The 60,948-nt window shown below is 52.4% G+C and overlaps 2 protein-coding genes across 2 annotated transcripts in view; both read left to right on the forward strand.

The window, feature by feature from the left end:
- The window catches only part of PLPBP (pyridoxal phosphate binding protein), a 12,064-nt gene extending 35 nt beyond the window's left edge, over nucleotides 1–12,029 (forward strand). The window contains exons 1-8 of the mRNA XM_081082971.1: nucleotides 1–192; nucleotides 3,656–3,763; nucleotides 3,841–3,876; nucleotides 4,429–4,504; nucleotides 6,718–6,852; nucleotides 8,546–8,688; nucleotides 9,598–9,696; nucleotides 10,585–12,029. The exon at nucleotides 1–192 is cut by the window's left edge and continues 35 nt beyond it. Of these exons, the coding sequence (XP_080939097.1) occupies nucleotides 94–192; nucleotides 3,656–3,763; nucleotides 3,841–3,876; nucleotides 4,429–4,504; nucleotides 6,718–6,852; nucleotides 8,546–8,688; nucleotides 9,598–9,696; nucleotides 10,585–10,716 (828 nt within the window). The 5' untranslated portion in view covers nucleotides 1–93 and the 3' untranslated portion in view covers nucleotides 10,717–12,029. The remainder of the gene's footprint in view (nucleotides 193–3,655; nucleotides 3,764–3,840; nucleotides 3,877–4,428; nucleotides 4,505–6,717; nucleotides 6,853–8,545; nucleotides 8,689–9,597; nucleotides 9,697–10,584) is intronic.
- A 15,414-nt stretch (nucleotides 12,030–27,443) lies between these two features.
- On the forward strand, nucleotides 27,444–60,702 carry ADGRA2 (adhesion G protein-coupled receptor A2; the record flags this gene model as incomplete). The annotated part of the gene is made up of 19 exons (XM_081084672.1): nucleotides 27,444–27,706; nucleotides 39,853–39,924; nucleotides 49,550–49,621; nucleotides 49,917–49,988; nucleotides 50,156–50,227; nucleotides 50,502–50,665; nucleotides 51,305–51,518; nucleotides 52,467–52,631; nucleotides 53,232–53,430; nucleotides 53,882–54,031; nucleotides 54,166–54,327; nucleotides 55,036–55,260; nucleotides 55,446–55,662; nucleotides 56,559–56,767; nucleotides 57,460–57,587; nucleotides 57,910–58,033; nucleotides 58,530–58,675; nucleotides 59,122–59,211; nucleotides 59,442–60,702. 19 exons carry the CDS (start codon nucleotides 27,444–27,446, stop codon nucleotides 60,700–60,702), a joined length of 4,005 nt encoding a protein of 1,334 aa, XP_080940798.1.
- Nucleotides 60,703–60,948: the final 246 nt, after the last annotated feature.

Genomic DNA, 60,948 nt, shown 5'->3' on the forward strand with positions numbered 1-60,948 from the left:
ATTGGGCCATCCAGAGACGTAAGTGGGGCTGGACCGGAAGGTGTCCTCAGCCCCGGGGTGCCGGGGTCTCGGTCTCGACGTTCGTCCCGTGGGATGTGGAGAGCTGGCAGCATGTCGGCGGAGCTGGGAGTCGCTTTTGCTCTGCGGACAGTGAACGAGCGCGTGCAGCAGGCGGTGGCGCGGCGGCCGCGGGTGAGGAAGGGGACAGTGGGCGGCCGCTGTGAGGAGGGGGACACCTGCGTGGGAGTAGGTCGTCACGGTGACGCGGAGGGCTCTCCCGGAGGGGCGGGGCCGGTCCGCCGCCTGGGCCTTGGCACGGGCGGTAAAGCCCCCAAAAGCTAGCGAAGGGCTGGCTCCCTCGGTGGCCTCGAGATGAGACTGGCAGGTTTCCTGGAGGTTGGCTTAGTTGGGACGGGAGGTGTCCGCCATCCCGGGAGAATGACCGGTCCCCGGGCATCGCGGCTTTTGCCCATCCCGCTTCGTGTGGGAATCAACAACCTTAGCGGACGGGAGAAGGGTCAGGCCTGTGCCCAGGAGCGGCAAGAAAAGACGTCTCCTACCGGAGCACCCGGAGGGGGCCAGATCCGCCTGCGATCACGTGTGTGGCAGCGCCTGACAGCTAGTCGATGCTCAGCAAACGTCAGTGGGCGACGGAGCCGGTCGATTGGCCTGGCCGAGCTGCACTTGCGCGTTTGCGGCGGGAGCGGGCTGACATCTGATCCCCTTCAGGGGAGACTTTTTTTTTTCCCATATATATTTTTTGTCTTCTCCTGCAATTTCATTAGACCAAGGGTCAGTCAATATCTGCCCCCCTCGGATGGTGTGGAGTGAGACGCACCTCAACAGAGGGGTCACAGGCTTCTCTTCTCCTCAGTACTTATGGTGTCAGAGCTCAGAATGCCGCCCTGGCCGGTTTGGCTCAGTGAGTAGAGCTGTTGACCTGCGGATTGAAGGGTGCCGAGTTCGATTCTGGTCGAGGGCACATGCCTGGGTTGCAGGCTCGATCCCTAGTGAGGGACGTGCAGGAGGCAGCCCATCAATGATTCTCTCATCATTGATGTTTCTATCTCTCTCTCCCTCTTCCTTCCTCTCTAAAATCAATAAAAATATATTTTTTAAAAAGAATAACTCAGAATGCTGGCCTGGAACTCATAGACACAAAGAGTGGATTGGTGGTTGCCAGAGGGAAGGACAGTTGGGGGAATGGGTGAAAGAAGTGAAGGGATTAAGAAGTACAAATTGGGCCCTTGCTGGTTTGGCTTAGTGGATAGGGTGTTGGCCTGCAGACTGAAGGGTCCCAGGTTCAATTCCTGTCAAGGGCGCATGCCTCGGTTGTGGGCTTCGACCAACAGGCAGAAGGCAGCCAATCAATGATTCCCTCTCATCATTGATGTTTCTATCTCTCCCTTCCTCTCCCTTCATCTCTGAAATCAATAGAAATATACTTTTTTTAAAAAAAAGTACAAATTGGTAGTGACAAAATAGTCAGGGGGATGTAAAAAGTACAGCATAGGGAAAAATAGTCAACAATCTATACTAATAAAAGGGTACTATGCTAATTAGACCTGGTCGACTGGATATCTTCTAGTCATCCAGTCCTCCTTCCAGACAGAGCCACAGAGCGGGGGCTGAGGCAGAGGCGGTTAGGAGTGATCAGGCCAGCAGTGGAGGGCAGTTAGGGGCGATCATGCTGGCAGGGGAGGGAGGTTAGGGACAATCAGGCAGGCAGGTGAGTGATTAGGAGCCAGAGGTCCTGGATTGTGAGAGGGATGTCTGAGGGGTCCTAGATGGAGAGGGTACAGGCCAGACTGAGGGACGCCCCCCCCCTCCCGTGCACAAATTTCATGCACCGGGCCTCTAGTATTTCAATAACTATGTATGGTACCAGGTGGGGACTGGAAATATCGAGGGGAACACTTTGTAAAGTATATGATTGCCTAATCACTATACTGTACACCTTAAACCAATACAAAATAATATTGAAAGTAAACCATAATTGAAAAATAAAAATTGCCGAAACCGGTTTGGCTCAGTGGATAGAGCGTCGGCCTGCGGACGGAAGGGTCCCAGGTTCGATTCCGGTCAGGGGCATGTACCTGGGTTGCGGGCATATCCCCAGTAGGAGATGTGCAGGAGGCAGCTGATCGATGTTTCTCTCTCATCGATGTTTCTAGCTCTCTATCTCTCTCCCTTCCTCTCTGTAAAAAATTAATAAAATATATTTAAAAAAAAATAAAAATAAAAAACGAATGCTGGCCTAGAGACAGAAGACCTGTATTAGTATAGCCATTCCTTGGCCACTAGTTAGATAGTACCTTCCACAAGTCATTTAGCTACTCTGGTCCGGAGTTTCCTCATCCGCACAGGCAAGGGAATGAACTCTGATTGCTCTGAGCTCACTCCCAGAGTAAATGTTCTATGATTCTCAGCGATTCTCCAGGATAAACTAGGGATTTCCCTAATAAACATCACATTTGGAGGTTTTCCCAGCATAGCTCTCAGGCAGACTTGCTGCTTGTTTCACCTTTCTGTTTGGAAACCTTCAGTTCATCAACATAATCCTGAGAGTTATGGCATGATGTTATAAAAGGCTTTTGTTAATGCACCCTCAGAAGAAGAAACTCTTTGTAATTGACCTGACTTCTCAGGCCCTTTGAGAATACTGTGATTCTGTAAAAATCGCAAAAGGGTGATGGGGTACATGAAAACTGAACTATGTAAGGAGAGGTGAATCTCTTATTGCTTCTGTGTGGATTTTGTTCCAGTAGAATTTGGAGAAGCCTGGCTTCTTTATGTAACGGCCATGAGAAGGGGGTCGGAGAGGTCTAATCCTGAGTCCAGAGTTTTTTGTGCTTCCCTGCCTCAGGTCTGCCACTGGTTCTTGATTAAACTGAACAAGAGAGTATATAGTTATTGTAAGCAGGCCACTTTTGAAAGTGAATGGGATCAATGTTAATAATTATACCATGACCAGAATGAGTTTCCAAAACTGTTAATTTGGTGGTTTCAGGAACCAGAAGTAGCCTTCTTTCTAGTCAGAGTGATGCCTTCCATTACTGGTGATTTTTTCTTTATTAAAAAAGTTTTTTCTTTAATATTTTTAGAGAGAGGGAGAGAAAGAGAAACATCTCCTGCATGCCCCCTACTGGGGGTCAAGCCCAGAAACCCAGACTGGAATCAAACCAGGGAACTCTCAACCCACTGAGCCATACCGGCCAGGGCAATTAAGTGATTCTTAAGCCTCCAACCTTGGTGTGCAAGAGAATCATCTGGAAAGTTTGTTTAAAAGGGAGATTCTCAGACTCCAGTCCCAGAGATTCAAATTCAGTAGGTCTGGAGTGGGATCCAGGTAATGCTGAAACAGTTGGTCAAAGACTGCATTTTAGGAACTGTACTACTTTTATTTACCTACCCAGCTTTCCTGAGAAATGTCTTTTGCTAAATATTAAAGTAGCTAACAGATTTAGATGCAGTGCATTTGAAAGATATTTGAACAACATTATTTGGAACTGATCTCCCTGCAGTACTGGAAAAATGGAGCTTACCAAAAACAAGTTAAGATGTATGCTGATCTGTTGTACAGGATCTATCTTACAGGACTTATCAGGATACTATTCCCAAACATTCACTTATCTGGCTCTTTCCCTTTTGGCAGGACCTCCCAGCCATCGAGCCCCGGCTAGTAGCCGTCAGCAAAACCAAACCTGCAGACATGGTGATTGAGGCCTACAGTCACGGCCAGCGCACTTTCGGAGAAAACTATGTAAGAGCCCTTTTCCAAAGTGCCTTCGGAAGAGTCATGTTTGCCACACTTCTGACGTGTCTTTTTCTACCCTGTAGGTTCAGGAACTGCTAGAAAAAGCATCAAATCCAAAAGTAAGTAGCTATCTGAATTCTTGAGTTTGTATCTAAATCTTGGCATTTCAGACCCATGTTGGTGTTTGAGTTTTAGAGCAAGAGGTTGGGTTGGCGGTAGAAATGTCCAGTCACCTTGAGCCCCAAATATTTCTCAGATTTTCTTTTTTAAAAAATTTCTTTATTGATTAAGGTATTACATATGTGTCCTTATCCCCCCATCAGATTTTCCTTCTGTATTAAAAGACTGTCGTTTTCTCCTTTGCAAGTTTTTGAAAATGGTGATTTTTAGGAGTTTGCTGTAATGGTGAATCCTTTTGAGATTTGAAAGCTTTAATTAGTTCATTCTTAATGGGCAATATCTGAAAGATGGAGGGAATTGATAGGAACAAGGAAGAGAAAAAAAAACAGAAGCCTTAAATGTTTTTCTAAGTATCCTTAGGAGCCTAGCTGAAGGTGGTGGTAGTGCATTATTGCATAGACATGAAAGGTCAGAAGGGAGTGTACAAAGTATTTGAGCCAGCTAGGCCTCCGTAAAATCCACATCAAACTTAGTTACCTTTTTCTCTTCAGATTCTGTCTTCATGTCCTGAGATTAAATGGCACTTCATTGGCCATCTGCAAAAACAAAATGTCAACAAATTGATGGGTAAGATAAAACTCGTTATATGAGCATATGGTTTTTCTCTTTTAGTTTGTTAACATATTGAAATACATTTATTGATTTCCAAATGTTAAATCAATCCTGTATTCCTTGGGATAAATTTTACTTGGTCATGAAGTATTATCCTTTTAAAATAATGTTGCATTTTATTTGTTAGTTATTGCTTAGAATTTTTGCATCTATATTCAGAAGGGACATTCATCTCTAGTTTTCTTTTCTTGAAATGTCTTTATTTGGGTTTCATATCAAGGGTAATGCTGGCCTCACAGAATAAATTGGGAAATATTTCTTCCTTAAGTCTTTTGGAAGAGTTTGTGTGGGATTAGTATTATCTCTTCCTTAACCATTGGTAGAATTTACCAGTGAAACCTGAGTTTACTTTGTGGGAAGTTTTTAACTATAGTTTCAATTTCACTAATAGATATAGGGCTATTCACATAATCTGTTTCTTCTTGGATGAGCATTGATACTTGTGTCTTTCAAGGAATTTGTCCATTTCATTAAATTAATGAATTTATGGGCATAAGGGTGTTTGTAATTCCCTTTGTTATCCTTTTAATATCTGTAGAGTCTATAGTGATGTCAACTCTCTCATCCCTGATATTAGTAATATCTGTCTTCTCTCTTTTTTTTCCTAGTCTGTCTGGCTAGAGATTTATCAATTTTATCAAACTTTTCAAAGATGGATTTTATTTCTTTTTCTCTAATATTTTATTATAATGTGCTATAGAAGCAAAAATAATGATGTATTGTGGGGTTTATAACATGTAAAATCAACATACATGACAACAATAGCGTAAAAAATGGAAAGGAAGAAACAAAAGTACACTATTATAAGGTTCTTAAACTTTGTGAAGTAGTATATTACTTAAAGGTAGACTGTGATAAGTGAGACTCAAAAGCAGTCAATAAGGGGGTGGGGGGAGCAATGGGGAGATAAGGACACATATGTAATACCTTAATCAATAAAGAAAATTTTTAAAAAGCAGCCAATAAAATAATACAATAAAGAGTTATAGTTATAAGTCAGCAAAGGTGTTAAAAGGGAGTTAAAAATATGTGAAATGGTATCTCAGGGTGGTTTTTATTTACATTCCCTAGTGCAGTGATGGCGAACCTATGACACGCATGTCAGAGGTGACACGCGAACTCATTTTTTTGGTTGATTTTTCTTTGTTAAATGGCATTGAAATATATAAAATAAATATCAAAAATATAAGTCTTTGTTTTACTATGGTTGCAAATATCAAAAAATTTTTATATGTGACACGGCACCAGAGTTAAGTTAGGGTTTTTCAAAATGCTGACACGCCGAGCTCAAAAGGTTCGCCATCACTGCCCTAGTGACTAATGAAGTTGAACATTTTTTCATGTGCGTATTGGCCATTTGTCTATCTTCTTTGGAGAAAAGTCTTTTCAAATCCTTTGTTCATTTTTTTAAAACATATTTTTATTGATTTCAGAGGGAGGGAGAAATAGAAACATCAATGATAAGAGAGAATCATCACCCCACAACTGGAGATCGAACCTGAAACCCAGGCATGTGCCCTGACCAGAAATCGAACTGTGACCTCCTGGTTCATAGGTCAATGCTCAACCACTGAGCCACACCAGCCGGGCCTTTGTTCATTTTTTAACTGGGCTATTTTCTTTTGAAGTTCTTTATATATTCTAGATACCAGACCCTATCAGATAAATGATTTGCAAATATTTTGTCCTGTTCCATGAGTTGTCTTTTCACTGTCTTGATGGTATTGTTTCTAGCGCCCCAACCCAGAAAGCTTAAGAACATGGTGATATCATGCCAGAGAAGTACTTTGGCTTCCACTTGTTTTGTTTTGTTTTTATTGTCCTTGACCCGTTTCTCTCCAGTTTGAACTGAGATTGAATCAGACCAAGCCTGCTATTAGGAATCTCTGCAATTATCAGCTTCTTGGAGCATAAGCATACATATGCTGCATGATTATGTTATGTCAGGATTTCCCTCCCCTTATTTACTTTTGCTGATTAGGCAGCAATGGTTAACATTTGAACTTATATCTAGTAAAACTTTCATATAAGTTTTATTAGCAGAACTGGGACTTAACTGTCTTTTTCTTTTCCTAGGAAATTATTTTTCCATCAACCAAAAGATGTGTTGTATGTTGTTTGCTGCAGTAGAGTATGTGAAGAATTGCCTTGCCTCTTTCTCATTACAGCTGTCCCCAATCTCTTCATGCTGGAAACAGTGGATTCTGTGAAGTTGGCAGACAAAGTGAACAGTTCGTGGCAGAAAAAAGGTTCTCCTGAAAGGTTAAAGGTTATGGTCCAGATTAACACCAGTGGAGAAGAGAGTAAGTGACCAGACCTGTATTGTAGATTTTTCTTCCCTTAAGGTGGTTGACGCCCAGGAAGAATGGCAGGCCTAATTTATCTGATGGCTAAGGTTATAGAAAGAAATCACAGGCCTTTAAGTAAGCTGTGTTATGTAGGATCTAGATGGCAGGATAGCCAGTCCACATAGTATTCTTTAATACATTATGATTTGTTATGTCTTAATTTTGGAGGAGGGAAACAGGGAGAATCCAGGAGACTGTGACTTTGATCTCCTGAAAATCCCCAGAAGTCACCATCACTCCTGAAAGAGATTGCAAAGTTACATGAGAAGTTACTCTTCTTGGGTCCTAAAAAATAAACTACTTAGTGATACATGAGGAGAAAATAGAAGGAAAATCACTGTGAGCACCAGGCAGTGAATATTTTCCCAGGCTTTGTTTACAGTGTAGCACAGCGAACAGAGCTTGGGCTTTGAAATTAGACAAATCTTGGGTTTGAGTTCCGCCACTTTCCAGCTTTAGCTTTGTAATCTTGCATAAGTTACTTAGCCGCCCTGACCTCAGTTTCCTTGTCAGGCAGTGAAATCATAATAGTACCTGCCTCAGAGGGTGTTGTGAGGATTGAATGTGCTAATAAGGTAAAGCTGTTGGCATAGAACCCTGTACCCATTTTACTTGTTAGCAATTTGTTTACAGACCAGTCATTTGCTTCCAACCATCAGAACATGAGTATTAACCAAATCTTAGCCTGAAGAACTTCAGTATATGCATCTGTTTTCCAAATAGGCCCTGGAGTCAGCCTACCTGGGTTCAAATCTTAGTTTCACAGCTTCTGTTTGTATGACCTTGGGAAAGGTACTGCGCTTCCCTATGCCTCATGTTTAGAGCAGTGATAGTAAGAATACCTGCTTATTAGAGCTATTGTATTAAATGAAAAGCACTTAGGATTTACCACTTGTGTATGGCACATAAGTAAGTATTCAGTACATTTTAACATATATATATGCACCTAGGTTATATATTACATTATCAATGTAGTTAAATATGAAATTGACTCCAGATCAAATCTATTACATCATTTCTTGATAATTAACTATAGTTTTCCCTAATTAAATTTTGAAGTGAATGTTCTTAGCATCTTCATTTGATAAGTGAGGGAAAAACAGTATTAGTATCCTTATAACTGCATAACAAATAATCATTTGCTGCAGATTCCTCCTCTAGTTGTTAATTAGAAAGTTCTGTTAAATTTAGTAAATCATACAGTCAAAACTGTATCATATAGACTTTATTTTTAATTTTTTACAATTTTACTAATTAATTACTAAAGCTATAGAAATACCAGATTTGGAAAAATAATTCTCAGGTTAATCTGGCATTTTTGCAATGAGGATCTTCTTGATGTCCCAAGTAAAGCAATTTGGGGTTTTTTTTTTCCCCTGTACCCTAGCTGTTCTCAGCTCAGATATTGAGATCAATTAGAGTTCAATTTATAGTTCTTCCCTTGAGAAATTCAGAATCTGACCAGAGGGGGAACTATATGAAGCTCTCAAATGTTACCCTTGGACTTGAGAACAAGTTCTTTCCAGAAGTCCTCTAGTCTGCGAATCACCTCCTCTATTTTAAGCAAGGGATGAAAGTGGACCCTTTCTCTAGCGACTTAAAACATTTTGATATAAGGGTCTTCTATTTTATTTTTATTTTTGTGAAGGTAAACATGGCCTTCTACCTTCAGAGACAGTAGCCATGGTGGAACACATAAATGCCAAGTGCCCCAGCCTGGAATTCGTGGGGCTGATGACCATAGGAAGCTTTGGGCATGATCTTAGTCAAGGACCAAATCCGGATTTCCAGGTACTGGGGGATTGCTCCTGTGCTAAAGAAGTATCTCAGCAAAATGCTGTTGCAGGGCTGGCTAATTATATTGCAGTAAACTTCAAAGATATCCCAGATGCTGTCTATCAGGTGTTATAACCCTCTTCCAAACTCTTTTCATTAGGACAGTGGTCGGCAAACGGCGGCTCGTGAGCCACATGCGGCTCTTTGGCCCCTTGAGTGTGGCTCTTTCACAAAATACCAACTTCTGTGCATGGGCCACGAAGTTTCAATCGCACTGTATATGCGCGCCCGCAGGTGGTATTTTGTGGAAGAGCCATACTCAAGGGGCCAAAGAGCCTCATGTGGCTCGCCAACCACAGTTTGCCGACCACTGCATTAGGAAAATAGAAGAGGTTTCCGAAACCTCATAGAACTTTCTCAACTCAGTTTGAAACTGCTTAAAACAAAGTTTTTAGAGAAAATGAGCCCTAGTCGGCTTGGCTCAGAGGATAGAGCATCAGCACAGGGACTGAAGGGTCATGGGTTTGATTACGGGTCAAGGGCATGGCCCATTTCAGGGTGCATGTGGGAGGTAACCAATCGATGTGTCTCTTTCACATCAATGCTTTTCTCTCTATCTCTCCCCCTCCCTTCCACTCTCACTAAAAATCAATGGAAAAATATCCTTGAGTGAAGATTAACAAAACAAAAAAAAGGAAAGAAAATGAGCTCTTTTTCATTCTTCTCCAGTGACTAATAGTTTCCTTGAAAGTAGGAAACTGCTAAAAAAAAAAAAAAAAAAACTTTCAGTAACTGCTGGCAATTTTGACAGGCCTTGAAACTATGAGAAATAAATAATCTTTGTCAGAGACGTTCAGATTCAGCCACTCTCAGTCAACCTTAGAGAGGCAGGAATAAAATAGGTGTCACACTTCTTTCTGTCAGATGTTACTGTCCCTCCGGGAGGAGCTGTGTAAAAAGCTGAACATTCCTACTGACCAGGTTGAGCTGAGCATGGGCATGTCCGTGGACTTCCAACATGCAGTAAGTGTCCTTCCGGGTACCATTTGACGGGAGGGTCAGACGGCCACAGCAAGCATCAGGTTTTGCTGGAGAAACCTTTGAAATGCCTCATTGTAGCAATAGGGCATCCAATAGCAGTGATTCTCAACTATTCTAATATTCCCCACCCCTTTCTTTTCCTAAATGAAAGGTATGGAAATTATAGCCTGACACATAATTTTAAACTCAGTATAATTCCCTACATGGCATCCAAAGGAAAATAAGAAGAAATTAAACTCTATTTTTTAAAAAGGCATTTATTTCACTATGTAAATGTTTGTACATAGCTATATGACAGTAAGTCTGATGCTTAATCTTATGTATAAATTCACCACTAATGCAACAACTATAAAAATATACTGATATAGATGTGCTATGTTGGCAACTCAAATACCTGGTTTTCTGGAACAGTAAATAACTTGATAAAGTTCTAGAAGTCAAAGTATAGACTTCTCTCTGTGTAGACAGTAGCTGCATTCCTGGAAAATTGTATATATTAAAACAGTACAAAAATGCTTTGTGTTTACTATTATAAGTAAAATGGAATTAGATCCTGTGCTGAGACAACGATAAGGAGGTTTTTTTCATCACCTGACCAGGGAACAGTAGAAAGGTGTGTGGGCTGCAAGACAGCTCCTCACTGTGCTGCTGTGTCCCACACACAGCGGGACGTGTGAAAGCCATTTCTCAAACACCCCTCCGAGGTCATGTTGCCCCAAGGAGAACCACTGCCGGTCGTCCTCCTTGGCTGCATTATCACTCTTCCTCATAGAGGCCCCTCAGAAGACAGAATGAGAGACACTGCTTCAGCATTGGCTGCAGTTCCTTATTTTAAACTCAGCCCTTGATACTTGCTCTTCTTTCCCACAGATTGAAGTAGGATCTACGAATGTCCGCATAGGAAGTACCATTTTTGGAGAGCGAGATTACTCAAAGAAACCTGCCCTGGACAAGTCCGCAGCAGACCTAAAAGCCCCCGTGGAGGTGACGCAGGAACATTGAGCCACAGAACAACCAGCAGTGGCTCGCCGCCCGTGGGCCCTGTCTAGGAAGACTAACTATGCACTCACCCAAATCTTCATTTTGATATTCCCCTGTTTACAACCATGCTCTCCTTGTGACCTGGTGAGAGTACACTGAGGATCCATGTGTATTGATGGAAACCGTCTGTATTCCATGTCTGACGTAGGAAGCTTGCTTCGTGTAATGGCTTTGGATTGGATTTGAGAAATCCTGACATTTCTGCAGAACAGATACCAAATCAATAGCCAGGAATTGAGTTCAGTATTGAATCCTACCCAGGAGCACCAGTCAACCCATGAATGCCTTTCCCAACTTAAAATTTGGTCACTGATGCCTGTAATGACAGATGCCAGAGTCAGAGGAAATCCCACTTGTCATCCACTTTAATAGAAAACTCCCTGTGATTACCAACTTCATACAGACCCTCGCTGAGTAATCATCGTCACTGTTCTGCAGCAAGATGATTTTGCCTACCTTACCCTATCCCCCATTTCCACCCCACCCAATAAATATTTGTCTCTACTCTGGAATAGCAGTACAAGCAACTTCAGGAAATGGCTCAAGTTAATGCTCCGAACCCCAGTGGTTGTTGATGAGAATTGGTGTCATTGGTCACCCTGTAGTGCTGACCCTGAAAAGTATAAGGGGTAACAGAAATGGGACTTCAGCCTTTTTATCATCTTCCTGAAGAGACAGGACTTTGAGTTTTTTCCCTGGGCCCTACAGTGATGAGAAGTTAATGATATGATTTCTCATCCACCATAATTCTCTTTAAGTTGATTTCTTATCAAGGACCGGTGAATCGTGTAGCTCCCCAGAAATGAAAGATTCCGTCAAAGCCAGTTCATGTTGACAGTATCCACAAAGCCTGACTTTGAGGTTCCTGTTCCTGAGGAGCACTTTCTAGACACATTTATAGGCCTCCCCCTCCCCCTACTATATTGATAACCCAGAACTGCAGCTCTTCTTGTTTGTTAATAGAGAGCAAGATATTAAGAAACCAGAAAGCACACTTCTCAGATAGTCATGACAGATGACTTTGGTCTGGGTTGTTTATCTCCTAGATGTTTTTTCCTATTTATTCAAGCCCCAATCTTTAATTTTTTGAAATAACTTTCAGAATAGGATGCTGCTGCCGAATGTAATTTTGTAAAACTTCCACCATTATGATCCCTGCACTGTTTCAGTCAGCAGTAGAATGTGATATTTCAGAGTCTATTAAATAAAAATGTGAGTTTGAATTATGCCATCTGTGCCAATTACAAAGCAATTAAAAGCTTTATTTTTTATGATCTGGTGTAGTGAGTGAATATAATAGGAGGGGGGCATTGGAACAGACAGGATGCAGCTGTGCCCGTCACTTGGCATCATACCAGCTGGCTTTTGAGAAGGGTTTCCCTTGGGTCACAGATGCAGCCACACCATGGGTGAAAGAGGGCTTCTGAACTTTCAAGGGCAAGAAAATGAAATGGCATTTCAGGAATTACAAAATAGAGGTTACCTACCTCTTGCTGCAAGAATCTTTTAAATTGCCTCTAGATGGCGACATTGGCTAACATGCTGGGCAAGCACTGGCGCTCCACTGTCAGCAAATTACCTTCCAATAGACTCACAGCCTCATACCTTCTTTACAGACAGACATGGAGGCCAAAGAGGATACAATTTTCCTAAGTGATAGGGCTGACTCTAGCAGCGCCGGCAGGTTCTTTCAGATGACCTCCTTTGCTAACTCAGCGGGGAGTCCTGACGGTGGCTGTGGAATCCTTTGGGAAAGGTAAAATGGTCTGAGCAAAAAGAGCTCCCTGGCTTGTACCTAGAGCTGGAGAACAACAGTGGTGAGCCATGGGAGGCGGAAAAGGAAAGGAAAGCAAAGTAAGCTTCTCCTGTGTACCCACAGCAGGCCAAAACCTTTGCAGAGAGAAAATTGAGCAAACTTGTGCTTGTCTTTTGTACACATGCCAGGCAGCAGGTCTGCAAACTAGATGTGCATCAATGCAGTGACAGCACCCTCGGCAAATGTCCTGAGTTACAGCAGCATGCTGTTCTGGGTCAGACCCACCCATGCAGCTCCGCAGCCTCTTACTTGGGAGTGCTGTCCGCAGCCTGCGTCCTCCCCTGCCTGGCCCCAGTCTCAGGTTTGCATGCTCCAAGGCTCCCAATGGTCCATCAAGGCTTTGTGCTCAGGAAGTGCCTCATGGATTCTGACTATGGCATTTTTTTAACAAAGCAGCCTCTTAATACTCAGATTCCACGCCTTTTAAAACATTCATGGCACATAAAGCACTATCCCATATATTCTCTCATTTTTCCCTCACAGCAGTTGGTAGGGGAATTTAGGCTATTTGCCAGCATCTGTTTGTGGATTGGGCAATTGTCTGAAATCAGAGCAGGTTGGGAACAGGGCAAGAAATAAACTCAAGATGATTCCTGGACCAGAGCATGGCCATTACACCACACTGGCATCTTCCGTTGTCTCAGGCTTTAACAATTGGTAAGAGGCATATTCTTACATTTACAGGCTTAATTTAAGAGACACTTATTACCATAAAAGAAATGTATGTTTTTAGTCTGTTGTAATTGTTGAGAACTGACACGTCTTAATGCAAAACAAACTTTGAAACCACAAGCAGTGAGGATGAGAAAGGAGAAAATTGAGCCCAGCCTGAATGGAGTTAGCCTCCCCTTCTGTCATCTCATTTCCCTAACGCCAACATTCCTCCCCCAAACTCAAACTATTCCACAGGCTTTGAGGCTCCAAGGATACAGCACTGTGCCCTTCAACCCCTCGATCTAAGCCAGCAGTGAATTCTGTTCTCCAAGGCTGGACAAGGAGGACTGAGGTCAAAAGGGACTTTCTTAAAATCCAGACATCTCTGCCCTTCCCAAAAAAAGTGGCCCCATGCTTCCCACCAACGCTCTGAAAGAGGAAGGGCTCGCCCACCAGTTCCTGCAGGGCTGCGATAAGTAAGGGTGGATGTCATTATGGTGCAACTGGAAATGATTTGCTCTGGGAACTGTGACTGTCTTTACCATGAAATCAGTTGCCTATTACATCAGCCTCATGACTAACAGCAAAAGAATCCAAACCATCCACCAAGATGTTTTACTAATCTGCCCCCTCCCCTCAGGAGGCACATAGGTAAAGAAAGGAGCTGCTTTCCCACCCAGTTTACGTGGACAGGCCTACTCCATGGTTGGCTGTGGTTACGTAGCTATTTACAAGGTAGGGACCCTTATTAAGTTTCTCTCTATAATCACTTCAAAGTCCCAGAGGACCTCAGAGCTAACGTTTTTTTCCCTATAAAGTCCAGCAAAGATGAGCTGAAATGGCCTGTGATGGGGGTGCGGGGGTGGGGGGGACACTTTTGGCACCTTTCTTGTATTGAAAATAAATTTTACAAGCTCAAGCGCCTGAGCTTTGAGATCACAAAGGAGCAGAAGCCACCCTTGGAGTGCAGGGTGCCTTCTAAACGGTTCCTTCCCACTGGCTGGCTGCGCCTACCACCCCCGCCTCCCCACCGCCCCCCCCCCCCCCCCAGCCCGCGTGCGCTCCAGCCTAGGGAGCTGTGCTGCTCTGCAGCTTTGGAGCTAAGCTTGACCCAGCTGCCAATCTCCAAAATAAAATCAATGTGTGACCTTATTCACCAGCTGTACCGAAGAAACTAGCACAAATGAGGGCCAACTTTGAAGCCAAAAAGGGAAGATGAGATGTTGGGAGAGAGAGAGAGAAAGAGGGGGGAAAAACTTGGCTGGACATGAAAGGTGTCTTGTCTGTCTGTTCCCCATTAGGCGCAATTCTCTTGCAATCTGCAGCCTCAACATTATTCTCTTGACCAGAAACTCTCCTGAGAGATAGTGTCAGAAGGAAAAACAAACAGAATAGCATCTCTGACAGCAAAGTCACTTAAAAACCTATTTGGGGGGTGCGATGCAGGGAGACATGTCAGCACGTGGGGGAGGGCACTCCTCCACAAAAGGCCACCTGTGGAGACACATTTACCCTGGGAAGGGACAAGGACAGGACAGGGAGGGGAGCCCAGGAGAGGGCTGTGTGCAAGGCCAAGGCCAGCCCCAGGAAGCAAAACTCACAGTCTTCTGCCCTCCCAGGCCCTCTGATGCCTCCAGGTCCACCTGGGTGCCTTTTGCTACTGTGCACTCAACACACAAACCCACAGTACTGGGCTTCTGTGGGGCCCATGATGCATTGAGAGGATCCAGAGGATTGCTATAGGAAAAAGTGGTCTCCATTTGTCCTAACGTCACTTTCCCATTTCTGACTGCCACCAGCAGCCTTAGAACCCAGCTCTCTCCCTGTCAGCTGGCAGCCGCAGCCAGCTCCCCAGGCAGCAAAGGCCCGTTCTCCCCAAACCCCTTTGACCTGCCTTTGAGCTAAACCGGCTATTCGGGAAGCCAGGCCCCACCCTCTCCGGCAGGAGCTCAGGGGGTGAGGATTCTGGAGTGAGGGGTGCAGGGCGGGAGAGGGCACCATTCTGTGCTCAGGTTTCTGGGGCAGACATCCTGTTATAGGAGAGAACTTTTTTAAAGGAAGAAAAACTAATCAGAAGAAAGAAGCAAGAGCCTTTCCCTGCCTTTCGGACTTGTTTATTACTAGGATATCTGATTTCAGCAGAGGAAGCCGGCATTGAAGCAAGGTTTTTATTGGCCGTGAGCAAGAGGAATTCAGGGTTTGCCTTTGATTTGGCTTCCCCAGAACATGAGGCACTGAAGAGTGCTCACTGCTTTGATGGAGCAGCTCAGGACTTTGCGGGGTGCCCCCCCCACCACCACCACCACCAAACTCCCTGTTTTCTGAAGCACCCACTAAAATTCTTTTCGGTAGATGAGGGTGGAGAAGGGGCCCCAGGGTGGAAGGCGGCCTCATAAACATTGCAGAGAGGAGAGCAAAATAGGGGACAAAGGTAAAAAGTTCTGAAATTGGCTCCAGGGGCGCACAAGTGAGGCCATGCTGGCCGCCCCCCTCCCCTGAGTGGGGATCTGGAGGAGGGAAGGTCTGGTTTGGATGAAAGCACAGTGTCTCTAGCAGACAGAGCGAGGCAGGCTGCAGTCAGGCCCGGCCTGATGGTTTCAATGTGTGAGGAAGATAAAGGCAGAGATCTGCAGAGGCAGCCTCTGCCAACAGCACTCCTCGCTGGGGCCTGGGCCGAGGCTGGCCTCTGGGGAGGCGGGATTACCAGCTGGGCCACAGGCTTGAGGAGCTGCGGCTGATCCCCAGGGCTCCCCACAGACACCTTCACCCTCAGGCAGCCGCTGTTTGGGGCCTGGAGCCCCAGCCAGCCTGATCTTACCTATCCTGGGTAGCCTTCGTGCTGCCTGCTGGCTTCCAAAGAGGGGCATCTATGTGACTGGAGAAAGAGGGAGGGTGTCCCTCCATTTGGGGGCTCTGGGTGAGCCCAGCAATCTCCCTTTCTCCAGTTTTCCCTCCGGAAGAACCTAGGAGCTGAGATCTCTCAGTATCCCATGCTTTGCCTAGTATTTACCCATTGAGGGTAGGAGTCAGCCGCCAAGGGTGCTGGGACTCGACCTGCACTGACTGAAGAGGCAGCCCCTCTGGCGGAAGATGGTTCTGCCTGGGTATGGCTCTCTTCCTTGTCTGGGTTTGTGCCCAGAGGATGAAGGTCACCCTCTCCCTCTCTGGGAGTGTAAGTCTTCACAGGCCTCTGTATGTGTCTCTGTGACCCGTCCCGGGCGGGCGTCTCGCAGACAGAGTGTGCGCCTGGGCTGTGGTGCTGGCTGTCCGTAGCAGGGCTCTGCTCACCTGGGAGCCCAGGCCCACTTTGGCAGCCACTGTGCCGCTTGGCGCTCTGAGCTGAGGCCCAGCGCCTGGGGCAGGGGGTGGGGAATGGGGAAACAGGGCTCCCACTGTGTCCACTTCAAGGAACCCAGGCATCAAAAGGACTTTATGCAGTAAGTTTGGGAGCATACATGGAGAAGAGCTGCAGGAGTGAAAGTAGATGGACACACACACACACACACACACACACACACACACAGTGCTTGCTCCAAGACTCTGGCACCAGTCTGTCTGGGTTTGGATCCCAAATCTGTTCCTTACCAGTCAAATTACCTTGGGCCAAAGACTTTGCCCCCTTGGTGCCTCAGTTTCCTCATCTGTAAATAGGGGTGATATTAAGAGCAACTGCCCCATGTATTGCTGTGACTTTTAATGTGATAAAGCGTGGAAAGTGCTGTGCACAGAACCTGGCACTAGTGGAAAGCTCAGCAAAGGTTAGGACCGCAGGCTGGACCAGCCCGGTTGGGCTTCACAGGCCGAATCTCCATGGAGAAACAGGGCGGAGTGCTGATGGACAGAGCAGATAAGGATTGTTGGGAAAACGGTTGCCTTCCTTGGTAAATGAAACGTGATCCTCCAAGAAGCAATTCAAGCCCTGAGTGCCCACAACAAGCTCCCTCGTGGGTGTCTCACTGAGTGTGGCTTGCACACACACTGCCCAAACACGGACACCCAAGCCTTCCCTTCCCCCTCCCACAGCTTTAAACTAAAGACCTAACTGGGGACTGGGACATAAAAACAGCAAATCAGCCGAGTGAAACCAAAACTGGATACTCTGGCTCACACACCCTGGGCGTCAAGACGCCAGTGACACACCCAAGCTGCCTGAGTGAGTCCCCAGGACCCGAGGCCCAGGGGGAGGGCTCCTCTTACATTTCTCCCAGCCTCCCCTCCATGACCTCGGCCTCCCAGGGCACTGAGGCAGCCTGGTAGGTATTAGGTAACATACCTGACCCCATGGCACAGGAGTCTAACCTTGACCTGAGAGAGAGAGAGAGAGAGAGAGAGAGAGAGAGAGAGAGAGGAGAGATGCACAAAGAAGGCTAGAGAGGAGAGGAGAATAAAAAGCACAGAGAGAGAGCCCAGCCTGCGTGGCTCAGTGGTTGAGCAGTGACCTGAGACAGGAGGTCACGGTTCGATTCCTGGTCAGGGCACATGCCTGGGTTGCGGGCTCAATCCTCAGTGTGGGACATGCAGGAGTCAGCCAATCAGTGATTCTCTCTCATCATTGATGTTTCTCTCTCTCTCTCTCTCTCTCTCTCTCTCTCTCTCTCTCTCTCTCTCTCCCCCTGTCCCTTCCTCTCTGAAATCAATAAATATATTTTTTAAAAAAACAGAGGGAGGAAAATGAGGAGAGGGAGAGGACAAGAGAGATAAACTCCAAAGGGCCAGCCCCAGAAACCGGCCCACTGTGCACCAAGAAGGCAGCTGCTGCAGGGTATCAGGGTTCCATGCTAAGACAGACTTTTCCAGAAAATTATAAATCCAACCTGCCAGGCTGCTGCTGAGCCTCCGCTGTGTGTAAATGAGGGTCCTCTCTGAGGCACCCCCTGTCTAGAGAGGCTTCCCACTGGCTCCACGCCTGCTGAGTGGCCCATGGGGAAAGAGCCGTGGTGTTGGGAGAGAGGGACAGTGACCCAGAGAACCAGGCTTGGAAAACCCATGGAGAGCCACTGGGAGGTGGAGCTCCCACAGGCTGGACGCACACCCACCCCAGACAGGGAAGCTCTCCCAAGCACGAGCCTCCTTTAGGGGACTGACAGCAGGACCAGGTAAAAGCCACCACTGGGGGCAGGATTGGGAGAGACCGTTGCCTTTCATTGTAGACTCTTCCACACTATTTTGAACCATATGCGTCTACTGCTGTGATTAAAAAAAATAATAATTTTTGTCAATAGTGGTGAAGTGAGAGCAGGCTTCGCTGTAGAGGAACGTTTGAAGTTTGCCTCAACCTCAGCCCAGCCTTGGCCTTGAGCCCTGCAAAAAGAGACCCCGCTCCTCACTCTCACCAGCCCTCCTGAGCCCAGCGCTGGGGATGGCCTCCAGGCTTGTCCTCCACCTCTCCTCAAGCCGCCTGCGACTTTCTCCACCAAAGGGCATTTTGCTCCTCCTCCGTTTTCTTCAGTGCTGCTTTAGGCGCCCCCAGCGTGCGAGGGGCACAGATGTCTGAGCCTGGGCCCTCGATCCATCGGGGAGAGCAGAGAGCCACACCTGCCCATACTTGCCCACTTCCGTGCAAGGTAGCAGGTGGAGTGGGAGGGGTGTCTCTCGCTCTTGCTCGCTGTGCTCCAACCACACAGGTCCCTGACTCTTCCTTGATCGAATACAGCAAGTGCCCTCCCACCTCACTTCCACTTGCTGTTCCCTCTGCATGGAATGCCCTGTCCTCCCAAATCCATGGGCCTGCTCCCTCATTCCTACAGAACTCTGCTCAAAGATCGCCTCGTCAGAGAGGCCTTCCCCGTCATTCTTCATTCCCTTACCCCAGTGGTCGGCAAACTCATTAGTTAACAGAGCCAAATATCAACAGTACAACGATCGAAATTTCTTTTGAGAGCCAAATTTTTTTAAACTTAAACTATATAGGTAGGTACATTGTTATTAACTTAATTAGGGTACTCCTAAGGCTTAGGAAGAGCCACACTCAAGGGGCCAAAGAGCCACACGTGGCTCACGAGCCGCAGTTTGCCGACCACGGACTTACCCTGATTAATTTTGCTTCATTGATCTTATACCATCTACTAGATTATACGTAGGTATTTATTTACACATCACCTGGCTCCCTCTGCTATCACGTTAGCTCCACGAAACCACAGACTGTCTTTTGGTTTACTGCTATATCCTCAGTGCCCCAAACACTATCTGGCACATGGCAGATACTCAATAAATATTGTTTAAAGAAATGACTAAGGCCTCAGTAACACTTTTTGAACAAGTTAAATAAATGTCTCCGCTATCTGTTGGACACTAACACAAGCTGGGAACCATAGAAATAAAGAAAAGAATTCCCTCTTCTGGGACCTTACATTGTAGTGGGGGAGTCAAATATGTAAGCAGTGAAGTATAATGAATGAAACTATGCAGGCACCAATAAGAAAAGTAGCCACAAGCCCTGGGAGCAGCAGGTTAGCTGACATTTACTAAGGACTCATATGTGCCAGGCTGGGAGTTCTCTGACATCCATTGGGTGTCCTACAATTTAATTCAATTCTGACACTGACAACTCTGAGGTTGTCAGACCCCACAGGTTAAGGCAGGGGTGGACAAACTTTTTGACTCGAGGGCCACAATGGGTTCTTAAACTGGACCGGAGGGCCGGAACAAAAGCATGGATGGAGTGTTTGTGTGAACTAATATAAATTCAAAGTAAACATCATTGCTGAAACCGGTTTGGCTCAGTGGATAGAGCGTCGGCCTGCGGACTGAAGGGTCCCAGGTTCGATTCCGGTCAAGGGCATGTACCTGGGTTGTGGGCATATCCCCAGTAGGAGATGTGCAGGAGGCAGCTGATCGATGTTTCTCTCTCATCGATGTTTCTAACTCTCTATCTCTCTCCCTTCCTTTCTGTAAAAAATCAATAAAATATATTAAAAAAAAAAAAAAAGTAAACATCATTACATAAAAGGGTACGGTCTTTTTTTTTTTTTTTTTAGTTTTATTCATTTCAAACGGGCCGGATCCGGCCCATGGGCCATAGTTTGCCCACGGCTGGGTTAAGGGCTCAGTCCCACAAGACTGCCTCTACTTCAGATGTCAGTGGCAAGTCCCAGGCCACCTGTATGTCTAACTGGCTATAAATCATCAGAGATTTCTACAACTCCCTCCTTTCAAAAAAGAATTTATTTTTTGCTAGAGTGGCTCACAGAACTCAGGAAAAACTTATATTTGCTGGTTTATTATAAAGGATATACAGCCAACTAGAAGAGATGCATAGGGCAAGGAACGGGGAGAGGGAACATGGAGCTTCCTTACCCATTCCAGGTGTGCCACCCTCCCAGCACTTGATGTGGTCACACACCCAGAAGCTCTCTGAACCTCATTGCTCAAGAGGGTTTGCAAAGCTCAATCTCCAGCAGCCCCCTTCTCTTTCCTGGAGGCTGGTGGGTGGGGCTAAAAGAACAGCCCTCTAATCACTGGTCTTTCTGGTGACTAGCCCCATCCTGAGGTTATCGAAAAGTACCACCTATACTTACCTGTCAGGGGAGACACCATGGTCACCAAGGTGGTTTTCCCAGGACGAGGCTTATCCATTGCACTCGGATGTGTTGACCCCTGAGATTTCCTCAAACGTGGGAAACTCAACTACACAATTTGTGGTAGTGGGGGACCGCGTTCGTACTCTCCCCAAAGAAAAAAAGTTACCACCCTAAATCACCTCGTTAGTATAATTTCAGGTTTCTCAGGGTGTCCTTGGGGATAACAAAAGATACTCCTATTGCTCAGGAAATTCCAAGGGTTATAGGAGCTCTGGGTCAGGAACCAGGACAAAGACCAAATATACTAGTATTTTTGTATCATACCAACAGGCTTCATTTACATATGCCCACAGAAGACAGGTCCAAATGTAGAGAATGTTTATGAATTTATTGGCCAAACTGACAATTGCCAGGAAGCAAACTCTCAATGGATTGAGAAAATGTTCCAGAGAATGGCAGTTTTGCAGCTTATTTTATACTAGAGGCCTTGTGCACGAAATTCATGCACTGGGGGGAAGGGGTTGCCCTCAGCCTGGCCTGCGCACCCTCTCAGAGTCCGGCAGCCCCACGATCAATTGCCTCACAGAGGAAGGCCCCACCCACCCAACCAGAGCTCCTTGATGGATTGCCCCAAAGTGGTAGGCCCTGCCCACCGGGCCAGGGCTCGACAATGGATCGCCCCCTCAGAAGGAGGCCACGCCCACCCACCACAGCCCACCAGTAGGTGGCCTGGGTCTCCCACTGTGGGTGATCATGGGGCAATGGTGGGGCCCCAACCAATGGCATCGCACCCACCTTGGCTGGCCTGGTGCCAGTGGGTGTTATAGCATGGTCGTCCAGATGGTCATTCCACTGTTAGACCATTTGGTTTATTTGTATATTATGCTTTTATTATTATAGTAGGTACTACAATAAAAGGAGATGTAAGGAGGATTACATGAAATCTATTGGTGGTAGATGACAGGGGGCAGAAGAAAGCAAAGCAGAGTAATCTCTGGGATTGAAAAAAAAAGCAAAATGGAAAGACACATGCTTCCTTTACACTGGTGGGTATAAGATAGTTAATACTTAACATTTACAGCATAGAGATGGTATTCAGGGAACAAGATAATGAGGGATTCTGTGGTCTTGTGCTTTACTGCAGAGATTACTCTGACATTTCAAAGTTATCTTAGATGCAAAAAGACAATAGACTGGCCCACTTAAGGTAAAGATTGACCTTTGTCAAGGAAGCTACAAGCCTAGGACCAGGCTACCTGCCATGACTTTTTAGTTAGAAATTTTTATGTCCAGACCATCCTATACGGTTTCTCTGTCTCTGAGTTTGTAAGGCCTGCCATGCAGGCCCCTGAGCCATGCAGTGGCTCCTTTTTCACCCACACATATAACTGACATCATCATCACAATCCTCTGAAGTAAATGCTGTTTCCTCCCCATTTCACAGATGAGAAAACGGAGGAGCAGGTAAATTAAGTGACTTGCCCAGAGTCACATGATCAATAAAATGGAAAGACAGGATTTGAATTCAGCTTCAGAGTTCATGCTCTTAGCCACTGTGCTCACAGTGAGGAGATACTCCATCATCTGGGAGAATGTGAGTAGATTTCACTCAAAGGCTGAGCCAGATTTTAGTAGAGACAGAGATTATAACCCTGAAAATGTCTAAATTATACACAGGTAGTTGGTATGTGGTGAAATCTGAGCACGAAAAGGAAGCCCTTACAGCCCCAAGTATTCATCTAGATAGGAATGAATTCTCATTCTTTCCTTCTGGTTGAGGCACAAGCGTCTGTCATGAGCACTCAGTGTGAATGTTCCAACAGGACAGGCAGTTCAACACAGCCCCCACAGGGAGGCACAAGACAGGGAAAGGGGGGACAGAGTGCTCAGAGGACTGCCCAGTAGAGCCATCCTGGGAGGGAAGTGGGAGAATGGGGGAGGGGGGGTTACAGGCTCTGTGCCTCAACTGTCTTTATAAGCTAATGGAGCCCTAGAGAAATGTCACATTTGCATTATTGATTCAATGATGGGCTATGATCTTTCCCACTGTTGTCCTGGATCTATGTTAGGACCTTGTTTCTGAAAGGCAACAAGGCACAGAGGGAGTAAGAAAACCCAAGAATCGAAAGGCCAGCATCCAGGGTGGGGCCTCAGCCAGCTGGGAAAGGAGAGTAGGGCCTGGAGCTGGGACGTGCTCTGATTCTATACGTGTTTATAGCCTCCCAACAGTCCTTTTTCACCCCTCGCCTTCGTTTGAGGTCTGAAGCTCCTTTGAAAAGTTTCTGTCTTCCTTGACTCCCTTAGAAGGATAGGGGAGGGGGATCCTGGTTCTACCACCAGATCTGGTTTGGGAACGGACATCTTTACTAGTAAAGATTCAGCTCAGAGAGGGGCCAAGGAATCAAAATGAAGAAACTTCAAAGGGAGTGAAACTCATGGGCGGGGGGGGGGGGGGGGAGATTGTTGAGAGCCCCTTTCCTCCCCCTAGAAACTATAGAGCATGGCCGTCAAAAAATTAGAGTCTAGCCAGGCCGGTTTGGCTCAGTGGTTGAGCATTAACCTATGAACCAGGAGGTCATGGTTCGATTCCTGGTCAGGGCACATGCCCAGGTAATGGGCTCAATCCCCAGGAGAGGGCATGCAGGAGGCAGCAGATCAATGATTCTCTCTCATCATTGATGTTGCTATCTCTTTCTCCCTCTCTGAAATCAATAAAAACATATTTTAAGAATAAATAAATAAATAAAAATTTAAAAAATTGGAGTCCAGAATACCTGGTTCAAAACCTGGTTCTGCTACTTACTGTATATCCTTGGGCAAGTTACTGTTAAGGTACCTCTTCACCTCAGCTCCCTGTTGGTTAAAACAGTCATCTTCACCTAGTTGTGAGGACTGAGCTAATTTTTATCAAGTGCAGTCAGCAGTGCCTGGCACAGGATAAGCACTCAGTGATGTTACCCTCCTTTTGTGCAGGTCCTGCCGTAGCTCTGCTCTGCTCCAGTCATGGCGAGAGGGGGCAGTGACCGTCACCCCATTTCCACTCTCAGCTGCTACTAATGGGGGGCCTGGTCTAGCCTGAGGAAAAAGGCCCCAGTCATTCCTTAACAAGGGGAAATGGATCAGCATCGATGCTGGGGACAAGAGAGAGGTTGGTCTGCAGCTAGCACCTGGCCAAGGTAAGCTTTTTATGAGAGGGGCATAGCATGTAAGCCCCCAGACCTTTAAGGGAATACATTTGGTCTGGAAGAGTCATGTGGGTTACACTTCTACCCCAGATTAGACTAAAACTTACGGTAAGCCGGGCTCCCTTGCTTCAGTCAGGGTTACTTCAGCCTCGTCCCTGTTATCATGGTTCCTTATCCCTACTCCATTCAAGAGCTATCACACACCAGGGACTTTGGACAAACTCCTTAGCTAGATTTCCAGAAGTTGGGACCTAAGTTTGAGTCATCCTTCTATCTCAAACAAACCTCAAGACAAAACGATTTTCATGTAAGCCACTCATTCACTCCACCCTGCCCCCTGAGGACAAATAACCAGGAGCTTCCTATCAGAAAAGCTGTGAGTGGCTGGGAGAAAAGAGCCCTTAAAAAGGAGTCAAGCAGGCCAGAAGAGAGTGGCAAGAAATATTCAAAGTGATGAATAGCAAGAACCTACAACCAAGATTACTTTATCCAGCAAAGCTATCATTCAGAATGGAAGGTCAGATAAAGAGCTTCACGGATAAGAAAAAGCTAAAGGAGTTCATCTCCACCAAACCAGCATTATATGAAATGCTGAAAGGTATTCTTTAAGAAGAGGAAGAAGAAAGGAACTCTTACCATTTGCCACAGCATGAATGGAACTGGAGAGCGGATAAATACCACAAGATCTCACTCATTTGTGGAATATAATGAACAACATAAACTGATGAACAAGGACTGATCCAGAGACGGAGAGGCTTTGATTGGACTGTCAGGCCTTGGAGGGAAGGTAGGGGAGGGTGGGGGTAAGGGGGGAAGATCAACCAAAGGACTTACATGCAGGCATATAGGCCTAACCAATGGACACGGACAACGGGGGGGTGGGTGAGGGCATGGGGGGGGGGGGGTAGAGGGTAACGTGGGGACAAGGACACATATGTAATATCTTAATCAATAAAAATATATTTTAAAAAAAAGGAGTCAACCCTGGCCTGTAGCTCAGTTGGGTAGGGCGTCATCCCAATACGCCAAGGTTGTGTGTTCGATCCCAGGTCAGGGCACGTAGAAGAATCAACCAATGGATGCATAAATATGGGGAGGAACAAATCTCTCTCTCAAAAGCAATAAGTAAAAATAAAGAATCAGAAGGTAAGTTCACACCTCCGGCTCTTTATTCTTCAGTGAGTGATTCAGTTTTCTCATCCACACTTTTAAAATGGGACAGTAACCCCAGCCCCATTCACCTCCCTGGGTAGGTAACAGAAGCCAAAAATGAGGAAAAACAGACAGGACAGTGTTTTGCAAATGTCTTGGCCAAGCCCCTCATTCCCACCTGTGGGGAGGCATCACCTTATTAAATGTCCTTTGGCCTCTGTTCAGCCTCAGCGAATGGGTGTTACAGTGGGATTCCTTTCCAGACTTGGAGTTTCTTCATTTAGCAAAAAGAGCTGACAGAAAAGCTTTGTGGCCCAGGCCAGAGGCCTCCTCTCCTCTCCTCTCTTCTCTGGAAAGTTTTCCTCTCCTGGGCACAGAAGGGTTGGATGGCAGAGCCTGCCCTGGGCTGTGCTCTGTGGCACACTCCACTCTCGACCCTTCCTGAGGAATGCAGCCTCAGCCTGTGCCGAGGGCTCCTGCTGCGGGAGTCCGTTGCCCTTCTCTCTTCCCCCATTTGCAATCACTATTTATTTATCTTTGGAAGTTGAAGGAACCAGAGCCTGCAACTGGGAGAGACTTGTGGAGCCAGAGAGGGAAAGTGAAGAAGCCAGTGTCTGGGCCCCATGTCTGCCGTGGAGGCCCACGGGTAAGGAAGACAAGCTGCTCCCCTGCAAAGGGAGGTGGGAGACCCGCTGAAAGACCACCGTCCTGGGAAAGGTGCCACACACGCACAACAGCAGGGCCAGGAACACAGAAGGAAGGTGAGGGTCACCGTAGCGACCACTTGGGTGGCACAGTGAAGGATGGAGAGCAGGAGTCCTGCCCAGGGACCCCCCAACCTGGGCTGCCTGCTCCTCAGCAGCAAGGCTCTGTTAAGTGGCAGAAAAGTCAGCCTTTGTGGGGAAACTGAGGAAGCAGACGCCCTGGGCCACACTTCTCTTTCCCTCTGTCCCCAGCCCCGTTCCCAGCTTGCATTCCAGTCCGTCAAAGACCCACAGGCAATTTCCATCCCCACCCCCAGCTGTCAAGGTCAGACCCTGCCCAAAGCCCTCAGACAGACCTTTCTGTCTCTGGAAAGGGGGTGCTCCTCTCACTCACTCATTCTCATGCCACACGTACATTCATAAACTAGGGGGCTTGCAGGGCCCCATTTGACATCAGAGATTAGAGAGCCTAGGACGTTAGGGGCTATGTGCAAAGTCACAGAGCTGCCTAGAATGGGGCTCTTCTGACTAACAGTCTTCCCACACCCCAGCAATCCCTGCTTTTCCTCTTCTTGGGCTCCCTCATTCCCATTGCCCTACCTCCCCCCTACACACACACACACACACACACACACACACACACACACACACACACAAGCACATGCTGGTAAGAGGCAAGATCTAGCCCTTCTGCCTTGGCCTTTGCCCCCTCCTTGGCCAAGCGACATGCACGCCCCGCTGGGCAAGGTCACAGGAGCCGAGGAGGGTCTGGGCCTCCTGAGGCTCGGGCTGTGTCCTGCAGGGGCTGGGGTAGGGCGTGAGAGTGAGAGCCTGTTTCCAGGCTGACCCATCAGGTCAGGGGCCAAGGGAAGCCGAGTCTCATACCCCAGAGAGATGAACCAAATTCAACCCAAAACATGGAGCACCAGACACCTCTGGCCCAGACGGCAGGTCCACGAAAGCCCCAGAAGCATGGGATGCAGGCTGGATGAGCAGGAGGGAGGGAGGGTTTAGGGGACAGTGATGCTGGTGGGCTCGAAGGTCTGAGATGGGTTGTGGAGAGGGGCGGGAGAGAGAAGGAGTCTAGTTCTGGGCCGGTGCAGGGGACACGCGGGGCCTGAAGCCGGCTGGCCCGCTCTCGCGCCCAGGAGGGCACCGGCCTGGCTGCGTATCGGGAGGCGCTAGGGCCTCGCGGACGAGCTGGCGAGGGGAGGGCGCCCCCTCGGGAAGGCGGGCGGGGTCTGGCGACGGCGGGAGCAGCGCCGCGCTGAGCTGCCTCCATCCATGGCACGAAGCGGCGGCGGCGGCGGCGGCGGCAGCAGGATCCCGGCGCGATCCGTTAGGTCCCAGCCCAGCGCCGAGAGAGCCGGCGACGCGGAGGGGCCCGGGAGCCCCGCGCTGACACTCGGGGCGCGCCGCGCAGGGCCGCCCGCTCCGCGCTGACAGCCGCGCCCGCGTCCTCCCCGCCGGGGCGCGCGCCGGACATGTCCCCGGGGCGCGGCGGCGGGGACCCCCGGGCTTGCCTCCGCCCAGGGCCCCCTGCCCCGCCCTTGGGCGCCCCGGGCCCCTGCTGAACACGCCTCCCGTCCGCCCGGGTCCCTCCGGCCCGCGCGCAGCCCGGCCCCAGTGCTGTGGGTCCCCGCGGGGCTATGGGCTGATGGGCGCCGGGGGATGCAGGATGCGGAGGGCGCCCGCGCGCCTGCTGCTGCCGCTGCTGCCGTGGCTGCTGCTCCTCGCACCCGAGACGCGGGGTGCGCCCGGCTGCCCCGTCCCCATCCGCAGCTGCAAGTGCTCCGGGGAGCGGCCCAAGGGGCTGAGCGGCGGCGCCCCCAACCCGGCGCGCAGGAGGGTGGTGTGCGGCGGCGGGGACCTCCCGGAGCCCCCCGAGCCCGGCCTCCTGCCTAACGGCACCGTTACCCTGTGAGTACCCTCCTCGGCCGCCCGCCCGAGCCGACGGGAGGACGGACGGGGACTGGACGGGAGGGGCGGGAAGAGGGGGACGCGGGCGCCACCGCCGCTGCAGACCTCCCGACGGACGGAGTGCCGGCGCCGAGCAGCAGGCTTGGGGGACCGGAGGAGAGGTTGGGGCTCCGGAGGGTGGAGGGGAGGGGGGCTTCGAGGGGCCGGCGCGACCCAGAGAGAGGGACCGCGGGCGCCCACTCACCTGCGCAGGTGAAGGGGAGTGAGCGCTGGCGGGACGCCCGCGCCCCTCGAGGTTCCAGCCCGGGCTTGTGTGGCGAACTTCGGGGGCCTGGGGTGGGTGGGAGGGGTGGAGGGAGGGGGAGGGGGGACGGAGAAATCTCTGGAAAGGTCGACGCCCGCGGCGCAGTCGGTGGCTGTGGTGGTTCACACCACGGACGCGTCTCTGGTCGGACGGGAGGCATCTCCCCGGTAGACCCGGCGGGCCAGGCTCCTCCAGTGGGGGGCGCTCCAGACGCTCCCCGAGCCTGGCCGCCCGGCTTCTAGCCGGCGGATCTGCTTCGGGCAGGCGGGAGGGTAGCTCCGAAAAGTCTGTCCTTGGGGTGCAGGCGCCTCTGGTCTGAACGGGACCCCGGCGACCCGATCCCTCTGGGGTCCCTCTCCCGCCGCGCGCATCTGGGGAATGAGTTCTGCGCTGGGTCCTGCACCCTCTCTCTCCCATCCCTCCCCGGCCTATGGCACCAGCTTAGGCTCTTTCTCGATTGACTTTTTAGAGCAAAGATTTCCACGAAAGAAACCTGGCGGAGGGGGTGGCGGCTGCTTCCCAGCCTCCTTCCGTCGTCCCGGTTCCTTTCCCAGCCAGAGACTTAGGAAGCCCTCGCTTTGCTGGCAGCCCGACCCCAACCCTCCTTGATGGGGGTCTGAGGTCCCCGCAGCCGCAGGAGAGTTAGCGACCCCTCCCCACCCCAGCGACTTCCTGCGCGGACCACGTGCTTGGAGCTCCACGCACGCCCTGTGGGGTGGAGGGTCGGGCCCTCGGCGGCCCTTTCCTTTCCCTTTCCTGTCCTGGGTCCAGCCTGCCAGCCGCTTCCCCTTCCCTGTCCTCCTGACCCCAGTGGCAACCGTTTCCCCTACGCCCCTTGCCCGAGTCGGGGCTGGCTCACAATCTCCCCGATTGTGTCCAGAACAATACAGTACCGCCTCTGGCTGGGTGCGTTCAGAGGCTGCCCGCTTCCTGACAGAACAGGACCGGTCAGCCTCTGACGTTGGCCGCCTGGCCTGCATTTTCTCCAGCTGGCGTGTGTGTGTGTGTGTGTGTGTGTGTGTGTGTGTGTGTGTGTGTACACGCGCGCATCGGGGAGGTGGAGGCGGTATGTCTGTTCTCTCCCACCTCCCAGCAGCTCAGAGATGTGGCCATGGCCTGAGAAGGCAGCTGTGGCTGCTCGTTCCAGGTCCTGCTGCGTGTCCACTAGTGTCGAAGGGTCCAGACAGGCCTGACATTCCCCAGCCCACTCAGTTCTGGAGGAGGAAAATGCTTGCTGTGCAGAGTAGCTGGACCAGGACAATTCAGTTCCGAGAGGGGTACCTGTGTATACACTGGATCTTGTGGCTGTGCCCACCCACCTGGGTAGGGTGCTGTCTGTTTGTTGGGCTTAGGGAATCCTAAGGTACTGAAGGCAGAAAGAAGGGGGCGAACATGAAAAGGTGGCTTAGCAGCGGTACACATCTTAGAATGATTTGGCAACTAATCCTTTCCAGCCATGGCTAATTCCCACCGACGCCACTCCAAGGTGAGAGCGGGGCCAGCTCTGGGTGAGAATATATTGTGACAGGGTGGCAGCAGGCATAACTGCCAGCTCATCTTCCCACACCACCCCCACAGGAAGAGCCCCCTTTCGTCCTAGGCCACTGACCTGGCTGGTTTAAGAGACCTTCCAAAGGAACAGCCCCCTGAGCCTGGCTGGACATCCCCAGCTGGACAGGGAGGGCAGACAGGCCAGGCCAGAGAAGACCCTGGGTGCCCCTGGCCCATCCACCTGGAGTGGGACTGAACCACAGTGACTTATTTCTTAGGTTCTTCCTCCCACCCCCCTCTACCCCCACATAATCCTGATCCTGATTGCTGCCCACCTCCCACCCACCCCCCACTCTCCACCCCACCATGCTGGCTCCTAAAGGAAAAAGAAGCCACGTTCTTCAGCAGAAGCGGGGCAGGATTCTCTCCCCTGGGCTCAGTCCCTCCAGCACAGCCATCCCTACCCCAGCATGCATCTTGAGGGAAGAAGGAAGAGAGGCCTGGAAAGGGGCTGCCGCCTCAGCCTGGCAGCAAGGCAAGAGGCTACGAGCCTGAGAACCTCCTCCACACCCTCCCAAACTCCTCCTCCCTGCTCTTTTTCATTTTCCACACAAATTTCCCCTTTCACCTTTTTGCCTGTCACCTGGTGCAAAAAAACAGGCCAATCGTTTTTGCAGTGGCTTTATCCTCCCTCCTCCTCCCCTGCTTTCCTCCAGAGTGGCCACCAGACCCCAGACCCTCCACACACCACCCTGCTGAAAGGTCCCCAGGGGAAGTGGGACTCCACCTTGGGAAGCCCAGCAGGCACTGGGTGCTGGGACTGTTCAAGCCAAGAAAGTGCTAGAGAAGGTGTCTGTCTGCAAAGACCTCACTCAGAGAAGGCCTGCCAGCAGTTCAAAGGCTATTTACCTCACCCAAAGCCCTTCCACCTCCACCCTATCATCTCAATTTCTGCCTTCTGTTTTTGTAGACTGCATGCCCCCTCCCCACCCTTCACTTCCCTTCCCCCCTCTAATGGATTTTCATTCGCAGTTTTCCAGGAAAGCAGAGCTCTTGGCTTCCTTCCTGATCCATCTGTCCCACCCCATCCCACCCCATCTTGAGGCCCAGTCCGCAGGACAGCTGTGGGCACTTATGCTCCTGTCCTTTATGGGGGGAGGTCCCAAAGGGGTGGCTTATCTCAGGGAGGACGTGGGTGTGGGGGGGAGATGCAGTCCACTGTGAGCCTTCCACCCACCCCTGGGCAGCAGCTGACGGGCCTGTTCTCTGGTTCTCAGCTCTGGCAGTTAGAGTGAGGGGGAGGGGGCATTCTAAGGAATTCCAGGGAAGGACTGGTAATAGATAACTGCCAGAGGAAATCTCCTAGGAGGACATCCCAGGATATCAGAGCAGCACCCCAGAGGATACCAGCCAGTGTCATCAATTCCTAGACCATTTGCACTGAAAGGGGCCTTGGAGATCAGCAAGTCCAGCCCCCGCTAATAGTCACCCGCTGGCTGGCTCACAGCAACCTCAGGATTGGTCAGCTTCTCCCAGCGGTCTTCTCGGCCAGGGACTCACCGTTCACCTGGCTAGACTTGAGACCCAGTGGACCCAAAAGCTGCTTTAAAAAAACCCTGTTCCTTCCCAGCAGGACCCAGGCCCTTTTGACCTAGGAGCATTCCAAGGCTGGGTGGGGAAGGAGCCAGACATGGGACAGGTCACTCAAATTCTCCCAGAGCCAACAAACCCTCATCCATTCAGCCTCCCAGTTTAGGGGAATGGAGGGGGCATAGGGGAGGGGGCATTTGTCACACAGATGTGCCTCACCATGGCTGGGTTCCTTTGCTCTGAGTTGGGTGTTCTTCAGAAGCACCATGGGGGGAGGGGCGGCCCCTCCACAGCCCTTGCTCCAGCCTCAGGGAGGTGGTTCTTGAGCACCAATCTCCCTCCGGACCTCCAGCTCTGGACTGAGGCCTCCCCTGAGTGCCCCTCACCCCAGCCACCAGGATCCAGTTAGGGGAGTTTGGGACAAAGTGTGCCAGCTGCCATGCAACATAGCCTGAGGGGAGTGGAATGATGCTGGCTGGAGGGGCGGGCCCAGGCCAGCTTCCCCACCCCCTTCTCCTCCAGCCTCTTTCCCCCATATGGTTCTCATAAGGTCTGGGCTCAGAGACAGCAGCCAGAGGAAGTGGCTGTGTACAGAGAGCTTTTGTGAGGGGAGGAGGGGGGAGGGGGAGAGAGCGGAGAGAAAGAAGGAAAGAAAAGAGGGAAAAGCAGAAGTGGGAGGAGGCCAGGACACTCCAACACACTCCCGTACCCTCCAGTGGGGCAAGGTCTCAGCTGCAACACCCCATGTGGGGTTTGGGACCCAGCCCACCTGAAATGAGGGGCCCAGAGGAGTCTAAGTCCCTCCCTGACTCTTCCCACCTACCTGCTAGAGGAGCTGGAAGTCTTGGGATCCCCTGCCCTTAGGGCTCCCCCACCCATGCAGGATGTCAGGGCCCATGGTCCCATCTCAGGGCGAGCACTGGGCAGAGAACAGATCCCTCTGGGGTTCACTGGTTGCGTCCTCATGGCACCAGAGAGACTGAGGAGGCCATGAGCTGAGCTCCAAAGACATCACATATAATTCAGCCGCCAGTGGATCCAGGACCCAGAATGGATTATTTGGCCTGAATTATTCAGAACTGGGGCACGAACCCAGCCATTCCTGATCCCCTGGGAATCCCTTCCTGCTGGCTACCATGGGTCTTCCCTCAGTGTTGGGGTGGGGGCAGCAATCCCTAGCCTTAGGGGTGAGTCTGAGAATTTCCCCAAAGACAAAGGCAAACCAGTGTAATTTGAACCTAACCAGAAATTGACCCTTAAATTTGGGGTCATGTTTTTAATGGGAGAGAGTGTTTCTAAGTTTATGCCACATGGGAGTCATTGGGATCAGAACCCTTTCCTGAAGGAGAAAACGTTCCAGCCACCTCTGAGTCGATCCCGGGCCTTCCATTCTATGGGCTTTCCTCACCAAAGCCCAGAGAGGGGAGGGGAGTTCCCCAGTGCCACACAGCCTGGACCTGGACCCTTCATTCCCTCACCATCCTGAGGTAGAGACTGCCCTGTGCCTCCTTGGGATCTGACTGAGAGCAGGGGAGGAGAGAGGAGGGAAGTGGCCCTGGGCTGAGGAGCCAGAAGGAAAATCCGGTATCTGCTAGGAAGGGGCTGCTTAGAGGGGCTGTTTATTTTCATTCCCCCAGCCCAGCCGCTCTGTTCTATTTAGAGCTCAGACCCTGACAGGACAAGGCTGCCTCCTCCCCTTCCTCCCTCCTGCGGAGGGGGTGGGGGGGCATCCTTCCCAAACTCCAGCACATTCCTTTGTTTTTAGGACTGGGTGACAGGGGTCGGGCAGCAGAGAAACTGGAGTTAGCTAACCTGGGCAGCCTCCCAGGTCCCATCTTTCCTGGCCCTGGGAGTGGGGAGGGGCAGATGGGGGAGCAAAGGGTGTGCAAGATGGATGGGGCCAGGTGAGGGGCAGGGGAACCAATCTGTCACAGAGGAGCCAGGAATGGGGGAGAGGGAGCAGCCTGAGGAGGGAGTTCCAGCCTGAACTTGAGGGGCCAGACATCTCCCAGCTGGGAAGGGAAGGCTGAGCGCCCCCTCCCCCCAGGGCCCTTTGCCTGCTGGGAACTGGGTAGTGAGGCAGAAACCCTAGACTTCAGGCTCCCAGAGTCTCCGTGTCCAGGATGGGAAAGGCCATCAAATACTCTAAGGGCTGCGAGTCTTCAGTGTAGACCCATCTTTTACAGAGAAGAAAGCCCCAAGAGAGGGGCTAGCCTGCCCAAAGTCCTAGCCAGACCCCAGGGCTGCTGGCCCAGTCAGCCTTTTCCCACACTGACCAATGAGATGTCATCCCTGGGGACAGCAGGGGAGATATGCTAAGGATTTGGGAGCCAGGGAAAGGGGGCACCCACCCCCAATGATAGCTTAACAAGTCAAAGTGTACTTAGGGGACCACTGTCATCACTCAGAGTATTTGAAAATAGACTCACCCAGAAAGAGTGGGACCAGGTTCTCTGAAGCATTCCTCCCGGTGTTTGCTCTCCCTCTCCCCCTCAGCTTCTGGACTATTCGCCCGCTGTGGTGGCCCAGAAGAGCTGTACTTGGAGCCGGGTTAGCTCCGAAGTGAGCTCTGGCAAGCCTGACTTGGGATGGGGGTGGGGGTCGGGGGAGAGGCAGGAGGAAATTGCCTCCTGACTTGGGAAAACCAGGGTTCAGCATGGACTGTCTAATGACCACCCCACCTTCCCTGGACCCCTGTCCCTCCAGACACCCATCCATTCACTCAGCCAGTGCCTGTGCTGCGCCCAACCCCAGGCCAGGAGGTGAGAGACCTGCTCTCTGCCCTCCGGACCCTGGAATCTTGTTGTGGAGATTGGATACAGACTCTCAAAGGAAGACAGGATCAGGGCCTCAGGGCTCCCAAGGAAAACTTCTGGCGTGGAAAGACGAGAGATAATTTATACTTATGTATAAACGACTGATAACAGATTGATCCTTTCAAGTTTACTTATATTTAAAAAGAAACTCACGTTCTTCACTCAAAATTTTGACTCCCCAGTGGTGAGATTTGGGGCCATGTTTGGAGGAAGTGTTGAAGATGGACCGGAGTAACTTCCCAGCTTCCTCAAATCAGATGCACATAAACATTCCAGACACATCTCCTGTCTGACACATCTCCCTTCACCTTCCATGCATGGAAGAGTGTAGACACTCTGTCTCATTTATGCTCTCATTCACTGGCGTTCTAGTGTGCTGCACAGGGCTGAGCACACAGTTGGTGTTAGTGTAAGTTTGAAGAACACATGAGTGAATGCCTAGGTGTGAATGACCACAGCTAGGGTTCTGGGGTCCCAAAAATCCCCATCAAAGCACACTGGCCACCTACCACCAACACCTGCTCACCAAGACAGGGTGCCTTGTAGAGAGGATAGGTTAGAGAAAATGAGACAAGAAAGCCCCATTCATAGAAGCCATTCCCAGACTGTTTTCTCTCTTGACCTTGACCTCAGGCCCTGCCTGGACAGCCCAGTTTCAAAGCTGAAGCCAGAGGCTGTCTCAGGACATGACCCTGTAAACCCCGGGGAAGGAAGGCCCTACCTGGCTCTCCTGCTAACCAGTAGGGGTTCAGGGTTGACTGGACAGACTTCCAGCCAAGGGACAGGATCACGGAAAGGAGAGGAGTGTTGATGTCCTCTCCAACATTTATGTCCCCTGCAGTCAGGCTGAGTGGGCATGAAAGGTCGCCTTTAGCCTGAGGGTGTGCATCCAAGCAGAGCCTGTGGACCAGAGGCAGTCTCACTTCTGGAGAACCTACTGTCCTATCCCCCACATCAATGTGCTCCCCCATCCTTCATGACACATAACAATTATGGCTAATTGGCAGAGTATGATATTTGGTAGTTATTTAGTTCATTATGCATTTATTCATTTCAATTTTGTAGCAATTATATTTCAGTGACAGTGATGATTTTTTAGGTTTTAGACATCTTTGTGAGCTCTGGAATTGCTCGAAGGCTCTGGGCACTGTACCTGCAGGAGCGGCTGGGAGTCTAGCATCACTTTGACGGTCAGGGTAGATTATGGGCCTCGGGCCATTTTGGTGTCAGCAAGCAGACCACCTTCCTCCCCTCACCGGTGGTCTCCCTAAGGCACTGCTGAGGTGCCAGCGGCAGGTGTCGGAGACGGGGCCGTCACAGCCCAGAAGGCCTTGGTGATGGCCTAAATTCCAGGCTCAGACTCTAGAGAGCATAGATCCAGTGTCCAGACCTGCGGTCCTTGCATCTCTGTGTTGGGGCGGGGTGTCTTACATGTATGACTCTTCCTGCACATGGGAGAACCATTTGGTTCAGGCAACTGCTGGCCCCACGCCCTACAGAGTAGTGCCCACATGACCCCTACAGGGTCATCTTTGATGTCAGGCTGCGATCTGGTGAGTTCCTGTGGCTTCCCAGAGGCCACAGGGCCTCCCTGTAGACGCCAGCCACTCGCTCTCCTGGCCTCTAGCCTCATTAGTGGTAACTCTGCTTGCTTCTGTTCCCTAAAATAGGACCCTAGCTGGGAGACAGTTCTGAAATGGACTCAGCATGCCCCCTCTTCTTGGCCAGATTTCAGACTCTGGGGTAGAGAACAGGGGACTCCAGGGACTGGCTGCTTCTCTGTGAAAATGTGATGTTGGTTGGTAGATGGGGGGAGGGAAGGTAGGAAGAAAGAAGCTGAAGGTGCTGGGTGCGCCCTAGGCCTGTGAGGTGGGGCTAGTGGTTGGGAGGGAAATCCACCTGGCTGGCTCCCAGTGCTGTTGCAGGGCCAGCGGCTGGTGCAGGCCCAGGAAATGTCTGTCTGGTAGTTGGGGGAAGGGGGTTGTTAAATGGGGCCAAGTCTGGCGCTGTGTCTGCAACACTGGAAAGAACCGTGGGACTGAGGCTCCCCCTTCCCTGCCCGATTGTTGGGGCCACCCTGCCTGTCTTCCTCCCATGAGACAGCCTAGTGTGGTAGGAACACTTCTCTCCCCATTGGGCGAGGCTGTGTGTGTGTGTGTGTGTGTGTGTGTGTGTGTGTGTTCATCTAGCCCACTAGCAGCCTGTAACTGCCAGTTTCCTACCTGCCCATAACAACGCCAGACCCAAATCACTGCTCTCTCCTCCCTCACCAGACGCCCATGGGCACCTCCAGAGAAACAAACCGACAAGCATAATTGAAGCCATTCTCTGGAGAATCTGAGTCTAAAGTAAAATTTCTCAGCCCTGTCTAGGTTGTTAAGGCCAGAAGGTCCAGTTCTGGGTATCTGGGTATTGAATCATGCAGATGTCTGCCTGAAGTCTGTCCAAGGGTTGGGAATGCGGCAGGAGGGGCCCATTGGAGCAGGATGAAGTGTTGTTTGCTGGTGGCCTGCTTCTGTGGGTGGCTTAGAGGGTGGGGGATCAGGAACATGTTCTCTGCAATAGGAAAAAACACCTCATTTCAAGAGGTTGGACTTTGCAGCCGGCTAGCCACACTGGAAGCGTGGCTGCGGCTGACCCCTACCCTATTCTGCCCTCCACTCTCCAGCACAACAGAGGCTGCCTCAGAGAGCATGCAGGGCCCTGGCCTGCAGGGGCTCTTGATTCAAGGTGGAGAGGGTTGGGATGCAAGAGCTGAGCTGATCTGGGCAGGAGGCTGGTCCTCACCTGCCTCAGGGGCTGGTCCCTGACCCTTTGCTCTGCTCCCACGCCACCCCAGTTGCCTCAGTTTCTCATGCAATCCAGACTTCCTCCTGGGAAGGTGCTGGCCACAGGGAGACTAGATGAGGGTTAAAGCCACTAGTCGCAGGTGGCCCCTGAGCACTTGTGATGTGGCTGGTCTTAATTGAGGTGTGCTGGAGGAGGAGCATACACATCAGATTCTGAAGACTTATTACAAAAAAAAAGGAAAATATCTCAGTAATTTTATATATTAATTACATGTTGAAATGATAACATATGAGTTAAGTGAATATTAAAATTTAATATTTTTATTTAATTTTTAAACATTTAAAAAATGTGGCTAGAAAAACATTTAAAATTACATATGCAGCTTGCATTGTACCTCTATTGGTGAGCTCTGGGTTAAAGAATTTGGAGTTCAATGTTAAAAGCCAAAAAGTCTGGAGAATGTGGGATATTCCCCCCCCCCCCCCAACACCATCTCTAGATGTGTCTCTAGACCAGTTCTCAAATTAGGATCCCAGGTTTTAATCTCAGGGATTTAGAGAATTTTTAAACACAGTATTCTGTTTTCAATTCAATGATCTTTTAAAAATTCTTTTGCAGATGAATTTCAATTAGAAGGCATTTTCATAGGATAAGATTTTCATGTCTAAGGTCAATGTTTCTCAAATTGGAATCCTCGGACATTTTCTCAGGAAATCAGATACTTTTCCCTCCCTTGGGCAGGTCCATACTCAACCCAAGTTTAAGAAATCATGTTCTCAGGCCTCTGGATTCGTAGATGGCACTGTGATCATCTGGCAGCTCTGTTCCTCTGTCTTTTCATACTTCCCACCTCTCCTCTTTGCCCCCCACCCCTATCAGCATCCCCATCCTCTTCCTTTCCCAGGAACCCAGGGAAGGGGCAGTCCCTGGGAGAGACCCCTGGGATTGCGGGGAGGCTAAAAGGGATGCCCTTTTCCCACCTTCTTCCTGACATTCCCTGACTTTCCTAAGGATACTGTGGGGCCTTCTTGCCTTCTCTAACTTTTGATGCAACCTCTGAAGCTCACACGTGGGGTATATGAAGGGAATGAGCTGGGGAAGAGGCAGGCTTTTACTTTCATTCATTCTTGTATATGCCCTGGCCAGGGATTGAATCGAAACCTTGGCGTATCAAGATAACACTCTAATCAACTGAGCTACCCAACCAGGTTCAAGGCAGGCTTTAATTTAAAAGTCACACCATCAAGAACCAGTCACTCACCCTGACCCCATTAGGGCCTGAATGAGACCATTAGAGGCAACAAGAACTGACAAGACTATTTATGTTTTACCAGCACCACCTGTAATGTGAAATAAAACTATCTATCCTAATCCATAAAATGAGAAGGGTTCATGAAAGTTCTAATTGCTCATATAGTGACTACTGTGATGTACTTTTGGAAATACCAAGATAACGTTGTGTGTGTGTGTGTGTGTGTGTGTAGCACCTTGGAAACCCAGCATCACACAAACTCCTCTCCCCGCCACCTGACCCCTGCTCCCCCATCCCACCCCACCCCCACCAAACTCCTCCCCACAGTCACCCTTCAGGCCCTACTGAGAAATGCCATTGTTGGAGGGATCGCTAGGTGTTAGGTGGGGACTAGAAGGACAGGAAGGGTCTATTTGGAGAGGGATGGAGGGAGGAAGGAGATGAGGGCTCCACCCCTTCCCACTGACCCAGAACCCTTCCACTCTTGCCTCCATGCTTGCCATTGTCTGTTCTCCAGAGCCTCTTGGAGTAGGTGGGATGTCAGATGTCTGGGGTCCTCTCACTGCCCTGTTGATATAGTCACCCACCCACTCCCAGTGAGCTTTGGGGCAGAACTCTTTGACAGCCCCTCTCATGCCTGTATCAGCCACTGCCTGCTCCCTTACTGTCCAGCTCCAAGGCTGCCCACTCAAGAGAAGTCCCAAGGCCTCTACCTCTGGCCTTTCCGGGTCCAGAGGAAGCAAAGAAGGGAAACCTTTGCCTCAGCCCAAGGCAGGCAAGAGTTGGGGTTGAGAGGCTCATTAAAGCGTTTAATAAGCAATTAACTCAAGAGATGAGCCCTTTGGCTGGTCTGGAACTCCCTCCTCCCAGTGGGGTTCCTGGCAGAGAAAGGCTGAGTGGGTGGGCGGAGTGGGTTCACACACTTGGCTGGGGCCTCTTTCCTCCTCCCCTCAATACAAATGAGTAAATAAACAGCTGGGGCGGGCAGAAAGGCTGAGGCCCCGGGGAAGCCCAGGGCTCTATCCACTTTCTGTTAAGGCTGCAGGACAGGTTTAGGGAGGCAAGGGCACTCGGGCCCTCCAAGTTGGGGCCTTTTCCGGGCTGGTAGTGTCCCCTTCAGGTGAGATCCTCAGCTCACAGAGAAAGTGCTGTAGACCCCAAGAAGGGGCAGCTCCTTCCATCTGCCTCCACTCCTACTGGGCTTCCTGTTCCACCTGCCAGAGCCCTGACCCAATCCAGGTCATTCCTCACCTCTGTCCTCAGGATATTGGGCTTAGGGCTTGGGCTAGATAGACAGAGCTGTGGAGGGCTGGAAGGGGTGCTAGGGGCTGAACCCGGAAGTTCCAAGATATAAAGGAGCATTGCAACTTCACATCTATTCACCTACCCACGCGCATACAGAGTCCTAAGTCAGACCCAGGCCGTAGGGCAGTAGTTCTCAACCTTGGCTGCACATTAGAATCACCTGGGAATCTTTTTAAAATACTGATTTCTGGGCCTCATCCTCCGGAGATTCTGTTTCTTTGTTATGGGGTGGGGCCACAACATTATTAACAAAGAAACAGAATTTCCGGAGGATGAGGCCCAGAAATCAGGATTTTTAAAAGATTCCCAGGTGATTCTAATGTGCAGCCAAGGTTGAGAACCACTGCTGTAGGGGGACCCAGGGCAGGTGAAATGCCTGATTTGGGGCTCACTGTTGACTAGTCTGCCTGAACCATTTGCTGGCTCCTCCCTATGGTCTCCTGGAGCTGGTGGTGGTCTGCTGCCTTGCACAACTTTAGGTTGTGCCATTTATACAGAATGCAATGTGGCTGTAATTGTGAAACTGGCTCCCCACTCCATCCACACTTCCCAGCTGTAACGGCACATTCTCCTATCTGTGTTCTCCCTCTGCCTTCAGGCTCTTGAGCAACAACAAGATCACGGGGCTCCGGAATGGATCCTTCTTGGGACTGTCCCTGCTGGAGAAGTTGTAAGTGCTGGGGCGAGGTGGGGCATTATGGTCATGGGCAAGTTCAGGAAGGATGAGGAACGCTGGTTGCTAAGGGACCCCACAACCCAGGAACTGCTGGCCAAGAGTCAGACCCACTAGGACCCTGCCTAGGACTTGACTCCCAGGTGGAAGGCAGAGAGAGGTTGGTCTGAGAGAAAGACCAGCTCCTTCACCAGTGACAGCAGAGAGAAGTAGAGAAACCTTGCTGGTCTAGGCAGGGAGGAGCTAAGGGAGGCGCATTGGCACTCTTTAATGAATAATTAGCTACGAAGGCTGAGCCTCTTAGTTGGCGAGAAGCCTCTGCCTCCTCCCAGCTGGAGGCCCAGCATAAAGAAAGGGCTGAGGCAGGATTTAGTGTGACTGGGACTTCTTTCCTCCTTCCCTAAAAACAAATCAACAAACAAAGCCCTGAGGGGCCAGAGCCCTGGGCTGAGGGTGGGGATAGCGGTCACATCGAAATCTCCATGTACCCACACCCCTTCTCCTTAGTTTAGAGCTGCAGCTTCCATCTGTCCATCCGCCCTACAGACCCAGGCGGGCTGGGGTTGGACTCAGGAGGGCCCTGCTAGCCCACAAGAAACTTCTTCCCAGAGTTGGGAACTTGACCCGGTCATGGGCAAGTCACTTAACCTGCCAGATGAGGGGATTGAACCAACCCCTCTGTCAGTTTTCTGTTGAGTTGGCATACTCCAGGATCCACAGCCTGTATGACAGCTCTGGGTCCTGTCTCCTCCACAAAAGACCTGGCCTCCCATCCTACTTGGAGACTGAGCCCCCCCTTCCATCTGCCCCTCCTCAAACCCCTCTCTCCCATCTCTGCTGCCACCCTTCTGGGCATTCCCAAGTCCTCCAACAGGATCCCTGCCCCCTCTAGTACCGTTTTGCCTAAAAGGCTTGGATCAGTGAAATGGAGGATACAAAAGAATAAGGCGGCAAAGACCCAAAGAGATGACAGTCTAGTGAGACCACAGACAATGCCCTATGTATTAGAATTAAGTAGGATGGGGTTTATGTACGTCAAGTCCAAAAGAAGGATCAGTGAAGGCTGGAAAGCTCAAGGGGAATAGAGATGCAGTAACTACATGACAAGGAGTTTAGATCTTTAACCAGGACAACAACCTTATGAGGTTGTCTCTATTACACCCACCTCACAGGGGAGGGGATGTCCTCTCCTCCAACCCCCCCTCCCCACGCAGTGAGGAAAGCTTGATTAGTGGTTTGGTTGGTGGGGGTGGGGAGGCAGAGCATGGTCTGTCTGATCTGGGCCATTCTAGGCGTGGGAGGGGGTCTTGGGATGTTGACCTTAGTGTCGACACAGCTCTGTGACCATCTGATCCTCTGCTCTGCAGCTCACAAACAGGGTGGTCCAGGCAAGGAGAAAGAGCTGCCACCGAGCTGTTATTTAATGTCTCCTTGGGCACCAACAAACAGGGCAGGTTTTATCTTCCCTGAGCAGTTAGCATTTGGGAGTCCGATTCCTCCGCTCAGCCCAGGCGCAGTCTTAGAGGGCCGACTGGCAGGAAACCAGACTCTCCTTCCAGGATCTTTGGGAGGAAGACAAACCGCAGCTGCCTCTCCAGCCCTTTGCTTTGCTCCACAAGGGCCAGTCACCGCCCAGAGACGTTCTCACTTCTCTTAGCACAAGCAAGCGCCGCTCTGAGCCTCTCGTGGCCTCGCTGACATCTTCCCATCTTTACCCTTTCGGTTGATCAGTCAGAGACCCACTGGGTCTGCCCCCTCCTCATCCTTCAGTCTCATGAGGATAGAGCTTCTGATGAAGATGAAACGATGGCCTTTTTCTTCCCACCCATGTCAACATACTGAGTCAGATGCCCCTCCTCAGCACTGTGACTCTGGTCACCACAAGCAGGTGCATGCCAAGCATGGGAGGCAATCCAGAAAAGCGGGAGAATAGTTCAGGAACAAGGACTAAATCCTGAGTCATCTGAGGTGGAGGGGTGCTGGGCATGAGGAAGAACCCTCAGGGCCCGAGTTTGAGCCCCTGCTCTGTTAGGAATCATTCTAGCCATTCATTCTAGAGAATTTTATTGAGCCCCTTTACTTATTTTATTATTCATTTATATATCACAAATCTCCCTTATGTATATGCAAAGCTCTGTCCTAGGCATTGGGAGTGAACACAATAGACCAAGTGCCTGCCCTCATGGAACTTACCTTCTCTTGATGGGACCCAGAAAATAGCAAATAAATGTATATTGTGTCAGGAGACAATAAGTGCTACAAAGCAAAACGAATCAGGGTAAGGAGGATAGAAAGCAATTGGGGGAGCAGGCGTTTTATGTAGTGAGGTCAAGAAAGGCCTCGCTGACAAGGTGACTGGGCCTAAGACTCAAGGGATGGGGGAATGGGAAAAATCAGAAGGCTGGGGAGAGCAGCAGTTGGCAAGGCCCTCGCGGCCAGAGTATGCCTGGCGAGTCTGAGGAACAGAAGGGCATTGTGACTGGGAATTGGTCAGAGATGAGGTCAGAGAGATGCAGGGGTGGGCGCCAGGTTTGGGGCCTCAGTTTCCTCATCTGTGAAAAGGGGGGCAGTGGGGATAGGGTGATTTGTAGCATGCATTATGGATTTAAAATTCTATGATCCTGTGTGTGTGTGTGTGTGTGTGTGTGTAATATCCACAAGTGCTGCATGTGAAGGAAAAGATCAAAGAGCAAAGTGATGTGGCCCGTTATTCCAAAGAAGGGGAGACCTCTGGGCCGAAGGATGGAGAGGCAGTGCAGGGGCTGGAGGACCCAGGGTCTCCATCCTGGTTGATCATGACTGTATCAGTCGGGATTCTCCAGAGAAGCAGAATCAGTCGGAGATGCGTGTATGTGTGTGTGTATCTTTCTATAACGTACTAAAGGCCTGGTGCACAAAATTTGTGCACTGGGGGGGGGTGCACTCAGCCCGAATTGCGAGAGGATGCAGCCCAGGCCGAGTGACCCCACCGGTGCACAATCGGGGTCGGGGAGGGATGCAGGAGGTTGGCCAGCTGGGGAGGGACCGCAGAGGGCTCCAAGGCATGTCCGGCCTGTCTCACTCAGTCCTGATCAGTCGGACCCCAGCAGCAAGCTAACCTACAGGTTGGAGCATCTGCCCTCTGGTGGTCACTGCATGTCATAGTGAGCGGTTGAGCAGCCTTAGCATATCATTAGCATATTACGCTTTGATTGGTTGAATGGCAGACTGGACGACTGGACACTTAGCATATTAGGCTTTTGTTATATAGGATAAATAAATTGTTTTATTTTATTTCTTTATAAAGAAATTTATTTTAAGGAAATGGCTCACATGATATGAGGGCTGGCAAATCCAAAATCTGTAGGGCAAACCCACAGGCTGGTAAGTCAGGCAGGAGTTGATGCTATAGTCTTGAGACAGAATTTCTTTTCAGCTTTTGCTATTAAGGCCTTCAACTGATTGGATGAGGCCCACCACATTATCAAAGGTAATCTCCTTTATTTAAAGCCAGCCGATGTGGTTAACACCTACAAAATGCCTACACAAACACCTTCAGATTAGTGTTTTGATTAAGTTACTGGGTGCTATAGCCTGGCCTAGTGGACACATAAAACTAATCACCACAAACACTATCCCACTATCTCAGAGATGGGAGAGGGCCTGGGCCCCCACTCCTCAAGACGCTAATTTATCAGGTTGGAAGGGGCCTGGGAATTTCTTACAAGGTATGCAGGCAATTCTCATGCTCATCTGGGGTTGGGAACCAGTGGACCAGATGACCCGTAGACTGTGGGCCTATTCATCACAAACGAGACGCCGTGGCCTGGCGTACAGTTGGTGCCAGGAAACACTGATCTCTCTGTCCTGTCAGGCTGAGACGTCCAGGCTTGGGCAGCCGAGCCCATGGCAGCTTAACATCCCACAGTCCAGAGCAGCAAGTCCTGTGGGAGGGTTGGGGCCTCGACTAATAACTGAAGTAGTAGGTCTGGGCTGCTCCAGAAAATGCTGGCAGTGCCTCCCTGTGCCATGGGCGAGGCCCCCCTCTCTGGATTCCACAACCCCTCAGCATGGGCTAGCCTGTTTGTTGCCCAGAGGAAGGATTTCTGGGATGGGGGTGGGCAGGCTAGGAAAGGGCCCAGAGCTTTACTCTGGGATTGAATCATGCCTTTGCCATTTACCTTTTGGGTGCCTCGGGTTCCTCGCCTGGAAAATGGGGCAACGCGTTTCCCTGACAGGTTGTCATGGGATGCGTTCCTCTAGGGCAGTGGTTCTCAACCTTCCTAATGCCACGACCCTTTAATACAGTTCCTCATGTTGTGGTGACCCCCAATTTCATTGTTACAAATTGAACATAATTAAAGCATAGTGATTAATCACAAAAACAATATGTAATTATATATGTGTTTTCCGATGGTCTTAGGCGACCCCTGTGACAGGGTCGTTCGACCCCCAAAGGGGTCGCGACCCACAGTTTGAGAACCGCTGCTCTAGGGCGAGAGCCCGGGACAGCAGGGACTTCCAGGCATTAAATGGCAATTCCCTTCTCGGAAGTGTTCCAAGTTACAAGATGTTATACGCCCCCTCGTTGCGTGGGATTGTCCAGAGCTCCCAGCCTGCAGCAGGCAGTCATGTAGATGAAATGGAGGTGCTGAATGCGCTAGGGCTGGCCCATTCCTCTGGCGCCTCGCCTCTCGGCCCAGATGCCCCACCATGCGCAGTCCATGGGGAGCAAGCCACTGCGCGGCTTCCCGGGGCTCCGAGGGCGCCCCAATCACAGTGAGAGCCCTGGACCAAGTGGGCCACAGGGCACACAGCCCCGGAAGAGGCCGCGAGAGGAGGCTGGCGTGCGAGCGAGTGACTGCGTGGACACCGCCCCCAGAGGCTGTGCGCTCGGAGGGAGGGCCCGGGGCGGGGAGTCGCGCAGCCCCAGGATGATTTGTCATTGCCTAATGAGATTAATAAGCCCGGGGGGCTGGTATGCAGGGGGATGGGCTTCTCATTAGAAGCAGATGGTCATGGGAATGGTGGCAAGTGGGGTCCGGGGGTGGAGCGCCGCTCACCCGCCAGGTGGTTTCCATTAATCTGTAGGCGGGGCCAGGGGGGCGCGGTCCCTCCTCCCCTTCCCACCCCCCTGGCTTGGGGAGGAATGCGGCCGGGAGCTGCCCTAGGCTCTGGCGCAGCCGAAGGCCCAGAAGGGAGGCTGATGGGTTCAGGGACAGCCCTCCCGCTTGCTGTTGTAGCTCCATGTCTGGCACAGGGTATGTGCTCAATAAATACCTGTTGGATGATATCAGAGATGAGAGGGGCCTGGGGCTTGAGGGTGGGAGGGAGCCTAGGACCATCTTGGCTTTCCTCCCGGCCACCAGACCTCTCCCTCTCCCGCACCCCCCCTCCCGCCCCCCAAACAGCCCCTATACCTACGGGGGTGTTTTAAGCCCCTTCTCAGCCAGGCCCCGCTTTCTAGTGAACCCTGGAAGTCCTGGAGGGCCCGGGGAAAGCTGCTCTGCAGCCTCCAAACCAATAATTTGGTTTTCAAACCCACAGGCAGGGAGGTCTGCAGGGGCTGGAGGGAGCCAACTTCGTGCCGCCCCACCCTGTCCAAGCGTGGTGCACGCGCACGCACACACGTGTACACACACACACACACATACACACGCACACACACACAAACATACACACGCACACTGTTACACAAACTCACGCTCAATCTCTCTTGACAGTTTTAGTGAGATATAATTTACATACCATAAAGCTTGTCCAGTTAAAGCATTCAATCCAATGGTTTTTAGTATATTTACCCAGTTGTGCAATCATCATCATAATCTAATTTTAGAACATTTTCATCATCCCCAAACCTTGAATCATTAGCAGTCACTCCCTATTTCCCAGCCCTAAGCAACCACTAATCTACTTTCTGTCTCTGTAGATTTGCCTATTCTGGACATTTCATATACATGGGATTATGTGTTTTTTTGTAACTTTTTTTTGTAACTTGCACTTAGCATAATGTTTTCAAGGCTCATTCATATGATAGCATGTATCAGCACTTTATTCCTTTTTATGATCGAATAATATTTCTTGTGTGCCTATAGCACATTTTGTTTATTCATTTATCGGTTGATGGACATTTGAGGTTTTTCCACGTCTGGGCTTATTGTGAATAATGCTACTATGAACATTCCTGTCCAGGTTTTGTGTGCGGATGTATGTCCACTTCTCTGGAATATCCACCAAGGAGTGGAATTGCTGGGTCTCATGGTTACCCTAACTGTCATACTGTTTTTCCAAAGTGGCTGCCCCATTTACACTCCTAGCAATAATGTACAAGGGCTCCAGTCTTTCCACATTTTCATCACCACTTGCAGTTGTCCTTTTTTAAATATATTTTTATTTATTTTGGAGAGGAAGGAAGAGGGAGAGAAAGAAACATCAGTGATGAGAATCATTGATCAGCTGCCGCCTGCACGCCCCCTCCTGGGGATGGAGCCCACAACCCAGGCATGTGCCCTGACAGGGAACTGAACCATGACCTCCTGGTTCATAGTTTGACACTCAACCGCTGAGGCACCCTGCTCAAGCTTGTCTGTCTTTTTTTACTGGCTGTGAAGTGGCATCTCATTGTGGTTTTGATTTGCATCTGCCTAATGACTAACAGTGTCATGCATTAATTGGCCATTTGTATATCATCTTTGAAGAAGTGTCTATTCAAATCCTTTGCCCATTTTTTTCATCTGGGTTGTCTTTTTATAACTGAGCTGTAAGAGTTCTTTATCAATTCTGTATAGAAGTCCCTTTTCAAGCATATGATTTATGGAAATATTTTCTCTCATTCCATGGGTCGTCTTTCACTTTCTTTTAAAAAAATATATTTTTATTGATTTCAGAGAGGAAGAGAGGGAGAGAGAGCTAGAAACATCAATAATGAGAGAGCATCATTGATCGGCTGCCTCCTGCATGCCCCCTACTGAGGATCGAGCCCACAACCCGGGCATGTGCCGTCCAGAATAGAACCCGGAACCCTTCAGTCCACAGGTTGACGCTCTATCTGCTGAGCCAAACCAGCTAGGGCACCTTTTACTTTCTTAATGGTGTCCTTTAAAGAGCAAAAGTTTTAATATTTTATTAAATCCAACTTATCCATCTGCTGTTTTGTTGCTTGTGCTCACACACGCACTCTTACGCACTAAGCTTCCTGAGTTTCTATTTTCCCCAGAAGGGTAGAGGATATGATTTGCTCCCAGAAACACACACACACACACACACACACACACACACACACACTTTGGCCATGGGTGGGGGTGTCCGTCTACTCCATATTGACATCGATACAGGGAGAGGAGTGTGCTGAGTCAGGGGAGCCTGGTCAGGGCTGGGCAAGTGGTTTGGGGGAGGGGAGGCTCCATCCGTACCCTGCACCTCCTCCAGGTTCCAAGACCACAGCTCTGTGGAAGCAGAGGGCAGAGAGATGCCACATCACAGAAACATCTGTGCATCCTCATGACCTCATCTAAGAAATGAAGGGATCAGATTAGACAATCCAGAGCAGGGGTTCCTCACAGCCCCTGAAATCATATGCACAATGTTGGGTGTATGCATTTTTCTGGGGCGGGAGTCCATCCTCAAATTTTCAAAAGGTTGTGCTTAGCAATTACGGTGCAGAACCACCGACCTATGAGGGCCTCATAGGTCTGAAGAAATTGCCCAAGTTCTGGCGGAGTGTCCCTTCCTGCTGCTGGAGAGGGCACCGCCCCGGAGCTGCTCAGGGACCAGGGACCAGGGACCAGATCCCATGGGGCTGTCAGAGCTCAGCCCAGGTCCGTGCCCCTCAGGAGAGGACCCAGGACTACTGGTCTGGGCGAGCCGGCCAGCTCCCAAGGGCACTTGAGGGGCTGCCTTGGTCGCCCAGGAAGCCACTCTGCGGGTGAGAGGTGGGGGGGGGGGCGGAAGGAGTGCCAACACTTGGTGGAAGCTCCCCTGTCAGTAGCCCGGCCTGGCTGGGCTGCAGGAAGTCCAGGGCAGGAAAGTGCTGGAGCGAGCGGCCGGCCGCCTTGCTCCCATCTGCAGAGCATCAGTGGGGCAGGCGGGTGGGGGTTCCCGCGGAGAGGAGGGCCGGAGGAAATGAGAATAAACACAAGCGAGCTAGAGGGAAGGGGCGGGGGGCTGCAGCCTCAGCCCCTTGGCAGCCCATGAAGGGAAGTGACACAATGAGGAATGTGTTTCCCTCTGCCGTCCCCCGCACGGGGGTGGGATGCAGAGCCCTGAGAATGGCCAGACCCCAACAGGGGCCAGGGGGCACACGCTGGAATAGCATCGGAGCGGGGGTGAGGGGGGGGGGTGAGGGCGAGGGTCTGGGCAGCAAAAGGGGGTGACAGGCAGGAAGGACAACCCTGGGTCCTCTCCAGCCTCCACTCCGCAGGGTGTTCCAGGCCTGCGTGCTTGCACGTCCCCTGCGTGTGCCCGGCCTGGGGCACCTCCCAGCACGCCTGCGTATGGAAGCCTTTCCCCTGGGAAGCTGACCCCTTCTGGTGGCTTCCCTTCTTTCCCAAGGGACTCCGGGCTATGGAGACTGGCTGAGTCCTTGGTATGAGAGGAAGCTGGGGTATGAGGACCCTGGGCCATGGTGTTTCATTGCGCGCGTGTTCTCTCTCTCTCTCTCTCTCTCTCTCTCTCTCTCTCTCTCTGTCCCCAACTGGGACGGTCAGTGGGAAAACAGGCCCCCTGGTGGGAGGGCACCTCCCCATCCTGGACACCCATTTCCTCTCCTCCCAGCAGGGAGCTGGCTCCGTTAACCCCCTCCTGCCCGCAATCCAGAGCTGTCCCTGAGGCTTTGGCAGGAGAGTCTGTCCCTCATTCTGGGCTGGAGAGTGGCAGGGGCTCCACTATCTTCCGTCCCGGCTGTGCCCTGCTGGAGCTCAGCCCGGAGTGGTACTTCCCTTGCCACCTTCTCTCAGCCTTGTGCCTCCTCAGAGACCCTGGGGGGAGGCGGGCACAGGACTGAGCAAACCTCCGCCCTGAGGGGCCTGGCACTCGGGTGGGTGATTTATGGCCTTGCCTTGGAGTCCGGGGCCCTGCGACCAGGTCAGCATCCATGCAGTCATCAACCCGCTGCCCGACCTGTTTCCTCACTTGTCAGCTGGAGAGACTCGCAGGATAGCCATGAAACACCTCCGACAGCCAGGCAGGGGAGATTCCATCTTTGCAGAGCACTTTACCATAGACTGCAACACCCATTTTGAAATGATTCTCACAACCGCCCCATGAGACACTCAGGGCAGCGCAGAGGTGGAACCAAGGCCTCCCAACCCCGAGCCCAGTGCTCTCACTTCTTGTTCACACGCTCCTCTTCCTGCTTCCTCATCTGAGGCCCTGGCATCCCTTCTCCCGGCATCTACATCCTCGCTCGTCTTCCTGACCAAGTACCCCTTACGCCAGGCCGGAGGCTGCAGAGACGGGTTTGAGGGGCAGGGGCCTTCATCCAGCTTCCCAGCCAGTGCTAAGGAGTGGCGGGATGTAGGAGGAAACTGAGTCCCAGCACTTCCTGTGACAGGGAGGCTACCAGGCCCCAGGGGAGCGGAGGGAGGGGAGCGGGGGTTGGGCAGAGCCCGAGCGGTATGAGGGCCTCCCCACTTTCCTCCTGCAGGGACCTGAGGAATAATGTCATCAGCACGGTGCAGCCGGGTGCCTTCCTGGGCCTGGGGGAGCTGAAGCGCTTGTAAGTGGCATGTCCTGCCCCCAAACCTCCCAGCCCTCCCGTCATCCCTGCAGAGAAGGCCCCATGGATCCCATGAGCAACCACCCCACCTACTCACCCACCATCCCGTCTTCTCACCCACCCATAGCGGCCCCCCTCCCCACACAGCATCCTGGCTGGGGGCAAAAATTTGAACCCCCAACCTCATCTCCTTTTTCACTCTGCTTCCCACACACAAGCCACACTTTTGTGTCCCTCCCAAGCGGCTCTGTGTGCAACCACGTGGCCTGCTGAGGCTGTGTGTGTGTCTTTCTAGAGATCTCTCCAACAACCGGATTGGCTGCCTCACCTCGGAGACTTTCCAAGGCCTCCCCAAGCTTCTCCGACTGTGAGTGAGGGGCGAGGGGCGAGGGAAGGCTCACCCCAAAGGATGGTTTGGGAGGAGGAAGGCAGCTCCAAACCCTTACAGGTCCCTGCCTGCTCTTCACTCCCCGCTCCTCCCTCTGGCGCCAGGAGACCCTAAGATCGGCTCTCACTGTTCCCTGTCCCCTGCAGAAACATATCTGGAAACATCTTCTCCAGTCTGCAACCTGGGGTCTTTGATGAGCTGCCAGCCCTCAAGCTTGTGTGAGTATCTTTTCCCAGCCCAAGGACTCAGACCCCGCTTCGTTCCTCTGCCCTGGAGGGAGGCACCTGGGCACCTGACCACAGTGGCCAGCCTGTGAGTAGGCAGGACAGACAGTGGCTGAGACTCCACCGTAGTTGCCTTCCCATGATTGCTGGGCCGGTGCACACGGACCCACGGTTGCCCTCTCCAGCTCAGTCCCTCCCTGGGGCTCCATCCCCACTCCGGGAGCCCACACTCCTCTGCTCCACTCCGTGCCCTCTACCCACTCTGCAGGGACTTCGGCACCGAGTTCCTGACTTGCGACTGCCGCCTGCGCTGGCTGCTGTCCTGGGCCCGGAATCACTCCCTGCAGCTGTCCGAGCGCACGCTCTGTGCCTACCCCAGTGCCCTGCACGCCCAGGCCCTGGGTGGCCTCCAGGAGGCCCAGCTGCACTGCGGTGAGCAAATCCTCACCCTGCCCGGGACCCTGCCCACCCCTCGGGCCCAGGCTCCCTCCTGAAGGGCCTGGCCGCCTCCAGGCTCCCTCAGCATGAAGTGTTCCTGGGTGGTGGGCAGGTTCTCCCCGGGCATCCTTTCCCTCAGATCCCACTGGGGGTCACCTTCCATCAGCTTTTCTAAACTTTCCTTGGGCCTGCTGCTTTATGTTTTCATCTGGGGTGCCGTGTGCTGTGGAAACGAGAACTTTTACTAGTTTGTCCTAAACCAGTGGTTCTCTACCTTCGGGCCCTTTAAATACAGTCCCTCATGTTGTGACCCAACCATAAAATTATTTTCGTTGCTACTTCATAACTGTAATGTTGCTACTGTTATGAATCGTAATGTAAATATCTGATATGCTGGATGGTCTTAGGCGACCCCTGTGAAAGGGTCGTTCGACCGCCAAAGGGGTCGCGACCCACAGGTTGAGAACTGCTGTTCTAAACCCTCCTGCCCCTCGCCTTTGCTCTTGTCCTTGGAGGCATCCTCCTGCCCCCTGTCCCCACCCCCCCTCAGGCCCCAGACAGAGGAGGCCCAGCCGGGCCCCTCCTGGACTCTCCCACACTGTGCACTCAGGCCCCTGCCCTCTCCTCCCACAGAGGGGGCCCTGGAGCTACACACGCACTACCTCATCCCATCCCGACGCCAAGTGGTGTTCCAGGGGGACCGCCTGCCCTTCCAGTGCTCCGCCAGCTACCTGGGCAACGACACCCGCATCCGCTGGTACCACAACCGGGCCCCCGTGGACAGCGATGAGCAGGCGGGCATCCTCCTGGCCGAGAGCCTCATCCACGACTGCACCATCATCACCAGGTAAGGCCCCGCTGCCCCTTCCCAGCCACAGCACCCATGTCCCGCCCCCCAGAGAGCTGTGCCCACACACGCTCCTGGGAGTATGCCACCTGTGTCAGAGTGCGCGTGTGCGTGTGTTCATGGAAGGCCAGGGCTACGTCAACAGTCCAGATAAGGGATAAAAATTAATTGCCTAATAGAGAAAATGATTATATCTGACATTTCTTTAGAGCTTTTACAGAGTATGCTATAATGGCTCTCACCTGTGTTATCAGGCTCACTCTCTCCAATTGACTTGTAAGATGTGGGGAGCCGCTATAGGATTAAGCCTCGGACTGACCTGTTGGCAAAGTCACAAACAAGTCCCAGCTTAGAGGGCACAGTCCCCTGAAGCATAATTAGGCTTGACTTTTTGACGCTCCCTAGATCTTACCTGGGAAGCTAATGGGCTGAGGGAAGTGCAGCAAGAACAAGAACAAAAACAAGTGAAACTCACAAGAACAGTGTAACTATGGAAACCACTACCTTGTTTACCTCTGACTATAAAATAAAGGCTCAGCTTGCCTCCGGATCTTTCTCTGTGGCCTCAGCCAGGCACAGGAAGATCCACGGAGACTAAAGAGAGCTAGAGAGTTCTGAACGCTGTCTCCATGTAAAACATTCTTTGCCGACTCCGTCCACATCTTTGGGAACCCCTGGACCCCTGGGGCTGGACCCTGGCGGTAAGACAGCTATTACCTCCATGATAAAGATGGGGAAAGTGAAGCTCAGAAAAGCATTATCACAAGGCCAATCAGAATGAAAGCAGTATGTCCTTGTGTCCCTCACTCAATTGAAGAATAAACAACCTGAAGCTCATCCTACACACCCTGGGGCAGGGCGCCTGTGGGTGGCCAGGCCAGGGGTGCTTAGGGGGGTGGCGTGGCCCCTGAGTACCTCACCGAGCCAGCCCTGCCTGCCTGCTTGCAGTGAACTGACCCTGTCTCACATCGGTGTGGGCGCCTCAGGCGAATGGGAGTGCTCCGTGTCCACGGTCCAGGGCAACGCCAGCAAGAAGGTGGAGATTGTGGTGCTGGAGATCTCTGCCTCCTACTGCCCAGCCGAGCGTGTCGCCAACAACCGAGGGGACTTCAGGTTCGGTGTGCTCAGCTGCCCCAGAGACCCAACAGCTTCCAACCCAGCCCCCCACCCCACCCCCAACTCCTGCATCTGAGACCACAGGTGACCAGGGTCTCCCATCCACTCTAAGTTGGAGAAAACACTCCCTTTAGTCACTCAGCTCCAAGTCCTGCTGTTGTATTCAGAGACCTCATCTTTTGTTACAACCATCTGAAATGTGTGGTGCAGGACAGAAAGGATTTTATTTGCTTCTTTACATTAATAGTTTACAAAGCTCGCCCACTTGAATATCACATCTAATATCCCAATGGGTCCCTCAGTTAGGAAGGAGGTATGATTCTCCCCATTGCACAGCTGAGAATACTGAGGCCCAGAAAGGGCCTTGAACTTGGGACTTGAACTTGGGACTCAAGTCCAGCCTCCATAGCACCAATGACAGCACTAGCAGAATAAATACAGCTAGAAAGTGGAGCTTGGGAACCCCTTGAAGGCCAGCCCCAAACCACTCTTCTGGATCCTTTCCTCAGAGGGTCCGGCATCACAGTTCTAAGGGGAGGGGTGGGGCCCTTGCCTTGAGGGGCCTGGGTCATTGGCAATTCCTGCCTCTGCCCCCAGGTGGCCTCGAACTCTGGCTGGCATCACAGCCTACCAGTCCTGCCTGCAGTACCCCTTCACCTCGGTGCCCCTGAGCGGGGGCACTCCGGGTACCCAGGCCTCCCGCCTGTGTGACCGAGCTGGCCGCTGGGAGCCAGGGGACTACTCCCACTGTCTGTACACCAACGACATTACCCGGGTGCTCTACACCTTCGTGCTGGTGAGGCCAGGACAGGGGGTGGTGGGCACCCCATCAGCTCCTGTTCCAGGGACCGGGAGGGGAGAAGCCTCAATGCTCCTCTGCTCCCTGGGTGTGCACCGTGAGGGGCTCTTGCTCTCCTCCAGCTCTCCTCCTTCCAGGGGATTCAGACCCCCAAGGCCACACTCAGGAAGTGCAAGCCACCCCAGCATCTTCACCCCCCAACACAGCAAGGGCAGCCTTAAGGGGGACAGCATGAGCCAGCCACTGTGCTTCAGCCAGGGGCCTAGACGTGGGTTGCCTTGAGGCGTGATGAGCTCGCTCCTTACTCTGCCTGCTGTTTTGGTTAGACCCAGCTGGTGGGCCAGACCCTCTCCCCAGAGCATTAGCACAGAGGAGGGGCCCCCAGGGGCAATTCTGGAGAAGGAGGAGAAAGATTGGACTATCCACTATCTTTCCCTAACGCTCCTAGATGCCCATCAACGCCTCCAACGCGCTGACCCTGGCCCACCAGCTGCGAGTGTACACAGCCGAGGCTGCCAGCTTCTCAGACATGATGGATGTAGTCTATGTGGCTCAGATGATCCAGAAATTTTTGGGTTATGTGGACCAGATCAAAGAGGTGAGATTCAACCAGGCCACTGGGGCCCTAGAAACTTCCTGCTCCCCATTTGCTCAAGCCTCTCACACCCCAGCCCCTGGGTACCAAACTCCACCCGTGTCTCAGTGACTCCCCTCGTGTCCGTCCCCCCCCAGCTGGTGGAGGTCATGGTGGATATGGCCAGCAACCTGATGCTGGTAGATGAGCACCTGCTGTGGCTGGCCCAGCGAGAGGACAAGGCCTGCAGCGGCATCGTGGGTGCCCTGGAGCGCATTGGGGGGGCCGTCTTGAGCCCCCACGCCCAGCACATCTCTGTGGTAATGTGGGTCAGCCAGGAGGGGGCTCCTGGGGGCCTGACACTGGGCAGGAACTAAGAGTCATCCCAAAGGGAAAGGCTTCTCTCAGGCAGTAAGCCCTCCAACTGTGCACCTGCCATGAGCACCGAACTTGACTAGATTCCCAGTCGTGTGGCCTCAGATCCTGAGTAGTCAGGGGCAATGAAAGAGAGGGAGGCCAGTGACACGGGGAAGTTACGCTCGGCGTTATGCTGGGGAACCAAGTTGCCGGGGGGGCGGGGGGGGATAGCACTGTGATGGAGTGTAGAGTAATGGAGCCTTCTGTCCCCTGAGGCGAGGGTGACATTTCCGATGGTGGGTCGTGAGCCAGTTAGCAACCACGGCAGAGCACCTACCACTTGCAGATATTGTGCTGGTCCCTCGGGAGATGCAGGAGGTCAAACAGGCTGCTCTGCAGCTTAGTTAGGGAGGCAGAGCAAGCCCGAGTTAAGAGGGGAGCAAGATACAAGGTGGGTGTGCATGTGTGGGAGGAAGGGCCTTAGGAGGAAGAAGGCACCATGCCAGGGACTGAGGAGGATCCATGATGACGTAGGACTGGCCAGGCCTGGAGAAGACAGTGAGGAGTAAAGGCAGAGGGACAGGGCCTGAGCCGACAGGGACTGCGCAGTCTCAGGTGAGAGAGGCCAAACCGTATCTCAGAGGGTCGGGTGACAAGTTCCCTGTCCCTAGAACTCGAGGAACGTAGCATTGGAGGCCTACCTCATCAAGCCGCACAGCTATGTGGGCCTGACCTGCACGGCCTTCCAGAGGAGGGAGGCCGGTGTGCCCGGCGCCCGGCCCGCAGGCCTGGGCCAGAACCCCTCTCCGGAGCTGGAGCCCCTGGCTGATCAGCAGCTCCGCTTCCGCTGTACCACCGGGAGGCCCAACGTTTCGCTGTCATCCTTCCACATCAAGGTGGGCTCTGGGGCAGGGAGGACGCTATGAGGGGAGGTGCCCAGATGCGGGTGCCTGGTGAGGGTAGATGATCTGAGAGGAGACAGGACCCAGAAAAGGGGGTAGGGGAGGCAGAAGGAGGGGTAGGAAGACATCAGCGTCCCAGGATATCTGGTGTCTCTGAGGAATTCCTGTGTCCCCCCCAGAACAGCGTTGCCCTGGCCTCCATCCAGCTGCCGCCCAGTCTCTTCTCGTCCCTTCCGGCCTCCCTGGCGCCCCCAGTCTCCCCAGACTGCACCCTGCAACTGCTCGTCTTCCGAAATGGCCGCCTCTTCCGCAGCCATGGCAACACCTCCCGCCCTGGAGCTGTGGGACCCGGCAAGAGGCGTGGGGTGGCCACCCCTGTCATCTTTGCAGGAACAAGTAAGGGGATGAACTATGGGTACCAGGTACCCAATGGGATCCCTCCGAAGTGTCTGTCCTGTGCCCCTTCATCCTGCTCTTCCTCACCTACCAGCGCCCCCTAACATCCCAGTGGAGGTGGCAGAGAATGGTGGCCCCTCACCATTTCCAGGGAGGATGGGGGACACAGACCCCCCCATAAACAAAGCGGTTGGTGGAAAAAAGGTTCAGGAAGACACTGGATTTTACATCCCAGATGTGTCAGATTTCAAAAGGGCTCTAAGTACAAACCCTTGACCCAGACCTCCCTCCATCCCACCTTCCTCCAGAGTCCCCTCTTTGCCTGGGCTTTCGCTCCCTCAGCATGACCTCCTGGCCCCAGCCCTGGACTCCTCTCTGTTAGATATGTCACCACTGCACTTTTGGCACTTAGAGTGGGCCACGTCCCGTGCTTTTATTTTCATTTATTTATTTGTTTTTAACCCTCACCCAAGAACATGTTGTTGCTTTTTATTGATTTTAGAGGAAGGGGCACACACACACACACACACACACACAGACATACCCTGATTGGGTGCCCTCTCCAGGTGCCCCAAATGAGCTGGAACTTGAAATCTGGGTGTGTGCCATGACTGGGAATCGAACCTGCCACCTTTTGGTGTACAGGACAACACCCAACCACTGAACCACACTGGCCAGGGCCCAGTGCTTTCATTTTGATTCATCCTGGTGTCTCCCCAGTGAGACTGAGGACCTGGGAGCAGGCCCACATTTGGCATCTAACTATCCACCAAGCCCAGCACACACCCAGCCCAAGGGGGTTCTGTGCCTGCTCAGCTGCTGCTTGGTTCCACCCAGCTAGCCCCACCCCCACCCCCACTCCGTGGCCTTGTGTGTGGACTTCCTCCCCCCTGTAGGTGGCTGTGGCGTGGGAAACCTGACGGAGCCCGTGGCCATTTCCCTGCGGCACTGGGCTGAGGGAGCTGAACCCGTGGCAGCTTGGTGGAGCCAGGAAGGGCCCGGCGGCGCTGGGGGCTGGAGCTCCGAAGGCTGCCAGCTCCGCTCCAGCCAGCCCAACGTCAGCTCCCTGCACTGCCAGCACCTGGGCAATGTGGCCGTGCTCATGGTGAGGAGAGTAGGACTGGGGGGTGAGGGCCAGGGGACAAGGGAGGTGTGTGAGGTGGAGCTGGGGCTCTCTGACCACCCAAGGCCACAGAGAAATCAAGGACAGCAGCCTTGTCAGGCCTCAAAACTGTCAGGACTCAGGGCAATGTCCCTCTGGTCTCCCCCCCCCCCCCCCCCACACACACACTTTTCATCTTCATGAGACAGGGAGGTCCTGCTTCCACTCCCAGAATGAGAGAGCGGGTCTGGCACTACCCAGCCTGGTCTTCTGAGACCAGCCTGCAATCCCCGATGTCCAGGTTATTAAAGTGGGGGGAAAATCTGGGAACATTTGTCCTTTCTGATCACCCTCCTATTCACCCCCATTCGTTCCCTCTTCCTCACCACATGTCACACCCTGAGCAGGCATGCAGCTGTATTACAGACAGACTTTCCCCTCTCTCCTCATCTCCGGTTTCCAGGCTGGGGACCTGGAAAGTTCCTACAGAGGCAGGCAGTAGATTATTAATGCTACAAAGGCCACCTTCCTAAGTGGATATCATGGTACCTACACCTTTGTCTACGCAGATGGACTAAGCTGAGGATCAGACCGGGTTTGGGAAGAGGAAAACGGGCCTGGGGCCTGGTCAGGACTCCACAGGACAGCCCTTACCTGGCTTCCTAGTACACACTTCCTCCCCCTACTCTTCCCAGGAGCTGAGTGCCTTTCCCAGGGAGGTGGGGGCCTCGGGGGCAGGGCTGCATCCAGTCGTGTACCCCTGCACAGCCCTGCTGCTGCTCTGCCTCTTCTCCACCATCATCACCTACATCCTCAACCACAGGTGGGAGCTGTTGCAGGAAAGGAGGGTGTGGTGGGAAGGCTTGGGGGAGGGGGTGTCTCACTAAGTACTGGCAAGTGATCCTTTCCCAGGTCGGTCCACATGACTTTGCCAGGCTCTTGCCTAGCATTGCATTTTGAAGGTTCTGGGGTTGGAAAACACATTTTGTGGGTTAAGACCTGCCTTCCCTGGAGCCTCTATCACATTCCCACATATGCATGCACACAGATACCTTCCATCCCCTCTGGGGGCCTCCCCATGGCCTTGAGACCCCCCGGGCCTGACCTTGGGCTGGGTGGCCCATTAATTACTGTTTCTGGGGCAGCTCCATCCATGTGTCCCGGAAGGGCTGGCACATGCTGCTGAACCTGTGCTTCCACATGGCCATGACCTCCGCCGTCTTTGCAGGAGGCATCACGCTCACCAACTACCAGATGGTCTGCCAGGCGGTAAGAGGAGAAGGGGCTGAGGTGGGGGTTGGGGAGCTCCAAGATTAGTGATAGCAGCCTGGGCCGTAGGGAGGGGCAGGAGAGGAAAAAGGGGACTCATGCTAATAGGCCCCAGCTCCATGGTTCTCTCTGGGTCCAGTCTTACTTGTCAGGGGAGAGGAGCATGAGAGTAGAAGGTAAGAAGTAAGAAGCAGGAAAACTAGGAGGTGGGACTTCAAAGTGGAGAGTGGGAATCTGCAATGGAGGAGAGGTTGGGGGCGAAGCAGATAGCAGTAACTAAGTCATGGAGTCACCAGAGTGGGGGGAAAGCCTGGGGTGGACGTAGAGAGGGTAACAGCAAGGACAGACCTGGGGGAAGGTCTGGGGGAAGTTGGGGGCTGGGAAAATGGGAGGAGTGGGAGCACACTGTGGGGCTGAGGCTCTGGCCTGGCCCCAATGGAAGCAGCCCCTCCCTGGATGTGGTAGCAGTCCCAGCCTCAGCACCTTGATCCCGCAGGTGGGCATCACTCTGCACTACTCTTCACTGTCCACCCTGCTCTGGATGGGTGTGAAGGCCCGCGTCCTCCACAAGGAGCTCACCTGGAGGGCGCCCCCTCCCCAGGAAGGGGACTCCGCCCCGCCTGCTCCCCGTCCCATGCTCCGGTACATGCTTCCCGATACCAGCTTTGCAGGGGGGAAGGGCTCAGAGGGGGGCGTGGGACACCAAATCAACTCTCCCCGGGGGGATGCGGGGTGGGTCCAAGGTCCTGGGAGACCACTGTCCCAACGACAGAAGATGCAAGCTCTAGGTGGTGCCCGGTTGCTGAAGGTCATGTAGTGGGCACTGAGCAGGGAACCTGGAAACCCTCAAATCCTGCACTTAGAGTGAGAGAGAGGTCTGGCCTCTGTCCCTTAGCATAGTCTTGGCCAAGTCCCCTAGGTACCTACTAAGCCTGCCTTGTAAGCGCCTTGCATCCATGGCAAAAAATCCTGACAGAATTTAAAGGGGAAAGAAGATGGGATGGAGACCCCGAGTCAAGGGTTCTAAGCACCTGGTTCCTCTCCCTTGCTCATCCTCTCTCTGACTCCCAAAACCCATTCCTTTCCAGGTTCTATTTGATCGCTGGAGGGATCCCACTCATTATCTGCGGCATCACAGCTGCTGTCAACATCCACAACTACCGGGACCACAGCCCCTAGTGAGCACACTGCCTGCCCCAAACCTACCCACCCCAGCACCAGATGCCTTCTACTCCACTGGCAGGGGCACCTGCGAGCTCACCCAGCCAGTGACCCCACCCAAGCCCGTGCATGTTGACTAAGCCAGTCTCTGCCTGTCAACTCACTGCATCCTGTCCCCACCCACCCAGCCTCTGGACCCCGCCTCAGACTTGCTCCCTCCTCATCCACTGCCTGTGTCTCCCCTCAGCTGCTGGCTGGTGTGGCGTCCAAGCTTAGGAGCCTTCTACATCCCGGTGGCTTTGATCCTGCTGATCACCTGGATCTACTTCCTGTGTGCAGGGCTGCATCTGAGGGGTCCTCTGGCACAGAGCTCCAAGGGGGTCACGAGCAGGGGTTCCCTGGACCAAGGGGAGGAGCTGAGGGGTTCCACCAGGCTCAGGAGCAGCGGCCCCCTCCTGAGTGACTCGGGTTCCCTTCTGGCCACTGGGAGCGCAGGGGTGGTGACGCCTGGACCCCCAGAGGACGGGGACGGCCTCTATTCTCCAGGGGTCCAGCTGGGCGCGCTGGTGACCACGCATTTCCTGTACCTGGCCATGTGGGCCTGCGGGGCTCTGGCCGTGTCCCAGCGCTGGCTGCCCCGGGTGGTGTGCAGCTGCCTGTACGGGGTGGCGGCCTCGGCCCTGGGCCTCTTCGTCTTCACCCACCACTGTGCCAGGCGCAGGGACGTGCGCTCCTCCTGGCGCGCCTGCTGCCCCCCTGCCTCGGCCTCGCGCGCCTCGCCCCAAGCTGTGTCCGCGGCCCCAGAGGACGGTTCCCCCGTGTTCGGAGAGGGGCCCCCTTCCCTGAAGTCATCCCCGGGCGGTAGCAGCGGCCACGCGCCGGCCCCGGGCCCCTGCAAGCTCACCAACCTGCAGCTGGCCCAGAGTCAGGCGTGCGAGGCGGGGATGGCGGCCCGCGGGGAGGGGGAGCCAGAGCCCGTGGGCTCCCGCGGGAGCCTGGCCCCCCGTCACCCCAACAACCTGCCCCACGGGCGCCGAGTGCACAAGAGCCGGGCCAAGGGGCACCGCGCAGGGGATCCGGGCGGCAAGAACCGGCTCAAGGCGCTGCGCGGGGGCGCGGCGGCCGGGGCGCCCGAGCTGCTGTCCAGCGAGAGCGGCAGCCAGCACAACAGCCCGTCCGACAGCCACCCGGGCAGCAGCCGCCACAGCCCGGGCGCCGGCCTCCCGCCGGAGGGCGAGCCCGCGCTCACGCTGTCCGACGGCAGCGACACGAGCGCCGCGCCGCCCCCGGAGGCGGGCCGGCCGGGCCAGCGCCGCAGCGCCAGCCGCGACAACCTCAAGGGCGCGCTGGAGAAGGAGAGCCAGCGCCGCTCCTACCCGCTCAACACGGCCAGCCTGAACGGCGCCCCCAGGGGCGGCAAGTACGAGGACATCACCCTGGCGGGCGCCGAGGCGGCGGGGGGCGGCTGCATGAAGACCGGCCTCTGGAAGAGCGAGACCACCGTCTAGGTGGGCGGGTGGCACTTTAGGGCAGGCTGGCCGCCCGGACTGGTTTTCCTGGCTGCGCGGCCCCTGAGGACGCCGATCGGTGCGCCAGTCGGTGAAGTGCCGAGGGCGGCGCCGGGCTCACTCGCCTCCTCCGTCCTGAAGCTAAGGACGGCGGGCGCCCGCGCGGCTAAGAGGGCCGTGCCTCTGGGGTAGCGACGGGCATTCCCGGGGCCACCGGCAGGATACACTCTGTCCCAGCCCAGGCCA

This window comes from Myotis nattereri (genome assembly GCF_964212035.1).
Source record: "Myotis nattereri genome assembly, chromosome: 2".
Classification (NCBI taxonomy): domain Eukaryota; kingdom Metazoa; phylum Chordata; class Mammalia; order Chiroptera; family Vespertilionidae; genus Myotis; species Myotis nattereri.